Source organism: Myodes glareolus, chromosome 22 (assembly GCF_982192425.1).
Source record: "Myodes glareolus chromosome 22, mMyoGla1.1, whole genome shotgun sequence".
In the NCBI taxonomy this organism is placed as follows: domain Eukaryota; kingdom Metazoa; phylum Chordata; class Mammalia; order Rodentia; family Cricetidae; genus Myodes; species Myodes glareolus.
The window spans coordinates 64,754,923-64,820,988 of NC_142047.1; the positions used below are offsets into that span (position 1 = coordinate 64,754,923).

Below are 66,066 nucleotides of genomic sequence, written 5' to 3' on the forward strand. Positions count from 1 at the left end.
ATTAAGGATTATTAAACAGAGGATTAGTTTGGTTTACAACAAAATTGTTTGCAAACAACAAATACCTAACCAAACATCATTGAATTGATGTTTTCAGCATCCAGCACAACACAACTAAGAAATCTTTGAAAGCTTTGATAATTTCCCTTTTAAAAATTACTGTTAAAGCCAGGCAGTGGTGGTGCATGCCTTTAATCCCAGCACTCAGGAGGCATAGTCAGATGGATTTCTGTGAGCTCGATGCTAGCCTGGTCTACAAGAGCTAGTTCCAGGACAGGTTCCAAAGCTACAGAGAAACCCTGTCTCTAAAAACCAGGAAAAAAAATACTGTTAAGGCAAACAAGTATTTTTGCCCTTATATTTCTTAAAGAAATGAACAACTTAGTAAACTTTAGAGTATTTCCATAGAGGCGAGGGAGGGCTAAGAAGGACTTCTTTGTTATTTATATCCACTATTGTGTGACTGAATGTATAGGGACTACAAAGGGCCCTGTGTAAAGTCCATAGGCCCTTCCTCTCAATTTTTTGAAATGATTCATGTTCTGATAGCACCCACCTTTTTCACATACTGGTACTAATGGCTCCCATGTGCCCTGGGCATTGCATCAAATTCTCTTGCTGCCCTTCAAGTTGAAGCCAGATTCACAAGACAATATCACAGTGTCATTATAGGAATATTTATCTTTCAAAATAGATACCATTTGACCTCTATCTATTTGTGGTTTTAGACACTGAACTGCAGAAGTTGAAAGTTCACAACGTGGAGCAGGGCCACTCCAGATCCCACTCTTCTTACTGTCGCTGGTACAATAGATAGTCTTCTCCCGAATAAGAATGAAGTTCACTCCTTTCTCTGGGCTTGGGTCACAGGTGTAGGTAACTGTGCTTCCATATGATACATTTGCTGAAAAGCTGCCTGTATGTCTTCCATTAAGAACAGGTGGAGGTGGGGGGCAGAGAATTTCTAGAGAAGGCTAAGGACAGTGTTTTCTGAATCTTCAATGAGTCATTGAGTTAACTAATGCAATATAATTAAAATGTGATTTTAAAACTTTATTTTTGAGTATATCTCCTTTGCTGAATTCTTCGTTTTAGTTACCAAATACACAATCTTCTTTATGTTAATGGCTCAAGTTCCCTCACTAAGAACATGGATGTTTGAGAGAAAGAAAAGTTGCTTGCTTCATTTGACTTAAAGAAACAGAGTAAAAAGATAACTGAAGGGCATTGTGGTGTAGATCAGACCCTTAAGATTTCTAGTTTTGTTTTGTTTTATTTTGCGCACGCGTGCTCTCTCTCTCCCCCCTCTCCTTTCTTTCTTCCTTCCTCCCTTCCTTCTTTCTTTCCTTCCTTTCTTTCTTTCACACACACACACACACACACACGCACGCACACACACACACACGCACGCACACACACACACACCCCACACACACTCTTATAGGAAAGCCAAGGATGCATTGTGTGTGAACCCCTGTATTTCCTTACCAAAGCACCATTGTCTTACCTACCTTTAAATACTGGCTTCTTGGTCCAAATGGCTTTCTGTTCAACAATTACACACTGACTAGAAGGTTGTCCTTGTAATTGGTATCTGGAGACAGGTTGAAATTTAGTACTATTAGGCAGTTTGTGTTGAAAAACTAGTAAGCTTGACTTTAAATCTACCATAGGTCTATTTAATCTGTACCCATTTATTATTCTCTTGCACTACCTCATTCCAGATTATTCCTGAATAACATATAGGTTCATTCACACTCCTTCTCCTGACTTTATAGTGCAGTGGGACAATTCTGTATTCTGTCAATTATGTTTTAAGTAAATGTTGATTGGCCAGTAGCCAGGCAGGAAATATAGGTGGGACAATCAGACAGGAAGTAGAGGCAGGGCAATGAGAACAGGAGAATTCTGGGAAGAGGAAAGTCCATTCTTCTGCAGTCCTGCCCAGACACAGAAGAAGGAAATTGTGACTGCCTCTCTGAAAAAGGTAGTGAGCCATGTGGCTAACACAGATAAGAATAATGGGTTAATATAAGTTATAAGAGTTAATAAGAAGCCTGCGCTAAGGAGCCAATCAGTAGATTAATGTAGACTTCTGTGTGATTTTCTTTGGGACTTATTGATTGCAGGAACTAGACAGCCAAAGATACACAGAAACCTCAGACAGCATTATAGTTCACAGCAGGCACATATAATCCAAGGGCATTAAATTTTACAGACCCTCCTGATACCCTTCGTTACAGAAGAAGTGCACAGTTTTGCCAACCTGAAGACCTATAGATTCTTTTATCTGTCCATTGGGAAACTGTCCTGGAGATTCACATTTGGCCTCTAGGAAAGAATGGCAAGAATAAGAGGTAAGTCTTGGCAAATATCAGGTCGGTTCCCAGTAAATAGTAAATTTAAGATACCTTTGAATGTGGGGATGACACCAACCATCCCAGTCTCCTGAAGATAAGCACTTAATTGTCTCTTTTCCATTAAGCAAATAACCAGAATCACAACTGTATGTCACAGACAACCCTGGAATAAACTTGGCAACATGCCTTTCTGTACGGTGTCCATGATCGATCGTGGGAAGTGATGGGCACTCTTGAGGGAAATCTTTATACATACACAAAGGAGAAAAGGCCATCAGATAATATATTCTTATGAATCTAGATGCCAGCTTAGAACACAGATCTAAATAAATGGCATGCAATCTTTGATGACCAGTCACCATTAGTTTTCAACTCAATCCCAATCAGATATGGCTTGTTTCCTTTTACGCGAAACAACTGCAATTTTGGGAGGATATGGTCTCACTAAGAAACCCTGGCTGTCCTGAAACTCTCTATGTAAATCAAGCTATCTTTGAACTCACAAAGATCCACCTTCCTCTGCCTCCCAACTGCGGAGATTAAAGGTACGTACCACTATACCCAGCTTTATTGTTCTATTTTCATCTTTAGTTATATTTTTGTCTTGAGAAAAATTTCAGTTGCTAGAAGGCTCATTTTTATTCATCTTTAAGCCTATCATCTTTCAGAGGGTTACCTTAATAAACATTACTATTACAATTTATCATTATCTTATATGTAGCATGCATATAAATATGTACATTATGCATAACACATACTATTCTAATTTCTTTTTATTACTTGATAAAAATATTGGAATTTTTTCATTTGAATATGTATAGGTTCACCTAAATTTTTAAGGTTTTTTCATAGACAATCCATTTTGAGGTTACTGGTAATCAACCTATTGGTATATAAGCAAGATAAATATAATTTGTGGTACTTGAGACTGAACTAGGCAAGCACTCTGCCATTGAGTTATACCCACAATCCCTTTAGTTACTTTTTATTTTGAGACAACATCTGGGTAAGTTGTCCAGGCTGGCTTTAAAAACACAGTATGATCCAGGTGATGGTGTTGCACACCTTTAAACCCAACACTCGGGAGACAGAGGCAGGGTGATTTCTGTGAGTTCAAGGCCAGCCTGGTCTACAAGAGCTAGTTCCAGGACATGCTCCAAAGCCACAGGGAAACCCTGTCTCAAAAACAAAAATAAAAACAAAAAATTACAGTGTGGGCCAGGCAGACCATGGACTTGTAATCTCTGACTTCAGCCTCCTGTGAAGCTGAGATTGTAGCTGTGCTCCCAAGTCAGAGTGGATCATATTTATAATAGCGCTTCCTAAGTTCTTTAATCTATTTAGAATTTATCAATATTGTTCTTTATTAAAAATGTTTCGATAGTATAATTTTGTCAAATACTGACAATTTCTATGCCCACAGAATTAAACTTAAGAATTAGGTTCATTAACAATATAAACTAGATGAAACACGAATAAAACATTTACAGCAATCTGTTAGTTGATTTGAAATGCTAGAGTCCAGGAGATGGTGTGAGTAGAGAGTAGATCTCTTGTGAACATGTTTGCAGAGGCACCCCAGCATTGGGGATGGGCTCCCAAAAGCCAGCTCACACTCCAGGGACAAGACCTATACAATTCAGTCTTTGGGAGCATGCGCCAAAATGATCTGCCCATAAGTGGGATATCCTTGTCTTCAGTGAGGTTCCACTTCCATACTCAACACTCACACAGGTTGGCAGGTCTCAGGCCTTGATGAAGCTTCATTTCCACACTCAACGCTCACAACTGGTAAACCCCAGGCCCTTGACTAGGTTTTATTTCTATACTTACTCCTCTCACAGACTGGCAGTGGTGTTGGTTCCTACTTATTATTTGCTTGGCACCAGACTGTTTTGTTTCCTTTCATGGTGAAGTTGGCTATACAGATAAATGTCACAGAATCACCATGTTTGAATGGTGGTGGTCTAGACTGTTTACTTTTAAATCCTGCTATTATGCTGGGCTCTGAACAATCAGAATCTTTATTCCATTTTTCACATACAGGATGAGGTTTATCCCAAGCGGCCTTCACTTGATCTTTACTTTTACAAAAAATAGTCTTTTCTCCAATGAGGTGGTGGTTACGTAAACAAGTGTACTGCACAACAGTGTCAATGGGTATGGAGAGAGAATAATAGAGTTTCTGAGCATTTTTGACTTTAGGAGGAGGGTCCCAAGAAATATCTGTAATGTAGAAGAGACAAGATGAGTATATTAATCACTAAGAAAATAAGTAAAAGCTCCAAGTATAGGTCAAGTCACTTTTTAAGAAATATTCCTTAGAAATTGAATGCTTGGTTATGACTTTACCTATAGTGTTTTCAATTCCAAATGCTTCTGTTCTTACTTCTTTCTTGATCTTTGTCAAAGAAATCAATATGAATCACTCTAACCAGACAACAAAGAATAGAGAAACTAGAAAAAAATCTATCTAATCTGTACTTTCAGGGATTTTTTTATTATATTTTCTACTCAAAAGACTTTTAATAAAAAGGAAAAACATGTTAATGACATGCTAATTACTTTTAGGGAACCAATGTGTGCTGATTTGGGCTTAATAACCCTGATTTCAAAACCTCTCTGTCATTTAATAATTGTATGTATGACCTTAGGCAAGTTGTACCCTCCCCTAGCCTCAGTTTCCCAGTCTATAGTTCAGGTTACATAAGGTATGACAAGAATACAGAGAGACAGAAGCATGTGAAATGGGCAGAGACAATAAACAAAGTACACTAGTTATTCAGTGCCTATTTGAAATATGCGGGTGGCATAGTCACATGAGACACTATTACCAAAGACACTGCAACCTCATTACAAGTCATTTGTAACACTTTAATCCTGGATACCTTTGATAAAACCATTTGAGTACTGAGCTCATATTCTTTATACATCCTTAAGAGTATTAGCTATTAACAGCTACTATGACATATATACATCTTTTCTGGACAAGTTGCAGAATGAATTTCCAGTAATGTCTACTTGATCCTAGATGGAGCTCTTGTGTGCAAGACATGACATATGGAGACACAACCAGAGTTTTAGGACTATGCTTAGTTTTGGGGCTGTGCTTAGCTTTGTTACAGGCAACTTTTCAAAGCCTTTGCTGTCCCACGCTATCATCTCGCCAGCAAGAACCACGCGGGACACTAGGATTCTTCTGCAGAAATAGCTTTAATGTGTCCTGAGAGAGAGAGCATCAGCTAACATGGCCGGGGACCCCTAAATGAGGGAACCCCTCCTTTATATAGGAAACAGTCCTTGCTTCGGACGTGTCACCCTTGGATTGGTCCGCTGCCCAATTAGCCCAGGTGAAGCCTCGGAAGTAGGCGGGGACAGCAGTGGAAAGTTACCTAGCACATGTGCGTTCACATGGCGGTGAAACCGGATGCCAGCGCCATCTTGTAACGGGGCATGTGGATGCGGCCCTTCTCATTTCCCCCTTTTTTTACTTCTTTGCAAAAAGGCAACTCCCTCAGAAGGTAAAGATAGAGGTCGCACTTCCCAAAGTGGAAACATTAAAATGGGCTTACATGGAATCTGCCCCTAGGTTCATGACACCTGGAACTTATTCGGCCTGCCCTCTGCCATTTTTCTGGGAAAGGGAATATGCAGCAGGAAATCCTTATGCAGGGCGACATATCTCTCAGAGAGGGCCATTCTCTGTGCGATGTTCTTTAGCTCGACAACCTTCAGGGCTAGCTAAGCCAAACACTCCATCCTGTGCCATGGACCACAGTCCTAGGGGTGCAGGAGCTGGTTGGCATAAATCTTACTGCTTCAACATAGATAACCACATATCAGTAGAGGCTCCCTGTTCCAGGGCAGCCAGCGCTGTGCAATAACCACTTTGTCCCTATGACTTTGGGATTTGAGTCAGCAGACCATCCAGAGGAGAAACACTATTCCATAGCATAGGGCTGTTCCAAACATTCCCACCCCCACCCATTCTTAAAGTAGGAGATGAAGGACATAACCCAGGACTGGGATCCTTCAGCTAAGCTTATAAATCATGTCTAGGAAGGTAGGGGAGGCCCAGAGTCTTATTGGTTGTAAAAGACCAAGGAAACACCGCCACTCTATGGCTGACTGGTGTCGGCTTCAGGAAGGTTGAAAGTATCCCCCATCGGTGCTTCATCACAACCGCTGTCATCCATCCGCAAAATGGCAGGAGGAACAGCAGCCAAATCCTCAGGCGAGTCCACGTGCTGTGGGTCACTCTTCACCGTTCGGGTTAGTCTCTCCAGCACCCAGAATGGGCTTTCTTGATCCTGTGGGAAAACACAAACAGCTCCCCTGGATCTCAATAGAATGGGATCCAGGCCTTTCCATTCATTAGAAAGCACATCTTTCCATTTAACCAAATCTTTGGGCTGCTGCGGAGCCAAACAATGTTGTATTGCAGCATTTTGGCCATTATCATCCAGATTTAAAAAATTTATAGTGAACAGAGCCATGGTCCCCCTTTTGTTTAAGTAAGAGAGTTCTAAGCCTACTACAAAATTATATACAGTAAGTACAAACCTACACAATTATATACAATAAATACAAATATCCTATTCTAACTAGCTTAAGTTTTTTATAAGAAATAACTTGGCCACGTCATGAAAAGAAAGTAACTACGTTTGTATAATCTTCAATCCCATCAAAGATCTGAGAAGGGAAATAATGTTACCTGAGTAATTAGGAAGTGCAATTAAACTTCCAGAACATGTAACAAATCACATAACAAATGGCTACCTGGGCAAACACCCAAAATCATGTTTGCAGCGTTGAAGCAACCAACTTTGGCTAAGGCCTAACATAACTGACATACCATTTTCAAAGGCAAGGAACTTTTCAAAACTATCTTATCCTGTCTTGGCAGGATATGACAGTCCTGTTTTATCCATTTACGGATACTCTGTAACTCTGTCAGTAGTTGAGGTATGGGCATTTCTTTACCCAAAGGCCAGTTCTGCCAAGAAGAAAGGCTCCAGGTGGAGTGTCTTTGGTGCTCAACATTCTCTCGGGAATAGATCAGTGTTGCCAGGAGCAATTGTGTCTCCCTACCACAGAACTCTGAGTTAGATTAAAGGCCATTTTCTACAGCTCTTTGAAGAGGTTGAAGATTATCTATCTATACTGAATATAATGTCTATGTATCTAAAGAACCTGATTAGTCTAATTATAAATGACAAACTTAGATGACTATTGATCTATATTATTCTCAATATCTATTTAACTTAAAGACTGAAATAGTAAACAACTGTGCAATAAATGGGGACAATATGACCTCCAAATATAAACAATGTGCAAGTATACATTGCAATATGGTAAATATATATATCAATACATAAACAATATATAAGCATCTTAATCAGAGGTAGAAGTGTACAATGCAATATGGTAAAATATACATATATCAATACAATATATATATATGTCAATACATAAAAATGTTTTAAACAGAGGTAGAAGCATGCATGCATAAAATAGTCAACATAATTTAAGTTTGTATCAATATATAAGAATCAATACCAATATATTTGTCTAAAAACAATAACTCACAAGTACAAAGCTATTATCCCATAATCCAATTATCCCTCTTTTTTTTTTTAAGGATTCCTGCGCTTATAAAATTCCTCCCCCAACCCTCAACCCTATACTAATTATAACCAACCCCTAAATGATGTCCCTAAACCCAAGGACAAACTTTACTGGGAGAGGGGACGTCGTTCTCTAGAATTACTTCCAGCTATCATGGGGGCGACGTTCTTTCTGGGGGATCCTGTGAAAGCAAAATGATGGTTAAATTTCAAGATCAATGTCTTTTAAAATTGCAAATAGTCTCTGAGTATTTTGTGGAGGACTGGCCAGAATGTTGTACAAGATATGCATCATTTCAGCTAACCACGTTGGAATCGTCTTGTGCAGCTGGTACTCAAAACAGGTCTTGTAGTAGCGCTATCAGTATCATGATGTCATATCAACCAGGTGGAGTTGTTGTTATGGGGCCCCATCTTCTTCCTGGAAACTTCAAATGTCACTGCAGGAAAAACTTATTGTTCATTGTGGAAAACTTAAACATTAATCATATACATTAATCATATATTAATATCATATATTATATGATTATAATAATATATAATCATATATTAATAATATAGACATATACAGACATACATATATTCAATAAAAGACATGATATATTTAATGAAAGGTATGATAGATATGAAGAAAAGTAAAGATGTTTTCTAAACTCATATTCCTTTCCGTCCCATATCATGGCTCTTGACATGAGACAGAAACTCCAGAAACTCTGGGTTTTTCTTTTAACAACAGGCTTGGAATTAGAGAGGGACTGAGCCAGAGTCCAACTCTAAAACCAGCTCTATAAATTTAGAAATATGATTTAGTATATTTTACTTACAGAACCTATTCAGTTTTCTTGATAGTCCTTATTGGGCCATTATTTTCCATCTGTCAGTATTCAGATATCCAGAGTCCCTTGAACTTATCAAAAATTAGTGTTTTCCTGTGGAGATAAGAACAGAACCCTGCCCCCATTCTATATGTTTTTTCTTACCAACTGTATGAATATCATCATTGTGGATGAGCTGTCATTTCTCCTTTCCAAGAGGTTTCTCCTCTTCAAATCGAACCTTTATTAATTTTGATGGTATCCACAGTTTTTCTTCTCCTGTGGAAACAAGAGCAAAACCCCTTCCCCAACGTAGCACATCTCCTGGCCTCCATTGAGAGGTCAGCTCGTCTTTGAAATAAACAGGTTGGTTTAGTTCAGAAGTTTTTTCCATTATCCAATGCCTCTCTGCTGCTGTTGTCCCTTTCTCATTAGCATTAAGAAAATTCAAGGTTAATAAAGCATTATGCAATCTATTTCTGGGGGTATCTTTCGTCCCTTTCTGTTTGTTTAGAATATCCTTTATAGTACGATTTGATCTTTCTATAACTGCTTGACCTGTAGGATTGTATGGTATACCTGTAACATGCTTAATATTATAATAAGCAAAAAATCGTTTCATTTTCCTAGATACATAAGCTGGACCATTATCTGTTTTTATTTGTGCAGGTATACCCATAATGGCCATAACTTCTAATAAATGTGTGATTACTGAGTCAGCTTTTTCTGAGCTTAAAGCAGTTGCCCACTGAAAGCCTGAATAAGTGTCAATGGTGTGATGTACATATTGTAATTTGTCAAATTCTAGAAAGTGAAACACATCCATCTGCCAAATTTCATTCCTTTTAATACCCTTTGGATTAGTCCCTGCCCACGTTGGGCGCCAATTGTCGGCGAATCAATCCCACACCAGTTATGTTTTAAGGGGTTATTTATTTTGGGGGGTAAAACTTACATACACCATAAACCGTCAGGAAGGGAGCCTAGTCACTGGAGCAGGAGTCGGGAGCAGGAGCCTGGAGCAGGAGCCGGGAGCAAGCACCAGAATCAAGAGCCGGAACCAAGAGAGCCTGATCCGGATCTGCTTCTCTTTTTAAAAGAGAAATATACCACACCCCAGTGGGCTGGTATTTCAGCAGCTATTGGCTGACGGAGCGGAAGTCACTCCCCGCTGCACTGTGGGCTCGTATTTCAGCGACTATTGGTTGAGGGAGCGGAAGTTACTCCCACAACACCATGGCAATAGCCATTCTTGGCATCGGGGGCAATTCCTTTATTATTCCCCCCTTTGTTTCGATTTTAACAAGAACTGGTAAGTTCTCCAGTCCAATTACCTAGAAGATAACTAGACTATTGCTTAATCTACCAGAGGCATGTTGGAAACTATGGGTTTTTTTTTTCTCTAGGCCGCACTTGGCAGGCATAAACCTCATTGAACATTGTCCCTTTAGGGCTATGTGTGGCCCTGGGCCTGCTGGCTGGGCGGCTCCAGCTCCACGTGTCCGGGCCAGGAAGTGGCGGCTCCATCCCCAGGCGCCCCTGCCTTCCCCACGGGGCTAGCCTAGTTTTCTGCAGCTGTGTTGGTGGGGGAGTGTGGCGGGAGCCGACACCGGGAGTGAGGCGGCACAGGCCAGCAATATCTCAAGGTCCACGCCGGAGCCGCTGTGGCTCAAGGGGCTGATGGGAGAGGCTGCGAACAGGGCCGCTTCCTTATTAGCAAACTCTCAACACCTGTGCCACAGTAAAAGTGGCTGTAAATTCTCATAGATTTAGCCAATGACCCAATCACCTTAAAATTCAAGGGCTTTTTGCATCCACCTCCCTGTGGATCCTGAAACATTAGATAAGCCAAGCGTATATACAGCAATCTTTCAGGAGGACTTGAGTTCTTAAAATGTTAAGCAGCTTTTAAAAACTTAAGTCTACTATGTAGATGTAATACGGTAGTGCCTGTTTACTGCGTCTAAACCTTAATTGCGCTTTTATTATGATAATTACAATCAGTCCTGCCTGAAGTCAGCATAGTTTAGCATAGCCAAGTGGAACCAGAGCCATTTTTGCCTCAGAGACCCTCACAATTTTAGGTACATTGTAAGCCTTCAGGCCTGACAGCTTGTGGCACCACTCTCATTCTCGGTACTGCTGTGACACCCTCCAGGCCAGGCACCGACTGAGCCAGTGCAACGTGCCCCCCACTATAGCCACCCAGCAAAGCTCCGCTCCAGCCACCCTTTAGCTGCAGCTGTACCCACTCCGAGCCCAAACCGGTGTACGGAGCAAAGCAGAACTCAGAGAAGCAGGCTTGCTGCTCTGCAAACATTGAAAGGACCTCATTTAATCTTTTAGGGAATTTGGGCGTCATCAGTCTCTCTGGCTATTTCCTGCTGAATTGGGACGTTGTATTCTTAGGGGTATACACTACAACATTTCAGGAGGTCTCGGCGATTCAAACCACATAAATCCCAAGTACACCTTTAGGCTCTCATTTTCTGTGGAGACGAAAACAGAACCTCTTTTCCAAAACATCATATCCTTAGCAATTCCTAAATTTAAATATCTTTCTCCTGTCCGGTACACAAAAGACAACATGAACAACATAACATAAAGCTTTTGACCTTGTAGATCAGTCTTCTCCCCCATTTTTAGAACCACCGGGGAGTCATTTTTACTTATTTCCTTTTCTTGCGCTTGCGCCTAACCTCTCACTGCATCCAGTTTCTGATATGCCATCCTGAGTCCAGGAATAATCATACCTCTCTGAACATGCAGACCTGCAGTTCTGAATCCTTCCTGAATCCAAGGTGAATTCAAGAGATCCCCGTTGGTGTGAGTGATGGTCAGGATTTCTCGGGTGTCAGCACCAAATGTCCCACTCTATCGTCTTGCCAGCAAGAACCACGCGGGACACTAGGATTCTTCTGCAGAAATAGCTTTAATGAGTCCTGAGAGAGAGCATCAGCTAACATGGCCGGGGACCCCTAAATGAGGGAACCCCTCCTTTATATAGGAAACAGTCCTTGCTTCGGACGTGTCACCCTTGGATTGGTCCGCTGCCCAATTAGCCCAGGTGAAGCCTCGGAAGTAGGCGGGGACAGCAGTGGAAAGTTACCTAGCACATGTGCGTTCACCTGGCGGTGAAACCGGATGCCAGCACCATCTTGTAATGGGGCATGTGGATGCGGCCCTTCACACTTTGCTACTTTGTTTACAGAATCACAATTTAACAAATTTAACAAGTGAATAAATTTAGTACTTTTTCCCTGCATTTTTAAAAAGAGAAAAGTGACAAATATCAATTTAAATTACATAGTTGGGTGAGGTGTTTTATTTGACAGGAATACAGAATCAAAAGACAAGATCTGTATCTGATTATGTTTATTTTCTACTCACGTTCACAGACAGGAGACTTGTTCTAGATTACTGTCTCTCCTTCTAGGACACACTGATGAGAAGATTTGACATTTAACTGGAACCTTAAACAATGAGGAGCAGCAAATCATCACTAGAACAACTCACCTTTCAATTGTACAGATTGAATCACTTCTTTCAAGTATTTGTAAGATGGTATGCATTTTAAAATATTTATGACTTAAGAAAAAGCACATAGTTACTTGTGAATCTGCTCCACCAAACAATAAATCAAAAATGGATTAAAACATACAAAAATGCGTTTTTTCTTTAGAATTCTCCCTCTCCTTTTTAGCATCCACATGTCAGTTGTATCTAGATCATTTTGAGGAAAACAGTCTCAATTCCTATAGGGAAAATACCAAAGACCTTGTTACCCAAGCTTATTTCAATGAGTGTAGCTACCAAGGTCTTTTTTCCTTCTCCTGGCGATTCGCAGGGCCGTGTGACCTCCAGCTCCCTGGAGATTCTGCTCTAGCACTGGCTTGAGGGGATAACTTAGCAAGAACCTGGCTCTCTTTGTTATGGTGATTCCACCTGTATTCAAGGTTTTAGTAGTGGGTTCCATAGCCTGCCTCCCCCAGCTGATTCTGCCAGAGGTGCCAGGGGCCTTTAATCTTCTCCTCCTGCTCCTGGATGGGAGGAGGCCTTGCCCTTTTGTTCCTGCTTGCCCACTTCTATAAATACCTGACTTGAGTTTAATAAAGTTGCCATTTACTCTGGTAAATGAGCAAAGGTCTCTTTTTGTGTGTGTCTCTTTTAACCCTCAGGACAATCGTCCATTCTTGTGGGTCCGAGTTCGGGAAAGCGCGCCCCTGGATTCGGTGTGGGTATCCACAGAAAAGTGAGGGGTCTTACAAATGAGTATCACTAAGTCCAAAGTTTTCATTCATTCTCCATAACAGGAGTCTTAATTTGTGAACTTTGAATTTCCAGATGATGAAATGACATTTCCTACTTTTGCTGGTCAAGCACAAAATATACACACTTCACGAAAAGAAAAAAGAACTGGTTAATGACAGAGTTCTTAGTCAGAAAAGGTCAAGAAAAGGAAAGAAAATATAAGACAGTAAAAACTTAACTAACTTTAGAATTCATATTTTGAAATCATTATGGGAAACCATCAGGGCAGGATTTATCACATCACACTCACCCTTTATTACAAACAAAGGAAACCTCTGCTCCAAGTTAAGATTAGAAGGAAGAAACACATGGCCATTGAGAAGTTGGTTTGGAGTGGCATCACATGATATCACTAGGAAAAAAAAGAGACAGCTTGCACATGAAGAGTCAGGAAACAGTTGAGTTTTCTCAACTCTTTGAATATAGCAGACTGTCTAGGCACCTTCACATGTTGGGGCTGCATGGCTCCAGGTTCCAAAGGATGTACACAGGACCAAGTTGGTTCCAATGAGATTATAGCCAGGTTCACAGGTATATGACACTTCCTGGCCTACAGAAAAGAATTCCTTATCTTTTTCTTTATAATCACTGTGATGGATGTTTTCAGGTGGTAGATATCCTGAGGAAAGAATAGGACCAGAAAGTTCTTTTATTTCTGCAATAAGAACTTTATTCTTTATAACTTACAGCTAGTTGTCTTGTTCTTAGTTGGGTGGGATAAAGATATTCATAGAAACTCTACCATACTAAGGCTGAGAAGTTGGGTCATAGAGTGGGCTTAATGTGCCTTTTTCTGCTCAGATATGAAAACCCATATGTCTACCTGCGTTCTCTTTATTTATCCATGCCAGTGAATATTACTGTTACTCATTTTCACTTTGTTCTATTAAAAAATCTGAGATAGCCTTCCATCAACAGGCTAGAAAAGGAACCAAACTTTTACAACACAAATTTTCCCCACCCAAATCTGCCACATTCTTTTAAGTTCAAAAACAAGGCTTCTGAGACTTCTGAATTTTGTTGCCAGGCTTTTAAAAAGGCAGACATTTTATATTAGGAGTAGAAGGAGAGAATGAGGGCCACAGGCTCAAGATAACTACCAACTTTCTTCCACAAAACTTATTTTCATTATCAAGATGGATATCTACACAATTTTGAATCAAATTCCTATCTTAGTCAATTCCATCTTTCAATATGGCCAATATAATGGAGAATTTATCCTCACTTAAATAAAATAAAATTATCTAAAACTCTAATGATGAACTTTTGTACTGGGTTTTAAAATTACTTTTATTCTTTAAAGGATGTAATCGTACATATTTATGAGAAACCATGTGATGCTTAAATAAGTATATTGTATAATATGAAAGTAAGGGTAAACATCTGTCTTCTAAAACTTATTTCTTTGCAAGTGAAAACTTTCAAAATCCTTTATTCTAGATTTTAAAATATATATGAAAAGATATAATAAACAGTGGGAATTCTATTGTTTATAGGGACACAGGAATTTATTTCTCCTATCTAATCTGACTTTTGTCTCTGTTCTTAACAGCATTTGGTATACTGTGCAATGAAGGAGTCTTTATATGTGTAAAAATTAATTCAGGCCCTCATGCCTGTGTGTGTGTATGTGTATGTATGTGGGAGTGTACACTGATACATATGTATATAGAGGAGATGATCTTATTTTATGAGACAAGGGAACTGGCTCACCAGCTAAGCTAGACTGGCTGCTTGTCAGCAAGCCCTAGGGATCTGTCTGTCTCTGTCTCTCAGATTTTGGGATTAAAAGCATGTGCCACTACAAAAGCTATTTTTTAATATATAGGTTTTGTTTATTAAGCTCAAGCCTTCACATTTGTACAAGCACTTTATACACTGAGCCAACTCCCCAGTTCTATATTTTTTGATGAGTCATTATAAAGTGAAGAGAAGTTATACATAATTGTGGTTTGATTTGCGTTTCCCCGATGATTAGTAATGTTAAACATTTTGCCAAGTATTTGTTGCCCAGATACGCAAAGTTTCAGCCCGACTTACCCCTGAAGCATGTTGGCAGTGGAGGGCTCCATTTTCTGTTTAGCTGGCACCACACTATACTGCTGCCTTTCATAGTAAAGCCAAGCTTGCACTTAAATGTTATTGTGTCATTTAAGAAGAAGGAACATTTAAATCCAGACTCCACTTCTCCATTTTCAATTTGTGGCACTGGGCACTTGACTATAGGAATACACTGAGGGGGTGGACTGTTCCAGATGCCAACTTGATTGTCTTTGCTGGTGCAATGTATTGACTCCTTACCCACAGGTCAAACAGTTTTTCCCCATTTTTTCCAACATGGCAACTTTATTACCATTCCATACAAAAAGGTGTCTCTACTGCTTCTGTAAAAGTACCCATTGGCAATGACTGGAGGTGACTCACAAGGAATAGCTTTTGAAGGGAAGTAGTTAAGAAAAGAGAGAAAGCAATTGAAATGTTCTATTTTCTAAAAATTTAGTCTTCATTTTCATAAACCAAACTTAAACTTTACTTACAACTTATTTTTAATAATGAAATTCTGTATTCTGATCAAATAAAAATAAGTCAGAAATGAAAATACAAGGAACTGCCTGATTAAAAAGTCAAAAAGCTATGAGGGCAGACAGAGTACAGTCTGTGTTATTAGAGATTTCTTGGTGTGATCTAATTTTACTTGGTTGCATTTGTCATGTGTAAACTCATGCATATTTTAAACTTAAGAACCTATTCACCACTAAATAACATCATAAAAGAACATTAATGGAATAGTGTGATAGGATTAGAGATCATGGAAGAATATCAGTCAGAGCTGTGTCCATAACAACCAAACCGAGTGAAATGTCTCAGGCACTCATTTTTATGCACCAATACCCAGTTTCCCTTTAGAAAGGGATGAGAAAAATTTAGTAGGATGTCATAAAGTGATCATTTTACTCACATTCACAAGTAGGCCTGTCATTATCCCAAATTAGATTATTGTCTGAGAGAATACATCTAGCAGATGAGTCATCAATGAGTCGATATCTGGAGGCAAAGAGGTGCTTAATCACATCCAGGTCACACTTAACACTTTAGAAAAGCCTAATTTTTTCCTCTTAAAGAAGGAGGAAAGGGTAGAATAACATTCATGATATGGTGAAATAGTGATAAAGAAGTGCTTCCTTAACAGGTTCAACATTAGAGCAAATGAAGTCTGACTTTCTTGTCAATAGCACCAGAGACTTAAAATTGAAGCAAGGTAGCTCCATCTTCTTTCTTTCTAAGGACCCCCTTAACTGAGCAACACTGAAATGTCATTTCTAAAGCAGACCAAGGAGACCATGCTTCTGTTTTTATTCATATTAATGGGTTTATGGTTAGAAATATTATTTCTGTATCCATATACCCTGAAGAGGCTTCCTGCCTACTCACCCTGTATTACAAGGATATGGAATTGTTGACCCAAACTTGATAACCATACTTATATTCACAGAGCCATGGAGGAGGTCTCCAGGAGTTGTACAAGATCTACCTACAAGGGAAACAAAACAGGATTTGGGGCTGGAATGGAGAAGACTTTATGCGTTTTCTATTAAATTCCCTGACTGGACTTGCTGATCGTTCTGCGTATGTTTTCTCAAAGCAGTTTTTGAAATTTGTAAAATCTGTGCTTTCTCAAGGAGAAACACTGTTCAAACCTTATTGTCTTTATTTCTGTGTATGAGAGAAAACTTTATTTGTGGTCAATTCTATATTAAAAACTCTATGTTCTCATTATTAAAATCTATCAGCTAATGGCATCATTTACCAAGTCTCATGTATTAAAAGCCTACAGTCATCATTTCCTCTCTATAACTCATCCTCTAATCCTTCAGTTCAATTAGTTACAAAATTTTATGGCCTGGATTCCAGAATATCTCCCAAACCTATTACTTTGGCGTTTTTATTGTTTTACTGTATCGTTGAGTGGCAAAATTTGTCACGACCGCCTTGCCAGCAAGGAAGACGCAACACCGGACTCTTCTCTCTGTGGTTTACTCAGGACCTTTGAATAATTTTCTCACCCTCTCACCCCAGGGCAATGCCAGCCTACAGTTTATTTAACCTTTGGGTAGCCAACCCCAGCAAGCCACGTGGGTAATGCAGATAGCTCCAAAAACGTGGAAGCAAGCCAGATCTTTAGCTTTAGCCATATATGGAGTTGTTCACAGCTGAGAGCACTCACCATCAGGAAGGTGGAAGGCAGAAACCAGCGCCACCTTTAAGGTGTGGCATCATGCAGCTCTCTACAAAAATTCATCTTTCTAATGCTGGCCTCCCTTGGTCTAGTACTTCCACCATAACATGTCATGAGTTTCTCTTTCTTTCCTTCCTTCCTTCTTTCTTTCTTTCTTTCTTTCTTTCTTTCTTTCTTCCTTCCTTCCTTCCTTCCTTCCTCCCTTCCTTTCTTTTTTTAAGATTTATTTAATTATTGTGTATACAGTATTCTGCCTGCATGCACACTTGCAGGTCAGAAGGGGGCACCAGATCTCACTCTAGATGGTTGCGAGCTATCATCTGGTTGCTGGGAATTGAACTCAGGACATTTAGAAGAGCAGGCAGTGCTCTTAACCACTGAGCCATCTCTCTAGCCCAAATTTCTTCTTTTATATATAATATAATTAATATAATATAATCAATATAATAATAAAATATAATATAAATAAATATAAACATATCATACTTCTCTCTCAAAAATTTATGATGAATTAATATTATTCACAGAAAAAGTATACAATCTTGGAGTTTATATGTACTCAAACCATACTGCTCTTTCTCCAGTTTTTCCAAAGATATCATTTCTGCTGGGTGATGGTGGTGCACAGCTTTAATTCCAGCACTCTGGAGGAAGAGGTAGGCACAGCTCTGTGAATTTGAGGCCAGTCTGGTCTACAAGAGCTAGTTTCAGGACATCTAGGACTGTTACACAAAGAAACTCTGTCTCAAAAAACAAACAAAAAACTAAAATATCAAAGATATCATTTCCTCCAAATTTCTATCCAGAAGACCTCAATCTCCCTAATTCTCTTAGACAGCATTTATTTTCCTATGGTTGAATAGAAGTTTACCTCTACTATTAAACAACATCATAAAGCCTGGACATAGAGTGCTTGCCTTGCCTGAACAATGCCTTGTGTTCAATCCTTAGTTATATGTTATATATGCATAATTTGTGTTGTCCCTTATACAATCCATTGTCTACTGCTTCATTCTTGTTATTTAATAAAAATATCTCTTGAATTAAATGTGGTAAGAATAAGATGAAACTAATATTATTTTGTACACTAATATTTAATCTCTAAGACAATGTAAAAATCATAGAATGATGTCAGAAAGATGATGCTAAACCATGGTGATGACTTAAACCCTAGTATTCAGAAAATTTAGGAGTTAAAGGAAACAAAAAGGCTGGGATCACACTTTTGTAACATGAGGGGACCGGCTTGTTGGGGTTTCCGTTCCACCCGGTACCCCACAACCAGCAAATCCCAAAGAGAATCACACACAGGCCTCCTTAAGGTTATAAACTGATTGGCCCATTAGGTCAGGCTACTTATTAGCTCTTATAACTTATGTTACTCCATTATTCTTATCTACGTTAGCACATGGCTCATTACCTTTTCCAGTGGGGCAGCTTACATCTTTCCTCTATGGTGGCCTGGGCAGAACTGGAGGAATGGCTTCCTCCTTCCTGGAATACTCCTGTTTTCATCGCCCCGCCTCTACTTCCTGTCTGGTTGACCCGCCTATTATTTCCTGCCTGGCCAATCAGCATTTTCTTAAAATATCCCGTACTTTTGTCAATATTTACACAGAAGAGTCCAAGTCAGCATTCCAGATATACTTGCACATCAATGCTTATTGTAGTATTATTCACAGTGGCTAAGTTATGGAACCAGCCTAGGTGCCCAGCAATAGAATAAATTAAGACAATATATGTATACACAATGGAACCAATATATGTATACACAATGGAACCTTTTCAGCTATCAAGAATGAAGTTATATTGTTTGTAAGAAGATGAATGTAACCAGAGATAATAATATCAAGTGAATTAAGTCAGATTTAGAAAAACGGGTATCTCTTTTTTTTCTCTCTCTTATATATTTGAATGTAGATACAAACTGTCTGGAAGAACAAATGGTACTAATGGGAGGGGAGAAGATTACAAAGGAGGGGGGGGGTCATAGGATATCCTCAAAGTATATTATATACTTGCATGAGACTAGCCTTATATAACCTTATGTAATAAGATAACCTTATGTGATAAAATAGTAATAAAATGATGAGCCTATATACTTTTTGGTAGGGTTGAAGGGAAGTTATGTCAGCTATTAGTACCAGTTATTTTTCTTATCATTGTGACCAAATGCTTGACAGATACAACTTAAAGGAGGGGGGATTAGTTGGCTTATGGTCCAGGGGATATCATTCATTATGATGAGGAAGGTATATGACTGGAGCAGCTTGGTCTTTAGGGGAAGAAAACTTCAATAGCTGCTGGTTACATGACACCAGTCAGGAAGTGGAAAGTTTAGCTGGAAGTGGGGGAGGATATATAACCTCCATGGTCCACTCTCCAGATAGATCTATGGCCTTCTAAAGGTTCTACAGGACAGCTGTAGACTGACTGTTCAGATACATGAGCTTATGGCAGACACATTATAGTCAAACAATAATGGGTACAAAAAATAAAAAAATCCTCTAGTTTTATGATAAAAATCAGAAATATACACATAAAAGTGTCTTTAAAAGTGTTTTTAAGATTTTATTTTTATTTCATATCTAACAGTGTTTTACCTACATGTATGTATGTACACTATATGTGATCAGTGACTGCAAAGTCCTTAAGACAGTTATGCATTCCCTAGAACTGGAGTTGTGGGTGATTATGAGGCACCAAGTGGATGCTGGAAACCAAACCTTGTCCTCTACAAGAACAGCAAGTGCTCTAACTACTGAGACATCTCTCCAACCTTCCAAGCAAAAATCTTATAAATAAAAGCTTTTAGCATAGGATACTAAATTATCATAGAGATATTTTAAAATTAAATTTACTTTAATTGATTTATATGTGATACCACTTCTACCAGTTATTCTAATTAGATAATAATGTGTGATTATCAAACGTAAATAAGGACAAAGTTAAATTATCTTCCACAATATGGGAAACCATTTACATTCATAAGATTCAATCAGTGATAACAATACAGACAAAGAGGAATACAAGATCTGGAAACTACAAAGGAAGAGGGAACTTTATAATGTGACTTTCCATGTCAAAAAGAGGCAAGAATTTTTCTTTCTGGGTGAGGATTAATGGAAGTCTCATCTCTAGTAAAGAGACCTTGGACTTTTACTAAAACTACCCACCTCCCAACCCTCAGTACAGAATCTCCAAAGACTGGATTCTCCTCCAATCAGAAAAGCAAAGGAGCAGGTGACTTGTCTCACTGGCTAAAGACACTGTTCTCTAACCTGACTGATCAATTAAGTTTAATTCCTGGAGCCAAAGGTGAAAAGAGAGAGCTAACTCATTTTAAATAGTCCCTGACCTCCAAGCACATGCCATTGAATCCACACCCCCCAGTAAACAAATAAATACATGTAATAATTTTTCAAATTGCATGATGTGGGTTTTCTTAAAAGTCCCTGTTCCCTCTTTTCCTCTTTTTAGCGTCAGAGTGAAGATCAGAATAGCGACTATAACACAGAAAATGTTTCTGGAGGACAGGGTGCAATGAACTACTTAGATCTAAGGGGCTTCACATGGATGATTTAGAAATCCTGTGGAAGTAGATGGAGGATTTATGAATGGGATGAATATAAAGCTGGCCAGAAATCAGGAACGGGGTGGGAGACCATTATTGAGAATTATCATCAAATGCCTTAACACTGGGACTCTGAATATCTAATAGCTGTTTTTTAAATGAGAGTTATGTATATTAAGGAAAATATGGTACTAAGCATAAAACATTCATCAGTGAACATGAAAGGAGGTCCAGTCATCCCTAGAATTTGTTTTCCAGTAGAAGTTGTACCACAACTAATGCAAATACATTAGTTCTGCATTTAATGACTAGATTCACCATTAACTGCTAATTGCTACACTTGTAAGTGTCAACAATCAAGTACCGTGACCTAATTTCCCCAGCAGCTCATGATTTCTCACAGCTCTGTGGGACGGTAGCACAGCTCATTTCTAACTTCATTTCATATGTGAGAAACTGAGGGTCGAGGCTCTAACCGACTTTCTAACATTTACCCAGCTATTGATATTTGCTTATAGTTAATATCTTATAACCTATGAATATATTCACTATGAGAATAAATTATATTACGACTTGCCAAAATTCACCCAGCTATTGAGGTTGTCTTATAACCTATGTCTTCACTACCAGAGCAAACTATACTACTTTAAAAGCAAGCCAATCTGTAAAACAAAAACAATAAAAAACCAAAAACTGTTACAGAGAACGTTGAAGGAGAACCTATGTAAGCATACACTGCTACAGAAGTCACAGTCTTAAATATCCTATCAAAGTCAAACAAAACCTGAGACCCATACTGGAGAATCGGTATTATTCTTTAAGAAAAGCAGGGACTCAACAACCCTTCCATGGCTAGAGAGGATTTCTGCATGCACAGAAGCACATGAGCCCTATGATCCTTGAACACAGCACTTGGCTGAATTCTCAAGAGGCTGGGAATCTTGAGAGAGAGAGAGAACCACCAAACAGCAGCAGCAGTCATTCAAAAGCGCCCACTCGTGGCTCAGGTTTCAGTGGTGGTGGTCCAGGTCCCAGAAGAGGTGGGGCCATTCTGCTTCAAAGACTGACTGAATCTCCGAAGTTGTCAGGGACAGACAAGTATCCAGAAGTGCCCCTGTATCCCTGGTTTGGTCTCCAACCTTTGTGTAGGCACAGAAAAATTTCTAGCCCTGAAGGAGTTCCCTTATCTGCACTCCCGTACCCAGCTCACCAAGAACTCCTGGCGCGATGAGATTGAAGAAAACCCAGAAGAAAGCCTGGTCCGAGCTAGGGCGAGTGGAGGAGGAGGCACCGTGGCCAGCGGCCCAGTACTGCGGAGTGAAGCCAGCGGGCCGGCGCCAGAGCCTAGCAGCCACCAGGGGCCGCAGGAAGCACCCCGGGGAGCGGCGGCGGCGCGGGAGCAGCACAGAACGGCAGCCAGTTCGGGCGGGCGTCATCATGGACAAGAAGTTGTTCACCAAGGAGCTGGACCAGTGGATCAAGCAGCTGAACAAGCTCTCCAAGACCCAGGTCAAGAGCCTCTGCGAGAAAGCTATAGAAATCCTGACAAAGGAATCCAACGTGCAAGAGGTTCGATGTCCGGTCACTGTGTGTGGAGATGTACATGGGCAATTTCATGACCTCATGGAACTCTTTAGAATTGGTGGTAAATCACCAGATACAAATTACTTGTTTATGGGAGACTATGTGGACAGAGGATATTACTCAGTTGAAACAGTTACACTGCTTGTAGTTCTTAAGGTTCGTTACTGTGAGCGTATCACCATACTCCAAGGGAATCATGAGAGCAGACAGATCACACAGTTTTATGGTTTCTATGATGAGTGTTTAAGGAAATATGGAAATGCAAATGTTTGGAAATACTTCACAGACCTTTTTGACTACCTTCCTCTCACTGCCTTGGTGGATGGGCAGATCTTCTGTCTACAGGGCAGTCTGCCACCATCCATAGACACACTGGATCACTTCCGAGCACTTGATCGCCTACAATCAAGAAGTTCCTCATGAGGGTCCAATGTGTGACTTGTTGTGGTCAGATCCAGACGACCGTGGCGACTGGGGGATATCTCCTCGAGGAGCTGGTTATACCTTTGGCCAAGATATATCTGAGACATTTAATCATGCCAATGGCCTCACGTTGGTGTCCAGAGCTCACCAGCTGGTAATGGAGGGATATAACTGGTGCCATGACCGGAATGTAGTAACAATTTTCAGTGCTCCAAACTATTGCTATCGTTGCGGTAACCAAGCTGCAATCATGGAACTTGACGACACTCTTAAGTATTCTTTCTCGCAGTTTGATCCAGCACCTCGTAGAGGGGAGCCAAATGTCACTCGTCGTACCCCAGACTACTTCCTGTAATGGAAATTTAAACTTGTACAGTATTGCCATGAACCGTATATTGACCTAATGGAAATGGAAAGAGCAGCAGTAACTTCAAAGTGTCAGAAAATAGTTAGCATTCAAAAAACTTGTTTTTTACACGGACCAAAAGATGTGCCATATAAAAATACAAAACCTCTTGTCATCAACAGCCGTGACCACTTTAGAATGAACCAGTTCATTGCATGCTGACGCGACATTGTTGGTCAAGAATCCAGTTTCTGGCATAGTGCTATTTGTAGTTACTTTTGCTTTCTTGAGAGACTGCAGAAATAGGATGTAAACATTAACACCCGTGAGTCCAGTTGACTTCCACTTAGCTGTAGCTTACTCAGCATGACTGTAGATGAGGATAGCAAACAATCATTGGAGCTTAATGAACATTTTTAAGTAAGTACCAAGGCCTCCCCTCTTGTTTTGTTTCTTTTCAGGGATACCATTTAATTTAATTATATGATTTGTCTGCACTCGGTTTATTCCCTTCTCCAATCTCAGCCCCACGTTGTTCTTTGTTATTGTCAGAAACCCTGTTGAGTTGTTTTGGATAGAACTGTTTCCCCTCCTGTAAGATGACGTCACTGCACAGTCACTGCAGTGTTTTCATAATAAACTTGAGAACGGAGAGAGTCAGCTTTGGATTGTATCAGTGGGCACGACTGGTGCTGTTATTCCACAAGATAAATCAATTGATCAATTTCGGAATTTGTAGAATTCCGGGTAAAGAAAAATAAAGAGCAAGGCCACTGTGTAAAAAAAAAAAAAAAAAAAAAAAAAAAAAAGAAAGAAAACCCAGAGCGAACCCAAGGCTCCCATGCCACCGCAGCGACCCATGAGAAGGTTTCTTTCTGAGTGTTCTGAGTCTCCAGCATGGATAGGGGGATTTGGCTAAAGTGCCAGGGCGTCTGGCTGTAAGCTGTGGGGAAGGACCCTAAAATAGCCTCTCCTCCGCGCTGGGTACTGAAGACTTGTGGAGCACATCTGCAGGTGGCCAGGGGCAGAAGAGGCAGGGAGGGCAGCCCCGGATAAATCTGCTTTTGGCTCAAACTGAGTCCTGCTCAGCGCCTGGCTTGCCTACTTTTTGTTGACTGAGAACCACGTACATTATACTTTTCTCTGCCTAGATCTGAAACATTTCACAAAATAATACTAATTTCTACTAATCTACAATTTTCGTATGCTGTGTCAATTTACAGTATTGTATTCATTAAACCTGTTTTGCATTTTGTTCCAGTAAATTCATTTCCAAACCCAATTAATATAGTCAACTCTCAGTTTGAGAAAACAACCTAAAGTGGCTTACTTAAAGTGGAAATTCAGGAATTACACTGCCTGGCATTGCAGTCTTTTTACTGTAGTGTAAGTAGTAAAAATTTTAATTTCTGTATATCTATAAAGGGGGTTCCTAAAGGGTAATATTTTAGAAATTTTGTCTCTCTGTCGGTTAAAAAGTATATATCTTTGACTATGTAATTATCTTATGTAATTGCTACATTTGATATTTTAATAAATTATAGGCATTTATCTCTCCTTTATTTTAATGTGTATTTCTTAAAAAAATAAGGGCATGTTTCCACAATTATACTACAATGATCAATTGCAAGACTCCAATATTGGTACATTTCTATTTTATAATTTTTACTGTATTCAAATTTTGATGATTACATCAACAGTCTGTAATGGCAAAATAAGAACAACAAAACTATCCACCCTCAGGATCATATATTTGATTCTTGGGTCTCTTTTTCTTTAATTTGAAAAAAAAATCATTTTTAATTGGGTTAATTAGAGTTTTAATGTCTAGTTTCTTGAGTTCTTTATATATTTTGTTGATCAGACCTTTGTCTGATGCGGGGTTGGTGAAGATCTTCTCCAAATCAGTAGGTTGCCTTTTTGTTTTAATGACAGTGTCTTTGCTTTACAGAAACTTCTCAGTTTCAGGAGGTCCCACTTATTCATTGTTGCTCTTATTGTCTGTGCTACTGGGGTTTTATGTAGGAAATGGTCTCCTGTGACCATGTGTTGTAGACTACTTCCCATTTTCTCTTCTATCAGGTTCAGTGTGTTCAGATTAATATTGAGGTCTTTAATCCATTTTGACTTGAGTTTTGTGCATGGTGATAGATATGGATCTACTTTCATTCTTCTACAGGTTGACATGCAGTTATGCCAGCACCATTTGTTGAAGGTGCTTTCTTTCTTCTGAAGGTGTATAGTTTTAGCTTCTTTGTCGAAAATCAGGTGTTCATAGGTTTGTGGGTTAATATCCAGGTCTTCTATTCAATTCCATTGGTCGACTTTTAATGTCTTGTTTCTTCACCATAGAACCTTCATTCAGCGATGGATGGAGACAGAGACAGAGACCCACACTGGAGCACTAGACTGAGCTCCCAAGGTCCAAATGAGGAACAGAAGGAGGGAGAACATGAGCAAGGAAGTCAGGACCGTGAGGGGTGCATTCACCCACTGAGATGGTGGGACTGATCTAGTGCAAGCTCACCAAGATCATTTGAACTGGGACTGATGGAGCATGTGATCAAACCGGATTCTCTGAATGTGACTGTCAATGAGGGCTGACTGAGAAGCCAAAAACAATGGCACTGGGTTTTGATTCTACTGCATGAACTGGCTTTGTGGGAGCCTAGGTTGTTTGGATGCTCACCTTCCTAGACCTGGATGGAAGGGGGAGGTTCTTGGACTTCCCACAGGGAAGGGAACCCTGACTGCTCTTCGGACTGGAGAGGGAGAGGGAGAGGGAGTGGAGGGAGTGAGAGGGAAATGTGAGGTGGGGAGGAGGTGGGAATTTTTAATAAATAAAATAATTTTAAAAAATCTCCCAGAGTATTGTGTGTGTGTGTGTGTGTGTGTGTGTTGTAGTATGTGATTGTGTTCATGTGTTTTCACATGTGCTTAAAGATGTATGTGGAGACCAGAGGCTAATGTCAATGTTTTTATCTGCTTTCCACTCTCTTATTTGAGGCAAGGTCTCTCTCTGAACCCCAAACTTGCAGATTATGCTAGGCTGGCTGCTTAGTGAGTTCCATTTGCTGTTTCTGCCTCTCTTGTGCTAGGATGACAGGTATACTGGGTGTAGCTTTTTACCTGGATTCTGGAAATTTGAACTCAAACCCTGGTGCTGGTATGACAAGCATTTTACTGACTGAGCCCTTCCCAATTCCTGGATCAGGAACTATGTTGTTCTTTCATTGTTTGTCTTTGGTATCTTTGAAGTAACTATTTTTCTAGAATGGCACTCAAAGTATTTGTCTATCATACAGTATGGTAACAAATTACCCTATAATTAGTAGTGGCTTAAAGTGAGGCTTAATAATACTTTTTAGTTTCTGAAGTCATAATTTGAAGGAATTTAGCTGGACTGGACATCTTCTCCAATACTGTGATCAAAATGATAGCCAGAACTGCAGCTATCTGGATGACTGGGACAGGAAAAGCACACAGAAGATGCACAGTCAGTGGCTGTTGGCTGGATTCCTCATTTCTTCATCATGTGTATGTGGAAAATGGACTGTTGAGTTATAGGGGTTGAAACTTCTTCTATTATTAGAGACAGCTAACTTATTTCAGATCAAGAAGAACAAAAGCCAGAATGTCTTTCATGATTCTCAGAAGTCATAACATTTTCAGAACAAAGATCAGTCTTTCTCAGTGCCAGACACTATGCATGGATGGGGATACTGGGAGTCAAAGATGAAGAGTCAAGTGAAGACTGGTTGCCAACATCACTCAGTTTGGTTTTATATAATGTTTCTTCACAATTAGATTGAAATTTTGCCTTTTTTGGCAGAGATATCAGAGAATGGATGCTCTCGCATGTCTGTATATACACATTACCTGATGGTCCTTTTATTGGTAGTGGTCACTTTTATCATATAAACAGGTTTTTGCAGTTAAGTAATTATTGTCCCCTTAATATTGACAAGTATTTTGGGGGAGAAATCTCTCAAAACTATATAAACACTTCATTTAAAAATCAAAATTTCACCTGCTAATGTTTGCTCATTAATAATTTTTTTATCTTACTCAATTACTACTGTATGACTCCTGTATGATAGTCAGCCATTACATTTATATTCATTAATTGATATTCCACTGAAAAGACTTTCTCATCTATTCATTTATTCATTAATTTTTCTATATAAAATCACCATGGAACCAGTGTCTATATCAATATGAAATTACTTATTTAGTGAGCCATCATCTTTTATTAAAGTTATTTAATTCATAAATTGTACCTGCCTTGCCCTGTAGGAGATCTCAAAATAGTCCCTGTTTCTCTTTTGTCCAATTCTTACAAATTTTTGAGTACTTCAATTTGTGATTTTCAAGATTCACCACTGGAATTTCCTCTTTCTCTAAGGAATATTGGCTCTTCTTCTTTTAAAATCAGTGTACACATTTTCATTTTGCTTTTTTTGTCATGGTTAGACTCTAAACCCTGAACACTGCATTCATTGTTAGTGGAGTACCACTGCTTCTTTACCTTCTTTGCAGACAAAATGAGAAAAAGCGAGCATGAAGCTGTAGTCTAGTCCTATGTCTCTGTAAACTTTTTCCTTCTTTACATCTGCCATTGATCTATATTATGTCTTCTAATTCCAGTTCTGACTATAGATTTCCCCATCTTTCCTTCTGTCTCATTTGTAATTCTGTCCTCCAAAGGCAAATCACTTAGTTCCACAATATACTTATTTATTTGTTCTACAGAAAAATAAGTTTAAGAGTTGCTAAATTTATCATGGTAAAATGAAACCTGGAAAATTTTTAAGTTTTATTTTATTTGTGCACTGAAAGCATAGAAACCATTAATCTCCAACTCACAGTATTCTCTTCCATTCTGGAATATAGAGGAACCTTAAACTGCTTAGGTTAAGTAGCCTTCTCCAATGCAAATATATTAATCATTTAGATTGGGTTATTTTCCTTTGTATTACATTTTAGTTTGTTTCTCATCATTTTTACTTAGAAAACACATAGTTTTAAATATAAAAACTGTTCAAAATGTATGATTAGAGAAATGCCTATCCTTTTTTATTGTATTTTCACCTACTGGCTATAGGTAATATATTTCAGTATTTTCTTGTTTATCTATTTTATTTTTTCCCCAGTGAGCAAACACATAATTGTGTTCTTATTTCTTTTTCACATATAAAAGAAAGTATGCCATTGCTTAGGGTTATAACCCTAACCTTCCTTTATTTTTCTTCACTAAACAAATACATTAGACTTCACTCCTTATACAGTAAGAGGTATTCCTTACTCTCTTTATTGATGTATGGTTGGTGTGGGAGAATTGTCTGTATTCTGTCAATCATATTTTAATAAAACGCTGATTGGCCAGGCAGGCAGTATAGGCGGGAAAGCCAGACAGGAAGTAGGGGTGGAGCAAAGAGACTGGGAGTATTCTGGAAGCAGAAGCTCCCTCTGCCACTCCTGCACAGACCACCGAAGAGACAGGATGTAACCTGCCCAGCTGAGAAAGGTACTGAGCCGTGTGGCTAATGTAGATAAGGATAATGGGGTAACAAAAGTTGTAAGAGCTAATAAGTAGCCTGACCTAATGGGCCAATCAGTTTATAACCTTATGGAGTCCTGTGTGTGATTTTCCTTGGGACTTGCTGGCTGTGGGGTACTGGGCAGGAACAGATACCCCAACAAGCTGGCCCTCATATTACACATGGTACTTCACTGAATGGATGTACTATGGCTTTTTCAACCATTTTTATATTGGTACATTAGACTATTCAATAAAAACTCTCAATATTAACAGCTTCCATTCTGCACAGAGTAACAGATTAGATTAGAAAACAAGATTCATCTTTTTATTTTTATGTTTCTGTTGTTGAATGTATACCTTCAATTAAAAACTCTATGAATGAAATTGCTTGGTCAAATGTAAAACATGTATATATTTTTATTAGCTAATGACAAATTCCCTTTTTAAAAAAAAGTTGTTTCAACTACAGAGAATTGGAAGCATGGGGTGGGAGTAGGGGAGAGTGTGGAAGGTGAGAAGGGAGGAAGGAAAGGGAGTGGGAAAAATACTTAGCTCAGTAAAAAAAAAGGTTTTTAAAAATTTGTGTCAACATTCATTCTATTGTAGAACTCTGACATTTAGACATGACATGACTGCTGCTTTAAGAAAATTACAACATCTGTAATTATGCATAGGAATCTCATAGGCATTCAAAGTCCCACTCTGTGAGAATATGCAAGAGGTAAACATTTGCTAATGAGGAAGAGCTTTTATCTTCAATTGTGTCTCCACTGTAAGCCTGTGCTCCTTTCAGGAACAACATTTAAACTCATTTGTTCACCAAGTTAGACTTATTTGGAATCTTTCATGGATTATAGCATTGGTACCCTATACAGGATGAAAAGTGCCCTGCGCTCAGCCTCGCCTGCAAGAACCATGCGGGACACAGGATTCTTCTGCAGAAAGGCTTTAATCCTCTTGGGAGCTAGAGCATAAGCCATATGGCGGAGACCCAGATATGATGGAACCCATCCCTTATATAGGAAACAGACCCTGCTTCGGACGTGTCATTCTTGGATTGGTCAATTGTCCATAATCCCAGGTGAATGCCTCGGGAGTAGGCGGGGACAGTACCAACACGTGTGCGTTCACCTGGCGGTGAAGCCGGATGTCAGCGCCATCTTGATGATGGAGAATGTGGCTGCGGCCTTCTACAGAAAAGTATTTGTTCGTGTCTTCCTAAGAAAAGTCAACACAACAGGAAGCTTATAAATCGGGTTTGTAAGGTATGTCTCCACTGTAAGCACTCAGGTGGGGATAAAGAAAGGGAAGGCAGATGATGAAGTCTATCTTGGTCCCTGGAAAACAAAAGTGACAGAATATATCAAGAAAAAGTCTCTAGGGGAAGGAAATTTGACAGGAAGATGAATCTAATGCTCATGAACCCTCAGAAGGCTTTAAAGTTTGAATAACAGTTCAATAAAGGTGCAGAAAAAGTGTGTGTTTCATATTATGCCCTCTGTGAAGATGAGGATGAGAGCCATCCCAGCCATTCTCCTAAAGGAGTAGCCAAGTTTCTCACAACTGAGGGCTAGACAAGGCTCCTTGAGGTCCTCTGTGAATGTGTAAAATACTTGTACATTAGCAGATGTGGAAACTGAGTGTACATTGGTTATGACAACTCCTAGGGTACTGGAACAATGAGTGGTAGTGGATGGACACAGAGATAGAACAGTCAAAATAAAAAGGGCATTGCTTGCCCCAAGGGAGGGGATTATCTCTCTTAAGAGCATACTGTGAAAATTTTTCTCTTGCCAGAAAATATACTGGATATGGATATACTGATAAGATACCTTCTACATACCATGGTTGGAGAGTTTCTCCTGGGGATAAGAATTTTAAATTAGTCATGTGTGGTTGGGTGAATTGAGTACCTGAAGGGAGGTAAATAACAATACATGTTTCATGAGAAATAAGAAGTTACAGAAATCATCAAACAATTAGAAAAGGTAGAGATTATTTGTCCCTCTTGAACCCCTTTCACAAACCTTATGGGACCACTAAATAAACTAGGTGACTCATGAAAAATGGCCATGGATTATAGACAACTAAATGAAGTTGTGCCTCTCATCCATTCTAGTACTCAACATTGCTCTTTTGACAAAAAAAAAATTTGCAGGTAACGGGACACTTCCATGCTGTATTGGACAATGTTAGCATTTTTTTTGTATTCCTTTCACATCTTCAAACTTGGAATAGATAACAACTCAAGTTTTCTCAAGTTTATCTTCAGGGTCCTACTGTTTGTCATGGTCATTGTTTCTTTATCCAGCAAGTCCTGTATTCAGCTTCATTATATAGCTTATACAAGTTTATATAATGGCATCCTTTCAGGGTCTTCAAGATTTAGAAAAGTACCTTGAATATACACAAATGCACCTATAGAAGTGAGGATAAGAAGTCAGTCTATACAAAGCATGAGGGTCAGGCACAATTGTGAAATTCTTTGGAGTATGATGGTAAGGTAAGTTGTGTCTAACACCTGACAAGTTTATTGAAACAAATTTTCATCAGCCTATGCAGTGGCTGTGAATGCAAAACAGCTGCATGTATTTTGGGTGATTTCTAGAGGAACTGCTTCACTGTCACAGCCATCTTGTTTTAAATGCCCATCCTTTATATGATTTGATGAGGAGTCCCACATGGGATACAGACAGTATATATCAATAGGCTTGGGAGAAAGCTAGAATCCTTGGAGAACAGGCTAATTTGTATGCCTCAATACTTTTGATGATAAATTTATGGTGCAAGTTAATAGAAGCTCAAAGATATATTCTATCTATAACCCAGATAGAAAAACTAAGTAAACAACTTCTATAGAATGTTGATCCTAGTCATGGAAAGAGATAGAAGCTCAGATATCACACTAGGACAATAATTATTAGCACTATACAAGGCATTTCAATAGACAGAATCCATTGTAGACTTAATTTCAGTAATAGTTAAAACAGCATATCCAATTTTGGGCCAGACTTAATTCTGTTATAGCATAAAATCAAATTCTGAAAAAATGGCATGCATATTTATAGCAATGTGGTTTGGTGTCCGTGAGTGCTACAACCACTGCCATATAGGCCGTGCTGTGACCAGTGTCCTTTCAAGTTGCTGAGTCCCCTAGAATTAATGACACCAAAACCCAAGCCACACAAAGTATTGTATGGAATTCTGACCATGTCTGTTGTTGCCTGGTGCACTGTTGGTACCATGATGGGCACCAGACAAGAAGGAATGGCGACACCAATACAAAAGAATACAGATACCGTATAGTTTACCTTCTAGCTGTTCCAAATGACATACTGATTTAATACCCTTTGTTGTTTGCTGTTTCCCTTCTTCCCTAAAAGAGGTAGGCAGATAGATAGAGGGAGTTTTGGAGACCACTTGGAATAAACATACTGGAATCTGGGAAAAGGGAGCTCTTCTCAGGCTCAGAGTTTGCTTTCAGCCAAGCACAAGCAACACGTGATAATTTATAAATATACTTTATACCATATTCTTCCCAGTCTAGCTCCCTTTAAATTTCTCATGCTCCTGTTACTTGCTGCAAGTGGGCCCAAGTAAGCACATTGTTCATTAAGCTACACTTGATGGACTCAATTCTTTGGTCTGCTCTTACCCCATCTGGGTGCTCCAGGAAAAAACAATCATGCAACACATTCCTATGAAGAATAAATAAGATCACCTCTGTCCACCGAGTCTTGTGCTATTTTCTTATAAAATAGTATTTTACTAATTCATTGAGATTTTCATACAATATAGTTTGATCATATTTATCCCTTCCTCCAGCTCATCCAGATTCATCCTCACATCCTGCCCAACCAACTTCATGTTCCAAAAAGAAGCCCAATTTTTACAACCCAAATATTCGTTGGTGGCTAGCCACCTCCTGGACTGTGGTCAAACCCTTAAAGAAAACTGATGCTCCTTCTTTCAAGGACTTGAATTGCCTATGTATTGCCAAGAACACAGATAGGCATACTGCTTGCTCAACAGCCCACAGATTGCTTTAAGACAAATAAACAAACCAGTTTCTTCAATACTTAGTTTTTCCTAGTCAAATATTTTGAAAGTCATTTGGGGGTTCCTGTCATTACATGAATATGGGATATCTACAATGCTTTACTATCTAAGCCCATGACTTGAAATGTGGGTATGCTGCATACAACATAAGAGTTATATGTACACAATTAAAATAAACTTATAAATACTTCTTGCAAAAGCATTTTTGTCAGTTAGAGAAAGAGAAGAAATGTCAATTTACAAATAGGAAATAAGAACAAAATCCAGAATGTTACCAAGAACACAGCCTAGTCTATAAAGTGAGTTTAAGAATGGCTATGGCTATTGCACAGGGAAACTGTGCCCCCCAAAATAATAAAGATAGAAAACAAAACAGAAAAAAGAAAGAAAATGCCACTTCCACCCCCTCTTTTCTCTTTGTTAATCCCAGATTATTTATTTTAATTTTAGCTTTCCTTTTTAAATAGTATTTGCAGAAGCAGTGTTCAGAAGGAAGTACTGGACCATGTAGTGAAATAGTTTGTCTGAAGCACAAATAAAAAGACAGGTCCTGTTTCAAAAAAAATCAAGTTAAAATGTGAAATAAAACAAATAATGCAAGTAAGAGTTTTGGGTTTCTTTTTTTACTTTTGTTTTTGATTTTTTGCTAAGAAGCCTGAAAAAGACTTAATTCAGCAATTTTCCAACTTTGACAAGAAGGTAATGTTTCCCAACTTCAATAAGAAGGCAAGAAATATGTTTATCTATCTATTCTAGGTGGTGCTGGCATGTGCCTTTAATCCCAACACTCAGAAGGCAGAGGCAGATGAATCCCTGTGAGTTCAAGACCAGCCTGGTCTATAAGAGCTTGGTCCAGCACAGCTAGGACTGTTAGGCAGGGAAACACTGTCTCGAGAAACAAAAAAAAATGCATGTCTGAACAGATCAGTCAAGTTGTAGTCTCACCCTTTAATGGGTCAGCCAGTAGTTCAAGGTTAGAAAAGGGTGGCGACCTTGGTGTTTTCTAGTCTGTGAAGTCAGTGAGTCTCACTCCTATCAGGTCCCCTCAGGGAACAGGTGTGGAGGCTAGGGCCCATGTAACAGGTGATCTAAATCTCAAAACAGTAATCAAACATACACCAAGTAGGAAGAAATGCCTTTGATAGTTACCCCATTCAAGAATTAGGAAAAATCAAGTTGGGTGCCTTTAGTACTATCACTCAGGAGACAAAAGCAGGCAGATCTCTGTGAGTTTAAGGCCAGTCTGGTCTTCAAGAGCTAGATCCAGGACAGGCTCCAAAGCTACAAAGAAACCCTGTCTCCATAAACAAAACAAAACAACAAGAAAAAAAACCCACACCACCACCAATAACAACATCAAAAAAGAATTAGGAAAAGCTGAGCAGTGGTGACATAATACTTGTAATCCTAGCACTTGGGAAGCTGAGGCAGGAGGATATCAGTGAGTTCAAGGCCTGCCTCATCTACCAAGCAAGTTCCAAGGCTATTACATAGAGAAACCCTGCCTAAAAAGGCAAAACAAAACAAGCCACAAAAAACAAAAAAATTAGGAAAGTGTTCATGAAACATTTTGAACCAACAGATGGCACGTAATAGCAATCAAAGGTGAAAGATAAAATGCAAGAAATTCTTTGATGAAATCCAACCTGTTTTCATGGTCAAAGCTGTACAGCTAATAGAGTGAGAGGGAACATGTGTCATCTATCAATTAAAAAAAGCTAGCATATCACATGATCATGAAAGATAAAAATCTTACAGTTGACACCATCCAACCTCAAGTGAGAAAAACTTGACACAATGCAGCAGGAATTCTTGCTATTCTCCAGTATGCCATATAAGGGGAAATTTTGTTCCTGCAGATTTTGGAACAACTAAAACCCTCTTATCTTCTTTTCTTTTCCATCATCCATTCATCCTCCTCAGAGGACATCTGGACATTTGAAAGGATTTGGTTTTGTTAACTCTGTAAACACTAAAATTGAATAGCCAGTTTCTACTCATTTCAGTTGAGTTCAGTTTTCTACCAAAAACTCCTGTCTGGCATGTCTCTGTCTTTGGTGGGTTACTGTCCCACCATCCACATAGCAGCCAAGAAAGAGCTGGCTGCCACCCATAACTCTAATTTCAGCAGAACCTCACTCCCATCTTCTGTCTTTTGAAGGTATCAACCAGGCACTCGCAGAGTGTTCACAGAGGCAGACAGGCAGCCAGCCACACAGGCTGTGTATGTGTGTGATATCAAGCATGCATGTACATGCCCTATCATAAAAGGGCAATGGCAGAATTAAATTGGGGTAGGTCTCAGAAGCACACAAATCCAAATCTCTGCTGAGCAGTCAGCACAGGAAACCAGACTCTAAGCTAAAGCCTTGGAACCAGTTCTGGAACTCCCAAGTGCTGATATTAAAGGAATGTGCCACCAGGGCACCACCCAGCAGGATCAAGGTGGACATCAGCTTGACTGACTGACTGATATGGCACAACTCAAGACAGGAACAAACATGCAAATACCACTGTGTGCATCCCAACTCTTCTGTGCCCACCACATAGGTGCCCTTCCTCCCCCTCTCTGCTTTACAACAAGGGGCTAGGGAGGCCTCCATTGAGAATCTCCAAGAGGTGCCTCATTTTCTACCTCACTGTGCATGATGGCTTGTGAAGACCAAAGAAGGTTGCCTGTGCAGCCTGTGAAGGAAGAGACTTTCTTATTTAATCCCATGAAATCCCTCCTCTTTAAGTCATGTACACCTCCCCCCACCAGCCAGCACTGTCTTTTCATATTTCTTAGTTTGTTCGTATATTGATGTGGGGCATCTCTTACATAGCCCTGCCTAGAAAACATGACTTTCAGAGTTCACAGAGTTCACTCTGCCTCCTGAGTGATGGGATGATGATAGTAAAGGTGTTTTGCTTCCTTTCTTTTACATATTTAGTTTAATTTTAAAATTTATCCAAGACTTCCCGTGTGTGTGTGTGTGTGTGTGTGTGTGTGTGTGTGTGTGTGAGAGAGAGAGAGAGAGAGAGAGAGAGAGAGAGAGAGAGAGAAAGGGAGAGAGAGGGGGGGAGAAAGAGAGAGAGAGATAGCACGAGCGAGGAAGAGAGCAAGAGTATGGGGCTGTTGAGTATAACGTTATGCTCCAGACACTTTCTAGATCACATGTCAAAAGTTTTCATTATGGGGATTGGAGAGATGGCTCATAGGTGAAGAACATTGACTGCTCTTCCAAAGGTCCTGAGTTCAATTCCCAGCAACCACATGGTTACTCACAACCTTCTGTAATGGGATCTGGTGCCCTCTTCTGGCCAGCAGGCATACACACAGACAGAATATTGTACACATAATAAATAAACATTTTTAAAAGTTTTCATTATGAAATCAAAAGTCAATAAACAACTGTGAACTTTTTATTTATTTGTTTGTCTGTTCGTTCATTCATCTGTTCACATATTTGCTTACTTTATTTATTTACAGTGGAAGAGTTCATTTAGGGTTAGGAATCAGTACAGAACCACCCATCAGAATGGGAGTTATGAAGGTATCATGGGAAAAGAGTAAGAAGTCATGACCTTCCCTTTTGAGAGGGAGCATTCTGAAGGGAACAGGCCCCTACAGAATAAGACTAAGATAAGAAACCTTAGATTCAAGTGCCCACAAGTCCTTTCCTCCAACATCAGGCATTTAGATAAGCAAGGGTCCATTATTTCCTTTTTGAGGAACTTCAGGCCCTGACATTAACATATGACTGGGGCCAATTGGCAAGGTAATGCTAGCCACACTCCTCAGCCAGTGACCTGAAGCCACACCCCAGTTCACATCTGCTGGCAGCCATTGGAATTCATCTCAGATCCTGCAGCCTCTTCAGGCCACAGACCATTTCTTTTAGAAATCCCTTCCCCACCACCCACATATGTCAGATAAATAAATACTCAGCAGTAGAAGCTTGAAAGCGGTTTCTCAAAATTTTTTTTGATATTTTTTCTCCAGACAGGGTTTCTCTGTGTGTCATTCCTAGCTGTCTGGCCTTGACACACAGAGACCTGCCTACCTTCTTTGTGGAGTTTTGAGGTTATAGCCTTGTGCCTTCACCAACCAGTTCATTTCTCTTTTTTTAATGCCTGGTTATTTAGTTTAATTTAGTTAATTTTCTGAATTTGTATACTTCGTTTTAATACCAAACCCACTGATTTACATTAGCAAGAGACTTGCTGTTGAACTTGGCATAAATCTCCAGCCAATCTGAGACAGATCTGTCTTTAGAAGCCAGTCCTGGACCAGGGTGCTGAGTCCCTTCTGCTCACCTGGTCCCGCCACTCAGACCTCACCAGCCAATCAGAGCTTCCAACAGACCCGCCAGTCAGATGGGAGGGTTCTTCCGGGAGCCAGACTTCCTTTCTGGTTCAGCTCTCTCATGTCCTCTGTCTTGGGCTCTCTTGTGAGCAGAGAGCATGTCAGCTCGGCAGCTGCACCATGGTGAGTGAGGGGTTGCTCTCCACAGATGAAAGGATTGGCTGTGCTTGGCGAGCTAGGGGCCATTGTCTCCAAGCTAGGTGGAGCGGCTCACTGAGGCTAGTAGCCGGTGTGGTGGGTCCTCCACTGGCTGGGTGGGAGCCAGGGGACAGACACAGAGTTTAGCGTCTTCCTGTCTCAGTAGTCCTAAACTTGCAGCTCTCTGCTGGCAGCCTCTGAATCACTTCACTGCCCGGGCTGTGTCTGCACAGAGCAGAGCATCTGGAGCCACAGATAGTGGTGTCTGTCGTGTTTGTATTGTTGCATGTGGCACATTCGCCAAATGCGGAGACTCCTGGTCTCTCCTGGGTCTTCAGAAGTTCTGTACTTTTAACATTTAGGTTTGGGATCCGTCTGTAGTTAATTTCGTATAGCTTGTAAACAGTTTCTCCTGTGTAGAGTAGCACTTTGCTACTAAACTGTGATGTAGAAGAGTATAGTTGATAATAGAATTAACGGTATAAAGATTTACCGGTTCTTAGGAGACATTAAGTCACACAAAGTAGAATTTAAGTGAGGAAGGGCTGCAACCCAAACAGCCAAAGATGAGTACCATGCATACCATTTTTGTTGTTAGAGATTAGTATGATGAGATGGAAATGTTTGTTCACCAGGATTAATCAGCCATTAAGGTACATTTCTTTAGGAATGACAAATAGTTATAACAAATGAAACCAGCCAGAAGGCCCACTTCCCCATCAAAGTCCTCTGACCACTGCTCAAGGGCCATTATAGGGTCACAACCTTGTGTGCCAGGAGAGTATAATAATTCTAGAACAGCTGCATTTTTCAGCTCTAAGGAAAGTAGTTGTGACTCAGTGTCCCCTGTGCTTATTGCGGTGGACTTTAATTCTGTTTGCAGCCCCACAGGGCATTACTCTTGCTATCCTCCTGGCTAAGCACCAAAAATTTTTGGATTACAAATATGGTGCACCTCAGAGCTCTAAAATTATCAGTTTGAGTCATGCAGTGGGACTCTCCATTACAGTAACATTTAAAGGATTTGTATGTGGAGCATGACTTCTCTCTTCAGACTAGAAAAGAAGGAAGGATGTACTGTGTACACTGAAGGGGGTAAACTCACTGGACAATAGCTAGATCATAGACTGAAGTTTAAGGTCACGAGTTTCGGGGGTTTCCATAACAAAGAAGGACCTGATGGGGCACAGTGTGTAACTTTCTGTGTGATTTTCCATCATACATTAATTTCTTCCATGTGAATCAAGACAGAATTAGTGGGTGTACAATTTAGAGGGGAGAGCTTGAACTACTAAGTATTCAGCTTCCAATTAGTGAACTCTCCCATGCAGATATGTTCAATCCTGGTTGACACAGTTAAATCAGCTCAGATGCTTGAGACAGAGGTCATTGACTGTAACTCCATGGGACAACTTAGAGCACTCAACAGCTAACATTTTACATGGGACAAAGTCATGCATTCTCTTATTAATGACATTCTTCCTACCAAGGAAGTGCCTACTCTGTTTCAAAGTCAGTATAACTGAGGGTTCAATGATTTTTATCATTTTAAGAAGTAATTTATTGGTTATAATTTTACATTATAAAATGAAATTTTGATTTCATTTTCGTCAATTGCATGACTGCTATAATCTCTTTTTGTTTCTCTTTTCCAATGTTTCCCAGTTTTTGAATTTCATTCCATTTTTTAAGTCCTGTTTATTTATTCATCTATTTATTTATATCAGTTTAGAGCAGTGATTTTCAACCTGTTGGGCCATGACTCCTTTTGGGGATAATCAAATGTACCTATCACAGGACTGGCCTAAGAATATTAGACATTACAGATATTTATATTATAATTCAGAACAGTAGCAAAAACATAGTTATGAAGTTGCAGTAAAAATAATTTTATGGATGGTGAGATTACTAATCATGAGTATCTGTATTAAAGAGTCATAGCACTAGGAAGATTGAGAACAACTGGTTTTGATTAATGTCTCTTGTAGCTCAGGCTTGCATCATACTATGTAATTGAGAATTGCTGCGAATACCTAATCCTGCCTCTGCTACCTTGTGCTGCAAAGACAGTCCTGCAACTCCTACCATGCTGGACCTTGACTGGTCTGTGGGAAGGAGAAATAGGTCAGTGAATGAATATTCTCCAACTTCTGCAGATTTTATTGTGAATTTACAAGTGAAGTGAGACCTGTGTAAGAATTGAGTTCACTGACCAATGTAAAGCCAGTGTAATCACAACAGACAAAGGATGGGCAAGAAAGAGAGTAAAAGCTTTCCTGCAGCAATGGTAGTTGACATTAGCAGTGAGTAGTGAGGTGATCAATTTTAGATGTTCCATAAATATCTTGTCTGGCCATTTTTTGGGTCCACAGACCATACCAAGGACCCACAGTCTTGGAAAAGGAACAGGAAGTACTCTGGGAGAATGGAATATTTTACTGAACTACAGATTTTTCAGATTAGCATCTTGTTTAACCATAGTGTGGAAAAACAAACCTGGAGGATGTTTGCTGAGACATTTGATCTCTGCTAACCCAGTAGGATAACTGCTAATGTCTTGAAGCCCAGCTTGGTGGTACTAGAGAGACTCTGGTTAGCAATTAGGAGCACCAGTAGAAGGTAGTTTACAGGTTCTTTCCAGGATTCTCTTGTTCTGCTCTAGGGAGCTGTAAGGAGGACTACAAGATATGCCATGGTGAATGTAGGAGCGACTGTCCCCAGACCAGAAAGAGCAGGTTGGCTGAGCTGTCAGAGATGCTTGGACAGAGATGAACCCTGAGCCAGACAGGTTTTATTGTTCTTTGTGGTTACCTGGGTAGTGGCCTTTGGCCTCTGAGCTTTGTTGAGAGTTGGGGAGACTCTGCCATCCTGGTATGGGAGAATATGAGTTTGTAATTGTTGCCTCACACTGTATAACTGAGAGTTGCTTTGAAAACCTAATCCTGCCTCTGCTGCCCATTGCTGGGTAGATAGTCCTTCAAATTCTTCAGGACTCAGCCTCAACTGCTCAGTGGGATGAAAAAATAAACCAGCTAATGAGTGACCTCTAGTCACTCTGACTTTCAGTGTATGGTTATAAATAAAAGGGTGAGTACACAGATCAAGCTCGAAGCTGGTAGATTCACAGTGCAGAATAAAAGAGACAGGACAGTGGTTGAGAACTTTCCTACTTCAACAGTAGTTGAGATTACCAATATGGAACTAGGTAATCAATTTTCAGTGCTCCATAAATGTCCTGATCATCATTTCTTGTTGTCCACAGACCAAGCAATTAAGAATCTCGATAAAGAACCAAACTTATCATGAAACCAAATTGCTATATTACAATAGTCCAACCAAAATAGATCTGAGTAAAATGTAGCCCTGCCTACCAGGACTGTTATTTTACTGGTTTTAAATATACACCCTGAGAAAAAAGTTTGAAAAATCTTTGATGTGCTTTAATATAAATCCCTTGTGCTTTAATATAAGTCCCTTGTTTCTGAAACACATGGCCTTAAATCCTGTTTCAACTTTTCAAAATATTTTTTGAGATAATTATATCATATCCACACTCTCTTTCCTTTCCCCAAGCCTTACCATGACTCCTTATTGCCTTTTAGGTCATGGCCCATTTTTCTTTAATAACAGTGTGAATGTGACCTGTATTTGGCCACAGAATTTCCCAGACATGAAGTGATGGTTTGGCTGCACTGCATATTGAGTGTGTAATGGAAGGTCCACACAAAGGACCCTGTGCTTTGGATGAGGAACAGGATGTGCTCTAGGAAAGTAAATGAATATCTACTAGATCACAAACTTTCTGGACTAGGGCCCTGTCTATTATTAGGCTGGAAGGACAGAACAGGAAGTACTGTGCTTTCTGAGTCATTTGATCTCTGATCACCCATTAGGGGAGCTGATAATATTCTGAGGCCCAACAAGAAAGTCTTAGCAATCAGGAATAATAGTGACAGGTAGCTTGCAGGTTCTTTCCAGGATTTCTCTACTTTTGTTGTGATAAGTTGTAAGGAAGACCACAAGCTATGGCGTAGTGGGTATAGAGTGTTCAGAGAGGGTTTGTTGAGCTGTCATTTCTGCTGGGATTTGGATGGACCATGAGCCAGGCTGTGGTTCTGTTGCTCTATGTAATTACCTGAGCAGTGCTCCTTGTCCTCTTTGACTCCCTGTGTATGGATTTCCTGGGGAGAGGAAGACTATGCAGCCCTGCCATAGTAGGTATTTTGTCTAGTGTACAAACAGAGTCATGCTTTTGGTTTACAGTGGGAAGACAGATTTGAAAACTGATAACTTTCTGAATATTGCAGTCTACTTTCAAGTTTGTCTTATAAATGTTTCAAATAGTTTAAAAGCTGGTAGAACTATGGTGATGGTGATTGTCTTTTCACAACGCATGATTAAAATGTTTCTAACTTTCTGCTACCACCAGCTGCAGTGATGTTTAGTTTTAGGGGACAAAGGGAGTTTCTGAGTTACAGAGGTTCCTTAGGTACGTATGATGTTTTGCAGGTAGGTAGAGCAGAATCTATATCTTGTGCTATAATCCATGTGACAGGAAGGAGAAATTATTCTATATTGGTTTGGAATTGGGCCTCAGTGTGGCTGAGTTTACCTGAAAACACAAGGAGGTCTAAGGGGCTGCAGAGCCATAGCAGTAGATTATCTCTTTTCGCATAGTGGTCTCTAGAGCATGGGGCTTCTCTGGAAGAAATACCAGTAGCTGGAGGGTCAGAAACAACAGTTTCAGGGTCACTTTGAGGTAATTTTGTGAAAATTGTGAATACTTTATTTATTTAATTTCCATCCACATAGAATAATAGGTAGCTGGGTAACATAGGTCAACACATTTTCTGACTAAGTTTCTTTGGTCTTTTGATTAATAGTTGACTATATATTCCTGCCTTTGCTCTTGGCTTTTTCTCTCCATCCTCTTTATTCTTTCCCAAATATCATACACATTCTTGATTGATCAGCGTTTGGTAATTTTTTTCACCTGAGACAGGGTTTTTCTGTAACTTTGGAACCTGTCCTGGAACTCACTCTGTAGACCAGGATGGCTTCAATCTCACAGAGATCCTCCTGTCTATGCCTCCTGAGTGCTGGGATTAAAGGTATGTACCACCACCACCCAGAAAGAAGTTATATTATGTCAATCTGTGTACTATTTTTTGATAATCCCATTGATTACTCTGCGTGCTTCCAATATGGAACTAGCTTTGTAGTCAACTTTCCTGTTATAAATTGTTGGGAATTGTCATTATACTGTATTCATTTATGGTGCAAATTTAACATACACATCATCTTAATTTTGATGCATGTTTTTCATGTTTCCAAGGATCATTTATTTACTTCTTTATTTATTTAGGTTTTGTTGCTTTTGTTAATCTGACTTTTGGCTTATTGGATAAATGGTTTTATAGATGTTGGCAGGTGGCTCAACACATACTCATTTTGCAGGTGACCTGAGTTCAGATACCTACACTCAAGCTGTGAGACTCATAACTCTACCATTTTAGATCCAGGGCATCTGAACCCCTCTTTTTTGTGTTACTTGTATACACATGGAAGACATTCTCACTCCTGCACAAACATATGTAAAAAGTAGCAATAAACTTGTTTTCAAAGTGCTTGTGACTTATAAAGCAATTAGAGTAAAACAAGTTGCTTTAGGTGTCCACTGATTCTTTAATCAGTTATTTTGCATTTTCTTTTAAAATATTTTCATTTCCTTACTCTAACTGCAGATGTACAGGCAATCATCAATCAGGGGGAGCAAAATGGTGTTTAAGTGATTCTAAGAGGCATCCTTTTCTTTACTGTAAGATAATGAGGTTTTTTTTTTAGTGGTCAAAGTTATTTACTATGAAGTTAAGGCATAAGAAGGTTTCAAGTGAATCTCTCCAGTTTTGGTGGAACAGCTCTCCTCACCCAAGTCATTTTCTGTTATTGGTAAAGGATAAAGAAGTGTCTAGGATTAGTGGTGGTCAGTGATTTCTTACAGTTTGATTTTGGTTAGAATCTTGTAGTTTTTATTTAAAGGAGTATATGTCTTTGTGTCTTTGTTTGTCAGTGCAACCCATCTATATTGTTGATTTTATTCATTGTTATCTAAGTATATTTTTTATTTTTGGAAAATAATGGTCTCACCAATTTTGTATTCAGATTTCTCATGTTATGATTTCTTTGAGTTTTTATTGGTTTGGAAAGTTTTTGTGGAGAGACAGTTTTAGTTTTTTCTTCTTTGTCTTAGATGTTTGCTTCTTTCCATTTCTTGGCATGTCTATCTTCATGTTTGTGTTTTTGCCTCTTTAGTGATTGATATGAATAGTATGTTGCCTTTGGTTCTTTAAAAACCTTCATGTAAATTATTGTCTCTTTCTTCTAATTAACCTCAGCTATCAGCATGGCATAGTTTAAAGTGATCTGAGAAAATACCAATTGAGAGTGTGCCTAGCTCAGAATACCTGATTAAGGTATCTGAGAGAGATTGGGTTAATTTTGCTTGATATAGGAAGGCTCTTCCACTGAGTTGGCCATATCTCTGAACAAGCAGCCCTGGGATAGATAGGAGAACTAGCTGAACACAAGAAAGTGACAAAGCCAGAAAACAATGGTTCCACATGTTTTGCCTTTAGTTATTACCTTGAGTATCTATCCTAAGCTCTCATATAAAGGAATTGTAAAATAAAGTTTACAACCAAATAAACATGTTCATTTCCTGAGTTGCTTTTGATTGCATAATTTAATAACAGCAACAAGGAATAAAATTAGAATAAAAATGGAACTCAAAGGGGATTTTGTTGCTGCAGAGAACCTGGGAATGTTGACTCTTATAAGAATGCTGAAGATATTAGAAAACTGGACAAAGAGCTTAATTAGCTGTTCTTGTGGGACCTAGAAGATGGGAATGTTGAGAGTAATGGCAGACAGTGGAGGTCATAGGATTTTAGTGGGCAGTAGGCTCTTCAGGGAACTACAGAGTTGGCCTGACCTAACTGCCTTGAGAGACCCATGCCATAGGTTTTTCAGGTAAAGTCCATGGTTCCTGGATCACAATATACCTCCTAGTTCCTGACAGACTGTTGTATTCCCTCAGGTAGTGAAGCATTCAGGCTGATTTGTGCTTCTTTATATCATCCCTTAGTAGTCAAGCAATCATGAATTCTTAACAGGACAATTGAACTTAGACATTAATCTTATATGCTGTATAGCTTGCAAATGTAATTATATTCTGGTACAGACAGAGGCTTCTTGGTCATTTCTGCACTGACCAGACCTGTAATAATTATACAGAAATTGTATTAATTATAAGACTACATATCCAGCACTGATAGTAGAGCTAAGCCTGCATAAGTCATTGGCACCAAGATGGTGATGGAAATGAGGCTTCCTAAGGCTTGCAACCTTTCAGTGAGAGCCTTGGACATGACTCTAACAAACATTTGTTGGTACCAAGGGACACAATCACCATGGATACAGGATTCATGTGGGAACATGGGACATACATGGGGGAAGAGAAGTTCATAGCATCTGTGGCTGGCTTTGTGGAGAGAGTGAACAAGCTGATCTGTGTGAAAGCCTTGAAAACCAGATACAATTGGAGAAGTAGGAGACATTGTAGTGGGCAGAATCACAGAGGCTCAACAGAAGAGGTGGAAGGTGTAGACAAATTCCAGGCTGGATTCCATCTTACTCCTCTCATCCATGAACCTGCCTGGAGGAGAGCTGATGAGAAGATCTGCAGAGGATGAACTGGCCATGAGAGGCTTCCTACAGGAAGGAGAACTCATCAGTGTGGAAGTCCAAGTAGTATTCTCGGATGGAGCTGTTTCTCTGCACACAAGGAGCCTGAAATATGGAAAGCTAGATCAGGTAGTTTTAGTCCAGGTCTCTCCTTCCCTGGTGAAATGACAAAAGACTCATTTCCATGACTTGCCATGTGGTGCTTCAGTGATTCTGGGTAACAATTGTTTCATCTAGACCTACCCTACACCTGAGCACAAAGATGAGGATGCTGGAAGCTTCATTGCACACCTCGAGCTGCTACCCCTTAGCAATCGAGAGGTGATCTCCCAGCATAGTCTTGCTGGTAACTCAGAACGATGCTATATGGCAACAGCATCCTGTACTGCTATGAGGCCTCCCTTGCACATCAGATCAAAGATACCTTAATGCCAGAAGTAATGGAGGAGATCATACTAGAGACACACTAGAGGCTTTTAGAACAGGAGGGTTAAGGCCAGGTGCTGAAGGATAGGACTGTGCACCTCTCTGGAAGGAAAGAGTCTGATGTGTGATGACTCTTACCCCACACGGGGTCCAGGAAGGATCGGACAAAAATGTTACTCACCTGCAGCAGTGCAGCAGAGCCAGGCCTCTTCTCTTCTGTTCTGAGACAAATCCAGGGTGGAAGCGAATGGTGGCTTTGGATGCTTGGGTCCCTTTCAGAGCACAGTGTCCCAGCCTGATGATGTATCTTGAAGTAAACTGGAGAATCCATGTCTTCCAGTCACACCACACACACCCCATGAAACTGTTCCAGTGGAAAACATGGTGGGCTGGGGAATATAGCTCAGGGATGCAGCACTTTCCTAACATGTGCATGGCCCCAAGTTCAATTCCCAGCCCTACTCCTGCCCCAGAGAAAAGAAAACCAAAGAGAAAGAGAAAGACATGTGGTGCTAGTGGGTGTGGTCTGTTTGATGTCCATTATATCTCTTTTAATGCACAAGTGTGGTAGGAGAAGAGGAGGTAAAGTAAGACCAGCAGTCAGTCAGAACAAAGTGAGCCAGCAGCCTTTGTTGGAATCTGATTCCTACTGTGTCCTCTGGTGATGGGTTAAAGGGATCTGTACATTCTACCTGGGCTTCCTACCCCTTGTATGTGAGATGTTCCTGTTTTTCTAGCATCTAGGTTCCTTCAACATGTCCACCAACAGGAACTGGCCTGGAGCCTTTTTGAAGTGCCTGCGATATTCCCTGAGATATTGGCAGTTTTCTCTGTAGTGCCTGTCCTGCCTGAGGGTGGTTTGTAAGAAGCTGAGCTATTGCCAATAACTGAGAGAACGGGTGTTCTGGGACCACAGTGATTTTTTTCTTTTTCTTTTTTTTCTTTTTTTTTTCACAGTGATTTTTAATGCTCAAACAACAACAACAACAACAACAACAAAACAATTGTGAAAAGCTAAGCCATTTCCTTGTGTAATTGATGTGGTTATGTATTAACTTTTAAAGAATTTAAAGTTAAACAAGATAAAAAAGACTGCATATCCAATAGCTTATGCTTCTTATTAAGTAACTTTTACATCTTAAAATAACTCATTTTTATTAATCTGTGTATCACCACATGGCTACAACCTACCGGTAAGGTTCCATCCAGCATCTGTCTTCTTCAGTGACAACATGGAATCTCCCTGACTCTGTCTTCCTTTCTCCTCTATCTCTGCTTGGAATTCCCACCTTGTTCTATTCCGTGTTGCCATAGGCCCAAAACAGTTTCTTTACTAACCAGTGGGAACAAAGCATATTCACAACATACAGAGGAGAATTGCACATCACCTCCCCTTTTCTGTCTAAATAAAAAGAAAGGTTTTAACTTTGATATAGTAAGATTACATATAACAAAACAATTATCAAGCAAGAATTATAGTTACAATATTTAGTCCATTTACATTTGGAAAATTAAGGAAATTACTCTATTATCTATCTCTGTGAGTCTAAAGTTTTTTATATAATCTATCTTTTATAATATAAATTTTATAATATAATATAAAACTGTCTTTCTTCAACTCCAGCAAAGACTCCAGAAGGATAAATATTACCTAAGAAATTATAAGCACTTCTAAAACTCTAGAATTGACAAAGACACCTTGCTGCCTGGACAGTCACCCAAAGATGGACACATTGGGGCATCCACCTTCAATTTACAGGCCCATAGTGTCTGTCAGACTTTTCCATGATACAGAAAATTTCAAAGACAGTTCCATCTATATTGACAGTTTCTCAGTCACCTGTTTTTCTGTGTCGTGCAAAATGTCTAGCAGACTCTTTCATGAAGCAGGAACTGTCTCACCTTCTTTAGGCAACTTTAGCAGTCAGTTTTTTTTGTAGGTCCTGCATGTCCAGTTTATACACTATACCATCAAGCAATCCAGGTAAGAGCAGTTTCTTGCCCAAATACCTAGCCGTGTCACGTTGAAGGCAAATTCCATAATGAGTTTCTTCAGTGCCCATCAACCTCTCTGAAATAATTGGTGCTACCAGAAGGAGACATGTCTCACTGTCACAAAAAGGCCTAAGTTTTTAAAACATTTAAATGCCATATTCTATATGTCTTTGAAAGATTTTAAAATACCTACCCACATGAAATCTCTGTCCATCTAGAAAGTCTAACCATGACTATAAGTTTAACTATTATAAATGGCTATCTATTATTCGTATTGAACTATACATTGCATCTTTATGTGAATTGAACAAATATAATACCTTAAACAAGAACAGAGATTCATTTAACAAAACTGCCATTAAATTTGTATCAATAGACCAAAATCTATACAAATACAAAGTATTATGTCTATATCATATTCTCTTTAAATGTAAACAAACATTTATAAACAATATTTGGGAATTTTTGTAGTAGTTCTCTCCAAACTGCTTTCTGCTTTTTATTGGACTAAGTATTTTTGAGGGTTCATGGAGATCTATCAGGGGATCTTGGTCCATCAAACCACCTTATTCTGGATGGAATCCACAGGTTCTCATCCTCTGCAGAACCAAAAGCCAAAACTTGTTTCAAAAGCAATATATCCTTAGACCCAAATTTTGAAGTCAAGATATCTTTAAAATATATATGTTGGTTTGGCTTAGCAGCCTGTACAATAAAATGTCTCTTTGTACTTAGCTCCTTCACAGACAAAAAAATTCAGAGAAAACACAATAATATACATAATCTAAACTCTCTATTTCCCATCTTTACATGTCTTATTTTCCTTTACTCCTTTAATCTATGACTGTCTTCTCTCACTCAAGCTCACATACATTTATACACTGTGACCCATTTACAGGGTTTTTTTTTATCTGAATCTGTTTTTTTTTTGCATATTTGTAATTATTTTCTGACCAGAAGCACTTTTGTTAAATGCTAGACAGACATGGCTAGGACCAACTTCTCAGCCCTGCCTGCTTGCTCTACTTAGTCCAACATGGCAGAGGTATGTTTACTGCCAGCTCTGTGAGCCATTCTCTCTGCCCCAGCTCCAGGGACATGGCGTGTCTATGTCTCCTTTATGCAGTTTGTTGCATGGTACACACAGACCCCATTTAAGTGCAGCACCTCCCAAAAGAGTCAGAGCTATTTGTGCCAGCACAAACCAGGAAGCCCTTTCCTAAAGAAACTGTGCATCATTTGATGCCAATGCTGAGTCAGGAAGATCTCTTTATAGGAGCTGTGGCACCCTTGTTTGCTGCAAGCTAACAAAACCATTCTGGAAAAATTTGTGGCGAATAAGAAGTCTTGTTTAACTCTGTTCTTTTGTGTCTAGATTTCTTTTAAAACTCTCTCAAGCATTATGTTAATGTGGTTGCCTCATTTTCACACTATTTTGTTGACAGAGGCTGTTTGTTTGTTTCCTGACTGCCCAGAAATAATTACACAGAAATTATATTGATTACAACACTGCTTGGCCAATAGCTTTGGCTTCCTATTAAGTAACACATCTTAAATCAACAAATTTCTGTTAGTCTGTATATTGCCAGTGGTTGTGACCTACCGGTAAGGTTTCATACAGTGTCTGTCTCCTTTGGCAGCTACATGGTGTTTCCCTGACTCTCCTTTCTTTTTACCTCTATCTTTGCTTGGGATTCCCATCTTGCTCTATCACGTGCTGCCATAAGCCCAAAGCAGTTTTTTATATTAAGCAATGAGAATAAAACATATTCACAGCTTACAGAGGGGAATCCCATGTCATCCTGAAAGCTACAGCTGTATTGATCCTAGAAATTGCCATTATCTTCTATTTTTGATAGATAAAAAGTCTGAGAGTCCTCATTAAAACAGTCACAGCCTTGTCTTGTTGTGGCCTTTCTATCCCAAGTTTGGCTTTGTTCCTTGTGGCCCCATCTGCTCATCTTAGCTTGGTACATAAGCCCAGGTGCTTAGAAGACTTCATGAAAAATTTTTCTAGAGATCATTTGTGTGATATTTTTATCCTAATCTTTCTTATTCTTCCCATGTCCTGAGAAAAGTGCGTAGGCATAATTTCAAAGGAATAAACTGATTTCCTGTATAAAATACTGCTTCTATTGAATGGTTATTACTGATGACTCATTCGGGTCTACAGTGAAAAAATAAGAAGAAAGAGATGACAAGTATAGCTGCAAGTTTCCCTCCCATCTGCCAGCTCCCAAATAACCATTCAGAGGGTTATATTAATTATAAATTTTTGGTCAATGACTCAGACTATTACTGACTAGCTCTTCCATTTAAAATTAACCCACATTTTGTATATATTTGCTTTGCTACATGTTCCATAACTTTTTACCTTATATTTGGTTCCTCCTACAGCTCTTGGAATCTCCTTGACTTCCCCTTCTTTTTCTCTGTATCTGTTTGGATTTCCCATTTAGCTATTTTCTGCCTTGTCATAGGCCAAAACAGCTTTATTCATCAACCAATAAAAGCAACACACATTCACAGCATTCAGAAGAACTTCAGAAAAGTCTATTTTGCAAGAGTGTATTGCATTCTTTTATATTTTACTTTTTTTTTTACTCTGTGAAGCTGTTTTAATTTGCCTGCCTAAAACACCTGATTGGTCTAAGAAAGATCTGAATCGCCAGTAGCTAGGCAGGAGAGGGATTGGTTGGGATGCCAGACAGAATAAATAAGAGGAGAAAGAGAGGAGGATTGAGGACCAAGAAGAGAAAGAGGAGAATGTCAGGGAACAGCCACCCCGCTTCACAGTTAGCCACAGAATAAGAAATAAAGAAAGATATATAGAATAAAGATAAAAGTCTAAAGGCAAAAGGTAGATAGAATAATTTAAATTAAGAAAAGCTGACAAGAACCAGCCTAAGGTTGTACATTCATAGGTAAGAAAAATACTCCATGTGATTTATTTGGGAACTGGATGGTGGGCTGCCAAAAAAGCTAAAGAGTAAAAAAAAAATCTAACTACAGGATGGATCATCTATGGGTATATGCCCAAGACTGGTACAACAAATTGGGGGTACATCTATTTCCAACTTTTTGAGGAACTGCTATTTTTATTTTCATAGTAGCTTTATAAGTTTGTAAAATTCCCCCCCCCCATAAATAACCAGAGTGATATAGCTAAAGTGTTGCTTAGCTCATGCCAGTCTATATTTTAAGAGTTTTTCAGTGACTTGAAATTATTAGCCCTGTTCGTATCCCAATATTCAAGTTTGGAGGCTCAGAACTACCTCCTACTCCAGATTCAGGGGATCTGACACCCTATTTTCTTATATGTCACCTGTATACACATGGAAGATATTCTTTCTCACACATAAACATATACAAAATATTGGGATAAACTTTTTCTTCAAAGATCCTGTGATTCATAAAACAATTAGAGTAAAAGAAATTGCTTTAGGTGTATAATAGAAATCATACATTTTTTCTGTATCTTGCAATGGTTTGAAAAAGTTTTTATTTCCTCACTCTGATGCAGACTTACAGGCAATCTTCAGTCATAGGAAACAAAATAGTGTGTAAGTGATCTTAATCAATATAATTTTCTTTTTATAAGAAAATGAGATCCTTTTAGTAATCAAAACTTTTTAAAATAAAGTTAAAACAGAAAGTTTTGTGAAAATTTCTCCAATTTTGGTAGAACAGCTCTCCTCACCCAATCCATTGTCTATTATCAACAAAGGAGAGAACTAGAGAGCACAGCATAACTGCTGGCCAGTAATTTCTTGTTATCTAATTTTGGTTAGTATCTTGTCATTTTTTTAAGCAACCGTGATATGCATTTGTAGGCCTGTCTTTGTGTCTTGCTTTGCCTATGATACCATCTATATTGTTAATTTTATTAATTATCATCTAAATTTATTATTTTTTCTCTAGAAAATGATAGATCTTCATCATTGGTTTTCAGAAAGTTTACTGTATTATGGGGTACCTGAGCATTTCTCGGTTTAGGAACTTTCTAGGGAGACAGTTTTAGTTTACTGTTCTTGATCTTAGAGGCTTGCTTTTCCTCATTTCTTGACCTATCAGTGTTTTCTGGTTCTTTATGTTTGATATGGTTAATATATTGATTTTGTGTTTAAAAATCTTCTCATATATTATCATCTCTACCTTAATTAGCTTCAGCTGTCAACATGATGTAGATTAGAGTCATCTGAGAGAACATCAATTGTGGCTTTTCCCAGATTAAATTGGTACTTATCATGTTTGGAGAAAATTGTGTTGATTGATGATTGATGTGGGAAGGCTCTTTTCTTCCACTGATGGTTTCAATACCCTAAGCAAATGGGACTGAGAGGGATAAGAAAGCTAGCTGAACATGAGAGAGTGACTAAACAAGAGAAAAAAAACCAATAAACATTTTCCCCTGTGTCTTTTTTTGCCTTCAGTTCCTAACTGGAGTTTCTGTCCTAAGCTTCCACAATTGTGGATTGTGATCTGGAAATATCAGTGAAACAAACCTGTTTATTACCTCATATGCTTTTATTTAGAGAGGAGTTCAATCACAGAAAGAAATGAACAAATTAGGTCAAAATCACCAAAAGTGATTTTGTTGCTGGGTAGAATGTGGGGACGTTGTCTTTTGGAGGAATGTGGAAGATATTAGGACTTTAGATGGGAAAAGCCATAGAAAACTGTACAGAGCTTAATGAACTATTCTTGTAGGACTAAGAATATGGGGGTGGTGAAAGTAATGCACACAATGGAGCTTGAGTTCATGGGATTTCAGTGGGAAATAGACTTCATGAAAAATTTATCTATGAGTCATTTGTATATTTTGTTCCCAAATCATTTCAATTTTCTTCATTCCCTGAGAAATGGAGTAAGGCAAAATTAAAAAGTAATTGGGTGATTTCTTAGACAAAGCATTGATTCTGTTGGGTGTTTATTACTGATGATTTTTTTAGGTCTACAGTGAAAAAAACAAGTGGTGTAGAAAGAAATGAAAAGTCAGTTTTGTGGAGAAAAACAACACTAGGAAGATTCAAATGGCAGTCTTGTGATTAAAAAGAGGGAAAAAATTTCAAGAAGATTAGAACCATAAATAGAAGGCCCTTCTTATTATTTGAAGCCTAGGAAAGTAACTTAGGAAAAGAGTTCATCTATCTAAGTCTTCAATTTCTCAAAGGAAAGGCAACTTGATTCCTAATTTGAGCAAGCAACTTCATGCAGAAGCTGCTGGAACTCTGAACCAAGCATGGTAGCATCCATAACAACTTAGAAGCCAAATTGTGTGTGTTGGGGGGGGATCCATGTTGTATTTTTTTCTGGAAAAAAGAAAGAAGCAAAATTTATAGGTCATAGATTCTTCCTCTTTAGTTTCAGTTTAATATGGTTGTGTCCATATATGTTTGGCAGAGCAGAAACCCACTGAGGAGACTGTGAGACTTCCTCACATGAAGCTATGAAGATGAAGACAGAGTTGTATTTTTAGATGATATTCAAGCTATGAGATATCTGCAATGGAGAACTACATACAGGAAGTGGAAATAGCAAAGGAGAGAGATATATAAAATTTTTCATGGATAGTGCTATCTAAGCTCTTTGAAAATGAATCCCTACCTGTCTGAGGCACAGCTAAAGAATTTGTTGTTTGCCCTACTGAGTTTTAGTGTTACTATGAACCAATCTTCCCTCACTGTGTTCACGTTTCTCTCTTTCTCTTTTCAAAAATTTATCCTTCTTGTAAACAGAGACTGCTTATTCATTTCCCAGGCACCCAGACCCAAATAATCACATGGAAACTGTATTAACTACAGAACTGTTTGGGCTACTAGCTCAGGCTTCTTATTAACTAGCTCTTTCATCTTAACCCATGTCTATTAATCTCTGTATCACCACAAGGCTGTGGCCTACTAATAAGGTTCTGGGGTGTCTTTCTGCTTTGGCAGCTACATGGCCTCTCTTAGATTCTACTTACTTTCTCTATATACCTCTTCCAGCCTGGCTATATTCTGCCTTGCTAAAGCAGTTTTATTCATTAACCAACAAAATCAACACTTATACAGAAGGACATCACATATCACTTTTCTTGTAATATATCCCAACTGCAGTTTTTCTGCTCTCCATTTCTCTCAGTCCTCTCCACTACTCCCTTCTCCACCAAATCCACTCAATCTTCATTTCCCTTCAGAATAGAGCAGTAACCCTAGAGATATCAATAAAGCCATATATAGCAAATTGAAATAAGACTAGGCACATATCAAAGGCTGGATGAGTCAACCTAGAAGAAGAAAAAGGGTTCCAAGAGCAGGCAAAAGAGTCAGAGACATTCCCCACTCCCATTGTTAGAAGTTGCACAAAAACAGCAAGCTACCTAGTGATAACATATATATATATATATATATATATATATATATATAGAGAGAGAGAGAGAGAGAGAGAGAGAGAGAGAGAGGATCTGGTGCAAACTCCTACAGACTCCATGATTGCTTTATCAGTCTCTTTGAGCTTCTATGAGTCCTACTTAGTTGACTCTGTGACCTGTGTTCTCCTGTGTCATTTCAGTTAGGAACGATTTTGACTGAATTTTTTTGAAATTTTTCTGTGCCTTTGAGGTGAGATTCTTCTCCATTTCCTGTTATTATTAGGATTGGTCATTTCCTAGTGTTTCAGATTTCCTGGATGTTATGTTTCAGGAAATTTTAGGTTTAACATTTTCTTTGATCAATGTGTCCATGTCTTTGATTATGCTTTTAAAGTCTGAAATTCTCTGTTCTTGTATTCTTTTAGTGAAGCATGCCTCTGTAGGTCTTATTCTTTGTAGAATCTTCAGCAAACCTATGAGTTGTTTCTATCTGTTATGTTTGTTTGATTGATTTTCTTCATGTGGAACAGATATTTAATATGTATTTCTGGCTGTCCTAGAAGTGATTGCATGGATTAGGCTGGTATTTAACTCAGAGGCAGATAGATAGACATACCTCTGCCTCTGAGTGCAAGGATTAGAGGCATGATCCAATGCATCCAGCTTTTTCATCTTATTTTCTTTTTTTGTAGTTAGGGATTAATCATTCATACAATTTTTATTATCTGTATTCTGTACTGTTGATCTGTTTACGTATCTTTCATTGTTGGTTAGCAGGCATTTCTCTTGCAAGGTGATATCCCATTCAAAGGGTTCAGAAATGACAGAGGTGAGCCTCCTATTCAGTTTGATTCTAAAGTGACTTGGTGATTAAATTATGTTGTCTATGTCATGGGATAAGTATGGAGAGCACCATATTTCTATGACTAAACTGTCAAAGAAGTATACATTAACAGTGTTGTCAAAATCATGCTTTCTGTTGTACACATGTATGGGATATTTTAGAATGCATTGACCTATGATGATGTGCATGTCGACTTCACTTGGGAAGAATGGACTTTGCTGGATCTTTCCCAGAAGAATCTCTACAAAGATGTAATGCTGGAGACCTACAGAAACCTCACTACTATAGGTAAGGCTGAATTAAATTATCTTTCATGTTTCAAGTAAGGGGACAGCTGTTCAATGGTTAATGTTGCTCTTTTGTAATATGATTGTGAAACAAGAATGGAGTAAATAAATCAGGCATGGCTGTAAGGTTTGCTTCAAATGGTAACTAAATTTTTTTTTTACAATTTTTAATATATAACATACATTTTTCTGGCACTATATTTTAGGATACAGTTGGGAAGACCATAATATTGAAGAACATTGTCAAAGTTCTAGAAGACATGGAAGGTAATTTTCATTTACAAATATACAAATATACATCTGAAGAATTGTAATACTTCCTATATGTTTTAAACAAAAGCAACATTATAAATAATAACATGCATTGATGATTATTAAATTCTCACAAAATCATATACCTTAATTTCAGATAGGTGAGCTGCATTTGAAAGTCATTCTTTTAAGAAAGAAGTCAAGAAAACAATGTCTTAACCTATATTTCCATTTAAATCATAATACAATGAGAAGTATACTATAAAATTGTCTATCTGTTTATTTCATATTATTCATATTATAAAAGATAAACATGTTGAAAAGATGATAAGTATATCTGTAAAACTCTCTATTACACTAATAGTCCATAGAAAATGTTGGTTTTACCTATATACTTGTGACTGTGCTATGTTTAGTGATGGGGGCAGTTAGAGTCATGAATCAAGGGTCAGCTGTTGTGGAGAGGCATTAATCCAGATGCTACAAGTCTATGAGAACAGAAAGTGTGAACTCAATGTGGAAACCTTATATTTGTTATTCTTCCTTTACTAGGTATATCATATGTTACTCTGGATACAAGCCGCATGAGCATAGGGATGTGAAAAGATATAACATACCTCTCTCTCAGAACAAATAGAAGATATGTAGCAGTCCTCATATTGAGTATACTTGTTGAATTTGATGTACAAGTATAGAAGTAGTTTTCTAGTCTCATTGTTAATATATCAACAAACTCACATTTCAGAAAAGCACCACAAGTACTAGGACTGTATAAATATTTCTATTTGTCCTAGTTCCTTAACATATGTAGTATCACTCACAGTATAGGAAATGTTATGAATGCAATAAGAGTGGTAAAGGTCTGAGTTTTTTCAGTTCTTTTCAAATATATAAAAATTCTCGTACAGGAAAAAGATTATGTAAATGTGAATCATGTAATAAAGGCTGTTATCAGTTATCTTCAAAGATGAAAAGGAAGCCTTAATAAAGGGGAAAAACCAAATTGTAAACATGGTGATAAAATCTTAATATATAATTCCTCTTTAAAATAGGACTAAATTGTAAAATTAATTCATACAGATAAAAATATTCAACAAAGTATTAAATAAAGTAATGCTTTCAAATGTACCATTATCATTGTAGGCACGAAAACAGTCAAAATAGAGATAAAACTTCTGTATACATTCAATGTGTTAAAGCCTTTGCATGTGGCAGACATCTTCACAGGCATGAAAAGAAACATACTAGATTAAAATCCTATGAATGTAATCAGTGTGGTAAAACCTTTACATGTCAGAAAAATCTTCAAAGGCATAAAAGAACCCATACTGGAGAGAAAGCCTATGAATGTAATCAGTGTGGTAAAGCCTTTGCATGTCACAGTAATCTTCAAATACATAAAAGAACCCATACTGGAGAGAAACCCTATGAATGTAGTCAGTGTGGTAAAACCTTTACATGTCACAGTAATCTTCAAATGCATAAAAGAACCCATACTGGAGAGAAACCCTATGAATGTAATCAGTGTGGTAAAGCCTTTGCACAGCACAGTCAACTGAAAACTCATGAAAGAACCCATACTGGAGAGAAACCCTATGAATGTAGTCAGTGTGGTAAAGCCTTTGCACAGCACAATAATATACAACGTCATGAAAGAACCCATACTGGAGAGAAACCTTATGAATGTAATCAGTGTGGTAAAGCCTTTGCACAGCACAATCAACTGAAAACTCATGAAAGAACCCATACTGGAGAGAAACCCTATGAATGTAGTCAGTGTGGTAAAGCCTTTGCACAGTACAGTGATCTACAATGTCATAAAAGAACCCATACTGGAGAGAAACCCTACGAATGTAATCAATGTTGTAAAACCTTTGCATGTCACAGTACTCTCCGAAAACATAAGAGAACCCATACTGGAGAGAAGCCCTATGAATATAATCAGTATGGTAAAGTCTTTGCACGTAACAGTCATCTTCAACGGCATCAAAGAAACTACACTGGAGAGAAACCCTATGAATATAATCAGTGTTTTAAAGCCTTTGTGTGTCACAATCATCTTCAAAGTCATGAAAGAAGCCATATTGGAGAGAAACCCAATGAATGTAGTCAGTGTGGTAAAACCTTTGCTTGCCACAGTAATCTCTGAAAAACATAAAAGAAGACATCCTGGAGAGAAACAATATGTGTGTAATTAGTGTGGTGAAGGCTTTGTTTATCATAGGTTTATCATAGTCTTCTTCAAAGACATGAACTAACAAATGCTGGAGAGAAACTCTATGAATGTAATGAGTGTGAAAAAGCCTTTGCACTTCACAGTACTCTTCTAATGCATAAAAGATCACACACTGGAGATAAACTCTATGAATGTAATCAGTGTGGTAAAGCATTTGCATATATGAATAATCTAAATCATAAGAAAAATCATATTGCAGAGGAACTCTATGAAAACATTCAGTGTGATGAAGTTTTGTACTTTATATAGGAGTAAAACTTTTTGTGTGCAGCAATCTTTTAAAATCTTTGCATATTACAATAGACATTGACTACCTGAACTAAAAAGAAGGACTTCTTATTAAAAAGTATTTGGTCAGAACTTTAACCAAAACATTTATAATCAGCTACACAGTGATTTGGTATTCCCCTCTGTACGTTGTGAATGCATTTTGTTACCAATGTTTAATTTAAAAAAACTGCTTTGGATCTATGGCAGGGCAGAATAGAGCAAAGTAGGAATTCCAAGCAGAGACAAAGGAGAAAAGAAAGTGGAGTCAGACTCCATTTATCTGCTGAAGGAGACATGTGCTTTGGAATCTTACTGGTAAATCACAAGTCTTGTGGTAAATAAAACATAATAGGAATGGGTTAATTTAAGATGTCAGAGTTAGTTAATAAGAATCCTAAGCTAATAGGCCAGGCAGTGTTTTAATTATTATAGTTTCTGGGTGATTATTTTGGGTCTAGACAGCCAGGAATGAACAAGGATCTTTTGCCTACAACACAGCACTATTTCTTCTGTAGAAATAAATTTGACAGTGTTAACAATCTTTTCAAGCATTATGATGTCATTTTTATACTGTTTGTACTTACAAACTCATGGTTAAATGAATTTATGAATTTATGAAGCCCTATGTGTAGGGTAAATGAGCCAGTCAAAGAAACACATCTTGACCCTAAAACCAGAGCCAGTTAAATACATGATTTTGACTCTAAAAATGGAGACAAAGAAATACATCCTGACTCTAAAAACAAGACAAAGAAATACACTTTGTTTCTGAATCCAGAGCCACTGAAAGAAACACCTGACCCTGAAAACAATCTCTAAAGATTATAAAGGGCCAGTGAAAGAACACACTTTGACCCTGAAACAAGAGCCAAAGAAACACACTCTACCCTTGACCAACTGAGCACAAAACCAGCTAATCCCTAGACATCCAACCAATCCCAACCCTGAGAATCTTCTCCCTGGGACTACTCTGTGACTAAGAAGTTCTATATAAGTTCTGTACATGTTCAGTTGGCATCTGCCCATTTCTGCCCTGGCAGAGGCAGCCCTTCTCCTGGATTCTTCTCTTCCAAATAAATTTCTTGAATGAGTTTTGGGTGAAGATGTTCACTGTAGTGGTAAGAAACTTTGTAGTGGATTGGAACAGAGAAGCTTTGGTCACCTCTGCTGAAAAACTCCCTGAAAGGAGCAGGGTAGAAGTAGCAACTCTTCACCAGAGACTGCAACATTTCTGCAAGTTTCCCATTAACTCCAGTGAAGCAGAGAAGTAACAATTTTGGGCCAAAGCTGAGAAAAAATTGACATCTCTGTTAGGAAACTCCCTAGTGGGGTGGAAGAGAGAAGCATTGGACACCTCTGCTAGGAAACTCTCTTAGGAAAGTGGAGCAGAACAGCCATGGACATCTCTGCTTTGAAGCTCTCTTAGAAGACTAAAGCAGAGCCCAGCTGTGATGGCTCTCATTTGTAGAGGAGCAGTATTACTACATCCTGCAGGAAGAACATCTCTCACTGGAACACAGCCTCAGGTACAGCCGGACTCCCCAGTAGTCAGTATATGTCAGGGACCATCTTTGAAAAGGATACCACTTACCAGGGTTGGGGCATGAGGATTAGAAAAATAAGTAAAGAAAATGAAGACAAACATGAAAATATTAAAACAGAAGCATAGAATAGTACCGGGAGGGAGTCCCAGTGAATACTGTAAATCTACCTGCAGTTAATTTTCCATATTCATTTATACCCCAATACAGCAGGGGGAAGAAGACAAAAGACTGCTTTAACATGATCCAAAGGACAACTAGAACAGTTATTTGCTTCAATACTTTGATCTATAAATTCCTTAATTATTGAGAAAAGTATTCTGTTATTCAAACAGTGAACCCATCCTAGACCAAGTATCCTAAAGGCAGTCATTCCCTAGGTCAAACCTTTAAATTCAAAAGAAGGAGTAGAAGTATGTTTGAATTCTTTCACCTTTGCTCAAGAAGGAGTGGATTTACCTGTATGGGCCCTCTTAAAGTCCAAAACACAAAACAACCACTCCTTAGGTCAGGGTGTGTAGCCACACCTGTTAACAACTTTGAGCACCCTCAAACTCTGACCTTCAGAAAAGGTGTGAATAGGCTAATGGTTTTGGGCCTCTACAAGGATACCTTTTCTCCTCATAGTTGTAAGTATCCAGTACACTTTCCCTTAACAGCTGTAGGTATGGCCTGACTTCTAACAGTCAGGCTACCTTTTTCTTCAGAGCCCTAGGTATCAGGCTACATTCCCTCCATAGCTTCAGTTATAGCCAGACTTCTCAACAGTCAGAATTCCTTTCTCTTTATAGCTCTAGTTGTTCAGTATACTTTCACAGCTGTAGGTATGACCTGACATGACAGTGAGGGTAGCTTTTTCTTCAGAGCTATAAGTATTCAGGATACCTTTTCTCCACAATTTTGGGTATATCCTGACTTAATAATAGTCAGAATAGTTTTCCTATTAGCTGTTGATATCCAGGATTGTAGTTTGAGACTGTTCAGGCAGTATCTGGAGCCATCTAGACCCAAATAGTCACACAGAAAATTTATTAGTTACAACACTGTTTAATCTGTTAGTTCAAGATTCTTATTAACTAATTCTTACATTTTAAATTAACCCATTTCTATTAATCTCACCACAGGCTGTGGCTTATCAGTAAGGTTCTGTTTTGCATCTTTCTGCTTGAACAACTAAATTACATCTCTTTTACTACACCTAGTCTCTCTCTCTCCTTCTCTCTCTCCCTCTCTCTCTCCCTCCCTCCCTCCTTCTCTCTCTCTAATAAAGTAACTTCTTTATTTACCATTGCTAATAAAACATGTTCACAGCACACAGAGGGAAATTCCACATCACAAGATACCTTCCATTCACAACTTTAGGTGTAGCCTGACTTCTGACACTCAGTGTTGTAGGGAGGTTGCTGGTTTGGTTCCCAGCCACCTGGCTAGCTTAGATTTGAAATAACCACACAAACACTGTATAAATTAAATCACTGATTGACCCATTAGCTCTGACTTCTTATTGGCTAACTCTTACATATTAATTTAACCCATTTCTATTAATCTGTGTAAGGCCATGTGACTGTGACTTACTGGGTAAAATTCTCAGCATCTGTCTTCAGCAGCTCCATGGCTTCTCTCTTACTCTTCTCTTCTTCCTCCCAGCATTCTGTTCAGTTTTCCTTGCCTACCTAAGTTCTGCCCTATCAACAAGCCAAGGCAGTTTCTTTTTTCATTCATGGTAATCACAGCACACAGAGGGAAATCCCACATCAGATCAGGGTATCTTTCTCCACACAGTTGTAAATATCCAGAGTACATTTGTATCATAGCTGTAGGTATAGTTTGACTTCTGGCAGTCAGGATAACTCCCCACCCCAGAGCTGTAACACTTGCACTATGAATTTAAACAATAATGTAACCCTTTTAGATTTTATATTTCTCTTCAATTAAATGGAATCACTGATTCAGGTGTAAAACTTTATTGATTTATATTAGTTCCTCTTCTGTTGATGTGATATAATGTCTAGGTCAACTTATAAAAATTAATTTGGCCTTTTGTTCCAGAGGAATGCAAGATTGCCATGAAAGTGACATTGCAGCTGGGCAGTGGTGGTGCACACTTTTAATCCCACACTTAGGAGGTAAAGGCAGGTGGGTCTCTGTGAGTTTGAGACCAGCTTGGCCTACAAGAGCTAGTTCTAGAACAGACTTCAATGCTAAAGAGAAGCACTTTCTCAAAAAAAAAGACAGAAGAAAAGAAAGAAAGTGTTATGGCTACAAGTGTCTAGCATGACTTCTAAAATAGGTAGCTAAGAACTCAAATCCTTAACCTACAGCATGAAACAGGGAATGTAAACTAGAAAAGCCTTTCCCCAGGGACTTAATTCCTCCAGCAGGATAGCATTTCCTAAGTCTTCTCAAACGGTTCCATCAACTTAGAAGAATTGATTACTCAGACTTCAAGCCTACCTGATTGCTTCATGGTGAAGAAAAACTCTGTAAGTCATTAGGTGACTTAACACCTGTATTATAGAAATGAATTCTTACAAGAGAAAAACTTTCATGGGTGAAAATAAGTTTAAAGAGTTGTTTTTTTTTTTGAAAGTAATTTTATTAAATTATAAAGAGTTTCCATTTACGCCCCTCCTCCCAATGCCCTCCCACTCCCCCCCTCCCTCTTCTCCTCCCTCTTTGTCCCCAAGGGCAGTCAGGGTCTCCTGCCCTGTGGGAAGTCCAAGTTCCTCCCCCCTCCCTCCAGGTCCAGGAAGGTGAGCATCCAAACAGACTGGATCCCAAAAATCCAGTATATGCAGAGGAAACCAGTCCCAGTGTCATTGTCAATGGCTTCTCAGTAAGACTGCAGGCCAGCCACATTCAGAAAATCCGGCCACATTCAGAGAATCTGGTTGGATCACATGCTCGTTCAGTCACGGTCCATCTGGCCTTGGTAAACTCTCATTAGATCCGACCCCTTGTATCAGTGGGTGATAGTATCCCTCACAGTCCTTCGTCATTTTCTTCCTTCCATTTGGATCTTGGGGGGCTCAGTTCCGTGCTCCAACGCGAGCCTCCATCTGTATCGTCATCCAACGCCAGATGAGGGATCTATGGTGATAAGCAAAATATTCATCAGTATGGTCACGGGCCAAGGCCGGTTCAGGCACCCCCTCCTCTGTCCAGAGAACAATCTGGGGATCTCTCCTTGGACCTGGGATCCCATATATAATCAAGTTTCCTGTAAACTCTAATATGACTCCCTTAGTTGAAATATATTCTTCCCTGATCCCACATTCATCCTTCCTCCCTTCCCCCCATCCCGGTCAGCCGAGCTTTCTCCATTCCTCCCCTACTCCCTTCTCTCTAACCCTCTCCCCTTCCAACAACCCTCCCACCCCCCCCCCATGCACCCAAGGTTACCTGGGACTCTTGACTATTTCCTACCTCCTGGCGGATAGCTAAAAAATCTTCATCAGGTTCGTCTTCTTATTTAGCTTCTCTAGGATCACGAATAATAGGCTCAAAGACCTTTAACTATGGTTAGAATCCACTTATGAGTGAATACATACCATATTCCTCTTTTTGGGTCTGGCTTACCTCACTCAGTAAAGCGTTTTCTATGTCCATCCATTTGCATGCAAAATTCAAGATGTCATTATTTTTTACCGCTGAGTAAAACTCTAATGTGTATAGGCACAGGAGTCCACTTCCTAAGTAGGACCCCAGTAGCGCAGACAATAAGAGAAACAATGAATAAATGGGACCTGCTGAAACTGAGAAGCTTCTGTAAAGCAAAGGACACTGTCAGTAAGACAAAAAGGCTGCCTTCTGACTGGGAGAAGATCTTCACCAACCCCTCATCAGACAAAGGTCTGATCTCCAGAATATACAAAGAACTCAAGAAACTAGACACTAAAACTCTAATTAACCCAATTAAAAAATGGGGTACTGATCTGAACAGAGAATTCACAACAGATGAACTTCGAATGGCCAGAAGACACTTAAGGTCATGCTCAACCTCCTTAGCGATCAGGGAAATGCAAATCAAAACCACTTTGAGATACCATCTTACACCTGTCAGAATAGCTAAAGTTAAAAACACCAATGATAGCCTATGCTGGAGAGGATGTGGAATGAGGGGAACACTCATCCATTGTTGGTGGGAATGCAAACTTGTGCAGCCACTTTGGAAATCAGTGTGGCGGTTTCTCAGGAAACTGGGAGTCAACCTCCCTCAGGACCCAGCAATTCCTCTCTTGGGAATATACCCTAGAGATGCCCAAACATACTACAAAAGCATTTGTTCAACTATGTTCATAGCATCACTATTTGTAATAGCCAGAACCTGGAAACAGCCTAGGTGCCCCTCAATAGAAGAATGGTTAAAGAAGGTGTGGAACATATACACATTAAAGAGTTGTTTTAATTGTGGTTATGTGGTAACAGTGTGCTTGTGTGTGTATGTGAATATGCATGGTGGTTTCTGATAATGTTAGACCCTAGGATTTTCTAGCAGAAATTACAGGAAGTTATCAAAAATTATACCTTGGTCCTGGAAGTGAACATTTCTTAACTACCCAGGCATGTTTCTAGTGCTCTAAATATTTTAAGGCCTATTTGTATCAATTCCAAGTCAGGACATAGGAATAAAGTCACACAAAAGAAAGCTCTATTCCTGAAAATGATTTTGTAAAGACTTTAGACATAACAGTTGTCTTCAGCTTCAAGAAAAAAATAGTGTTTCATTTATTTTTCATCATAACCTTGAAGAAGGTCAATTGTTTGCTATGCTCACTGAAGACTGATGAAAGAGATCACTGCATTGTGGTTTCTATTTTGAAACATTTGAGGTAGATACTAAAGTGTGCTCCAAGTGTGACAGATCCATTTAGTGAAGCTTATTTTGTGGTCCTTATATTTCTTCTGTGACTTTTATCAATCTATTGTGTTTTTACTTAGTGATAAGTAGAATGGTAACCCCATCATATATGTGGTTCATTTTTTTTTATCTAAATATCAGGCAGTGCGTTATCATACTTTTCAAGTAAGAGTATCTATGAAATTGTTGTGGGTTGTTGCTCCTGGTTTTGCTTTTCATATTTCCACAAATTCTCAAATTCCTTTGAGATTTTCTTGTTTGTTATTCAGATTTGCTTAGATGTCAGTAATGATTCAGAGGTACACTTGAACTTATTATCCTCATGTGTCTACCTCCTGAGTAAAGTCTAAGGGTAGATGATGTAATCCCAACATGTGCTGTTTTGTCAACACAATTTAACAATGTTAAAATGCTTAATAGAAGAGAATATAAGAAATATTAATGATCTTGTGTGTGTATTCAAAACAGTATTTTCATTTATCTGGTAGACATGTAATAAAGTAGAATAATCAACATTCAACTGTGTATCTCATACCATAGCTTGATGTTTTACACATGTGTGTCTGTGTATAAATATATATATTTTAGAATATATATACAAATATACTGATGTTTCATGTTTCCCCTGTCCCCATTAGTTAACCATTTGTCATTTTATCTTAAAGAATTGCCTTCTAAGGAAATTATCCAAGAATGTCAGATAATGTAATGGCACTAAGATTTATTTTGTAACAAAGATTTATGGTGTGTGTGCAATGTGATTATGGGTTTTTAGGACCAATGCAGATACGTGGAGACCAGAAGACCACTTTGAAGTTTCCACTTTTGGTCCTCTTAATATGATGATAAAGGTCAGTTTTCCATCCTTGCACACCACAGACCTTTTCCAAGGAGTGATTTCACTGGTCCTCAAATAAGATTATGAGGAATATTATAATAGCAAACTATCGTTCTCTTTTCAGATTGTAAACTTAATTTCATACAAGGATAGAGGAATACAGTATAGTTTGAATAATAAATCCTCTTTGCATAGGAAAATGTTTATATGAGCAAACATCTTTTTAATTTGTTTATTCTGGGGACTAAACATTTGTTTATAACACTTTCTCAAAAACCACAATTGAATGCCAAATAATTGCCTCATTCAGTAAAATTGGTTGCTGATAAGCCTGATGACCTGTGTTCTATCTCTGGGTGATCCATATTCCTCCTACAAGTTTTTTTCCTTTTATTTCTAAACTTGGGTGGTGGCATATGCACACTCCTACATACATAAATAATTTTTAATGCTGAATAAGCGCAACTGAGTCCAATTTCAGTCAAATGAATCCCTAGGTTTCATCACTAAAACACACATAGGGGAAGAAAATAATAGACACCTGTGAGTTGTCCAGATATATACACACAAACACTGTTTAAACAGGGTTAGGGTTAGGGTTAGGGTTAGGGTTAGGGTTAGGGTTAGGGTTAGGGTTAGGGTTAGGGTTAGGGTTAGGGTTAGGGTTAGGGTTAGGGTTAGGGTTAGGGTTAGGGTTAGGGTTAGGGTTAGGGTTAGGGTTAGGGTTAGGGTTAGGGTTAGGGTTAGGGTTAGGGTTAGGGTTAGGGTTAGGGTTAGGGTTAGGGTTAGGGTTAGGGTTAGGGTTAGGGTTAGGGGTTAGGGTTAGGGTTAGGGTTAGGGTTAGGGTTAGGGTTAGGGTTAGGGTTAGGGTTAGGGTTAGGGTTAGGGTTAGGGTTAGGGTTAGGGTTAGGGTTAGGGTTAGGGTTAGGGTTAGGGTTAGGGTTAGGGTTAGGGTTAGGGTTAGGGTTAGGGTTAGGGTTAGGGTTAGGGTTAGGGTTAGGGTTAGGGTTAGGGTTAGGGTTAGGGTTAGGGTTAGGGTTAGGGTTAGGGTTAGGGT

At 38.9% G+C, this 66,066-nt stretch overlaps 1 protein-coding gene, 1 long non-coding RNA gene and 2 pseudogenes across 3 annotated transcripts; 3 read left to right on the plus strand and 1 right to left on the minus strand.

The window, feature by feature from the left end:
* Positions 1 to 452: 452 nt before the first annotated feature.
* LOC148118633 (complement receptor type 2-like) lies at positions 453 to 1,671 on the minus strand (annotated as a pseudogene). The gene is made up of 2 exons (XR_015735959.1): positions 1,512 to 1,671; positions 453 to 964 (listed from the first exon to the last, which is right to left on the minus strand). The product of XR_015735959.1 is annotated as a complement receptor type 2-like (transcript).
* Positions 1,672 to 22,346: 20,675 nt separating this feature from the next.
* On the plus strand, positions 22,347 to 23,931 carry LOC125410501 (serine/threonine-protein phosphatase 2A catalytic subunit alpha isoform). Its single transcript, XM_048450141.3, is given in 2 exon segments — positions 22,347 to 22,907; positions 22,909 to 23,931. Coding segments are annotated over 2 exon segments (924 nt in total). The 5' UTR covers positions 22,347 to 22,361; the 3' UTR covers positions 23,287 to 23,931.
* A 13,348-nt stretch (positions 23,932 to 37,279) lies between these two features.
* Positions 37,280 to 55,278, plus strand: LOC148118634 (uncharacterized). Its single transcript, XR_015736023.1, has 3 exons — positions 37,280 to 37,349; positions 54,886 to 55,012; positions 55,218 to 55,278. It is a non-coding gene; the product is annotated as an uncharacterized LOC148118634 (long non-coding RNA).
* LOC125410700 (exosome complex component RRP4 pseudogene) lies at positions 44,733 to 45,601 on the plus strand (annotated as a pseudogene).
* Positions 55,279 to 66,066: the final 10,788 nt, after the last annotated feature.